This window comes from Ursus arctos, unplaced genomic scaffold, assembly GCF_023065955.2.
Source record: "Ursus arctos isolate Adak ecotype North America unplaced genomic scaffold, UrsArc2.0 scaffold_23, whole genome shotgun sequence".
In the NCBI taxonomy this organism is placed as follows: domain Eukaryota; kingdom Metazoa; phylum Chordata; class Mammalia; order Carnivora; family Ursidae; genus Ursus; species Ursus arctos.
The window spans coordinates 41,659,754-41,722,360 of record NW_026622908.1 but is presented as its reverse complement, the minus strand read 5'-3'; the positions used below and the strand labels follow the sequence as shown (position 1 = coordinate 41,722,360).

The 62,607-nt window shown below is 57.7% G+C and overlaps 3 protein-coding genes across 4 annotated transcripts; 1 reads left to right on the top strand and 2 right to left on the bottom strand.

Moving 5' to 3' along the window:
- Window positions 1–18,624: 18,624 nt before the first annotated feature.
- FRMD8 (FERM domain containing 8) lies at window positions 18,625–46,070 on the bottom strand. 2 transcript variants are annotated; one of them, XM_044378398.3, is made up of 11 exons: window positions 45,642–46,070; window positions 40,437–40,521; window positions 38,814–38,981; window positions 34,832–34,933; window positions 34,403–34,461; window positions 34,125–34,291; window positions 31,931–32,155; window positions 29,704–29,827; window positions 28,640–28,783; window positions 22,855–23,053; window positions 18,625–20,403 (listed from the first exon to the last, which is right to left on the bottom strand). In XM_044378398.3, the coding sequence occupies exons 2-11, from the start codon at window positions 40,519–40,521 to the stop codon at window positions 20,285–20,287; spliced, it is 1,392 nt and encodes a 463-aa protein (XP_044234333.2). In that variant the 5' UTR covers window positions 45,642–46,070; the 3' UTR covers window positions 18,625–20,284. The 2 variants fall into 2 exon arrangements, with proteins under 2 accessions (XP_044234333.2, XP_026339021.2); XM_026483236.4 differs by lacking the exon at window positions 45,642–46,070 and adding an exon at window positions 40,831–40,986.
- Window positions 45,682–52,208, top strand: SLC25A45 (solute carrier family 25 member 45). The gene is made up of 7 exons (XM_026483238.4): window positions 45,682–45,804; window positions 46,232–46,293; window positions 47,296–47,339; window positions 47,555–47,626; window positions 47,909–48,094; window positions 50,192–50,450; window positions 50,596–52,208. Exons 2-7 carry the CDS (start codon window positions 46,257–46,259, stop codon window positions 50,862–50,864), a joined length of 867 nt encoding a protein of 288 aa, XP_026339023.1. The 5' UTR covers window positions 45,682–45,804; window positions 46,232–46,256; the 3' UTR covers window positions 50,865–52,208.
- Window positions 52,209–59,443: 7,235 nt separating this feature from the next.
- TIGD3 (tigger transposable element derived 3) lies at window positions 59,444–62,230 on the bottom strand. The gene is made up of 2 exons (XM_026482862.4): window positions 62,151–62,230; window positions 59,444–61,224 (listed from the first exon to the last, which is right to left on the bottom strand). Exon 2 carries the CDS (start codon window positions 61,206–61,208, stop codon window positions 59,787–59,789), a length of 1,422 nt encoding a protein of 473 aa, XP_026338647.1. The 5' UTR covers window positions 61,209–61,224; window positions 62,151–62,230; the 3' UTR covers window positions 59,444–59,786.
- Between the last annotated feature and the right edge of the window lie 377 nt (window positions 62,231–62,607).

Sequence of the window (62,607 nt, the reverse complement as noted above, 5' to 3'; positions counted from 1 at the left end):
GTGTGAGCTCCAGGGAAGGTCACACAGCTTTACTTCCGAAGAGAAAAAGCCAACTAGAAAACAATTTACATCACCTAATGAGGTCGTTTAAATCGGTAGAGCCATACAATGGATTACACCATCACGAAAGGTACTTCGAGCGACAGGAAAGATGGTCAGTATATATTAAGTGAAAGGAGTTGCAAAACAATTTACAGTATAATCCCATTTTTGTAAAAAAATTTTTTGTAAAAAAAAAAAAAGCCAAAAAAAGAAAAAGCATATCCTATGCATAGGAAGGAAAAAACCCCTAGAAGCAAATATGCCAGTAACAGAAGATTACTGAGGATTTTGGTTTTTTCCAACTTTATTTGTAAACCCCACAATAAACCCTTTTTATACAGGAGGACTCAGTTAAACTGAGTTGAGAGAGGGAAGGAGATACAGACCCGGGGGGCCTGGAGGGCGGAGGCCAGCAGCAGCAGGCAGTGTCCCAACCGGCAGGCCACAAGGTAGTGGAGGGGACGCCCACCAGAGCAAGGTCAAGGCCACACTCCTGGGACGTACACCTTCACATCTTTTCATCTCGGGCTGTTTTGCTACCTGCCTTGTGCCACTTCCAGACCGCAGCAGTGTATTTCTTGTGTCACATATAAACCCTTAAAACACCGAATCCCTAAGCCTGTCTCCCACTTCACTTAATATCAGCACCGCACAAGACCAGAGGTTAACATTTCCTCCAGAGACAGCGACACAGAGAGGCAAGGTTCGGCACAAAAGGTCCCGCAAGTCCCTTAACGTCCATGGTCAATGAGACAAACCCAGGGCAGCTGTCGGGGTGGAACAGGGAGCCACTCTGTCCAATCCCTTTTGTGACACCAGCCACTTCCGCAGTTCTCTGCCCAACCTGGGCCCGCAGAGGAGGCCCACCCATACTTACTCTCAGGCTATTGTCCTTTTTCAGAGGACTTCCAAGCGCGCCTTTTGCTATCTTTATGCCCCACTACTTTTACTTTGCACCAGATTGCCATTTTCTACTTAGCGGATTTCATTGCATCACCCACTGCCTGTGGGAGCTCAGTGAGGGCTGAGTCCTGCAGCAGAACGCAAACTGACGAGCAAAAATCACCAACGCCGTCAGCCACACCAGCAACCCGTCCCCCTTGACCTTGGAGTAGGTGCGAGTAAAGAACAGGTGGAAACCTCTTTCACGGTCCATCTCAGGAGCCCCTGCTTGGGTGGAGGCTACGAGGCAGGGGCTCAGCCTTCAGCGGCCTGCCCTCGGCCAAGGCCAAACATTCACACCCTTATGGAAATTTATCAGCCCAACACCGTTGCTAGGAAACAGTGACACTTAGAAAGGCATTTAGAGCAGTTACCCTCAAGGCTGGAAGCAAGAGTTTCATAATCACCATAGAGAAAAATAAGGAGAAACCAATTTGGAGCAAAGGGCAGGGCGGATGGGGGGAGGGCTGGGGTGAAAAGCAGACAGAAGGGGTACTAGAAAAGGAGGCCTAGGTTGTTCTAGGGGTTCAAGAGCCAGAGTGGCAAGCAGGGAACGGATCCCGAAACCTGCGCGCAGGTGCGGCGGCCCCTCTCATAGCGGAGCCATGACCTCCCCCCAACAGGCCACTTCCCCCCCCCCAGCACGGAACCCCAGCTTCTCAGAAGCAGGCCCATCAGGGCGCTTGAGGACCCACAAGCAGGCCACCTGGACGCAAGGACCGAAGACGACAGCCAGTCGCACAGCTGCACTCCTTTAGGCCACTCTCTCCACCCCCTTGTTTAGGTCACAGCACTCAGCTGTCCCCAGTTCAGGTCTTACCTCCCCTCCGAAGGCAAGCTTCCCTTGCAGAGGGCGGAGCCAGTTCCTATCCTGAGCCCAGACTTGGGTCTCCTGTGAGGGAAGACCTTACGGCCCAACGGTAAAGGTGCCACGCAGCAGGACTTTGCTCCCCGGATGGAGCTGCTGCCACCTCCCCACCCAGGAAAGTCAATTCCGAGTCACGGGGCAAACTCGGATTCCAGGCGCTTCTACTCATGCCCTCTGCGTAACCTTGGCCTGCTTCATACAGCAGGTACACACTTGAGCCCGAGCTCTTGAATCACCCAGTAAAGCCAGCTCTTTAGTACTAGAGATGAGAATGATGTGCTCAGACCCACCCCAGATGCATTCCAGCCTCCCCCAAACCACAGACATGGAAAACACGTATGGCACGTTTTGTGCTCTTTAGCTGGTCTCCCCTAGGCAGAGGGAACGACAGGTCCCCTTTCTGACAACACCATATGGACTCCAACCATTTTTAGTTCCCGGATATTGCTAAGTGTGCCCCAGCACCTTGACGCTGACCTTCACTGGCTGCAAGTTTCAGTGTCACATTTTGCACAACCATTAGACGCTCCCCACAGTGCGCGGAGCCCCCACTGGCGCCCACCAGGCTGCAGACCATTCGGGACGTGCCAGTTGTGAGGTTACCACGCTCCACTCAACCACCTCCGCACTTTCAGCTCCTGAAGAGCACATTGCAGCCGAAGTCCACAGTATGGAAACACATCCGACTTCATTTAAGAGAACTTGGTTTACAGAAAAGGTGGTAAAGGTCAAAGAACGTAACATAGCAATACAACAATTACGAGTTTGGAACTCCAACCTTTATTTGTGCTGTAAAGAGGGAAGAAAATGATTAGTCATCACGTACATGATGCAACAGGACTAGTTCTGAGCAACACAAAGTACTTGACCGCAGGTGCAATTTCACAACCATACACCCGAACAAATTTTCCCAGACAGACATGACGAATACTCTTTAACCAGGACAGCAATTTCATCGTACCCAAGTCACCGACTAAAACCGGACTATACCAACGAATTTTTAAACATTCCAAAAAGAGCCCAGAAGACAGAAATCCCAGAGGCAGTTTAAATATCGGGGAGTTTAAATTTTAAGTAAAATTTAAAGGGAAGAGGCACAGGACTAAACGCCACTGGTATTACTACTTGACCATGTCATAGATGCATCTCAGAAATAATCATCATAAACGGTCTCTCAGATCTTTCTCTGAATTTTTAAAAACAGACCACATCTAGTACAGGCTTCCTAGCCCCTTCCCATTTTGCTTATTCCCCAAACTGATTTTGACTGATAGTTGCCCCGCCAAGTACCGGATCAATTTGAACAGCACAAACACTCAAATTAAAGATACAATCGATTAACTCTAACCTTTGCAGGAAGTACATGGACTTTGCTACGTATATTACAGTTACAGGGACCACAAAAGGTTACTTTGTTACAAGAACTAAGGTAACGGCAACAATTTTTACTGCTGGTAATACAGACCACAAAGAGGAGAGATCTGTTTATAAAACAAAGTTCCTTTTAAAAGTCACTGCGTTTTCACTTTGCTCAGAATTTTCCATCACGAAATCTCAGTAAACAGAAACGTTACAAACCCGCGAGATCTTGTACATCTGAATCTCAAGGGCACACCCGAATTGTAAATTTACTAAAATTTAAGTACTTTAAAAACTCACAACTGGGGCGTTTAAAGCCTAAGACCTCAGCTCCCCAACACTGACTGCACACCTCACTAAAGCCACCGCAGCAGCGAGGGAAGCAGGGAAGGCTGTTACTCAGCAGATCTGCACTTCCGAACCCCTCCCCCTCCTAGTTCCTGCTTCTCCATCTTCCCCACCTTGTCGCAAAGCAAAACAATTTTGCCTCTTTCCCGGCATTCAGCAGATTTCTAAAGGATTTTTTAGTTTCAAAGCCATTTTTGTGCTTCCAAGTCAATTTAACTAGCATCAACTAGTATTTTCTTTGCCCTGTTGTCTATCACGTTCCCCAGAGCTCTACTTGACCTTTTTGCCGGTGAATTCCTTTCCACCCCACATTCCCTGCCACCCCCACCCTTGGCAGCATATACCCACCCAACCCTCTCCCTTTCTTCACCCCCACCCCTCCCAATAACCAGTGTCAAGGTGTGCCCCACCTCCACCCCTCACAGTCCTCCCATTGAAAGATTACTTTGAAAATAAATCAAAATTCACATTAAAAAGATACACAGAAGAATCGAAGATCACTAGTAGTACCCCAACTATCCCCTTCGCTTAGTGATCTGCAATGCAACCGGAATGCCCAAACCAGACCTGCCACTTCTAACAGCCACAACCGACTTGTACCCCCAAGACTGTAGCGTAACAAAATGACCCCACCCCCCAATTTGCCAGTATGCTTCATTTAAGCATTGCCTAAGGCATTTCAAATGTGAACACTTTCCCAAAATACAGGTTAAGACAATCACACTAATAACTCCGACCAATGCACAGGGAGGCAGGCAGGCAGCGGGCAGGCGGGTGGGAGGGTCCCTGGGCTCCATCTGCAAGATTCATCTACAAGGCATCCCTCTGCGTAGTGGCATGTTAGAATGTCCTACAGCTTCAAGAATCTTCTCGAAGCAACGTTCGTAGCCCAGAACCAGTTATGACGGGAGGCTCAATTTAGAAGATGCAGCATCTGAAAACCTCCACCCCAGAAAAGGAGGGGTGCCTGCTGGCATTCACGTGCCTGGAGGTCGGTGCTCCTGGATCGAACAATCGAAGCACACATCTGCGGATGGCCCGATGCACCTGCTTTGGACTTAATGACTGCCCCCACATAAGCTCATCTGAAAACCTTAAAAGGCCTCCTGAATACAGGACTTCCTGAGCAAGGCCTGGAAACCGGACACTGGAGAACTTCCACCTCCTAAGCCTCTGGAAATTCCATCTGCAGACAGCAATTTAGGCGGGCTCTCTCCTTCAGGGTCTCCCCTCCTGCACTGCTACGACTCACACTGGCCGGGGGCTCCGTTTCTCCCGGGTGCCATCTGATCACCACGATGAACACTCTAGTAACAAACCAGGGTCCATGAGGCATTTTGTAGCTTTGAGCTGGAGCCGTTGTGGCAGGCCCACCCGAGGAACACGTTCGATCCCCACCCTCTCCGCAGGCAAGCAACACCACCCCACCCCACCCGAGTCTCAGCAGGGAAGGCCTGTCCTCCTTCGCGGATTACCAACAGAACCGAACTTCTCAGGGCCTTCGGCAGCTTTCCCAGGCTTACCGGGTTACCAGAGGCAATGTTTTAAGCGAATGGATAACCTCGAGAAAGTTAAGAGGAGGAGGGGCAGAGTGGGATCACAGAAGTTAGCACGGAACCTAGAGGAAAAGTCCAAAGGGGAGCACTGCCACCTGGAAAACAAAGTGGGGGTCAATTTTGTCCACAGACGCACGAACACCCTGCCTCAGCACCCCAGCCTGTGAGCCATCAGGCGCCACGCCACTAACCACTTAGATAGCACCTTTCCTCCTCAATCACTCCGGAGACCACCCTCACCTCCAACAAGGGCTCTGGCCTCACACCCAGGCCCGGGTTCCACCAGGCTGGGCATGGCCTGGACCCTGTCCCAGGCCGAACCAAAATTACATACCACCCTGGACCAGAGCTGTCAGCCCCGCGAAGCTAAGTTCAGTTTCCACAAGACCAGGCCTCATCCCCACGCGGGGTCGCAACCCTCTGAAAAAAAAGGGGGCTGCTAGCATTGACAAGTTCAAGGTCTGTCCTCCTGGCCCACTTGCGGCCCCACACCCCACTGCTTTCCTTCCTGATCATTTTCTTAGCATCGACTGCCCAGTTCCGCTTCCTCTCCAGCCAGGGTGCCGAGATCCCATCTCCTCTCGCTTTTATCTGCCTTCCTCCCCCCACACAAACCAGGGCACTGAGGCTCGCTGGGGCCACACAAAGGCAGCGCCCTCCTAAAGGTCAAGTTCCCCTTCTCCAGAAGGCAGCCAAGGCCTGGCCTGAACGGCTGTCCTCCACTGGGTCCCTGCGGGAACTGTCAACGAAACTCTCCCCACCACAGTTCCCCCAATATCTAGCTTCCTCTTTAACCTTCCTTGTCCTTGTACCCCAGCCCCCTCGAGTCTCTAACTCTGTCATCTCCTCCATCTGTCCCCTGAGGCCCTAAACTGGCCACTTCCTCCCCACCACTAAACCCAAGCCAGCAGCCCTCCCTGTCGCTAACTCCTGATGGACAGGCCACAACTTTTGCTTTTATAGCCCTGTGCCGCGTCACTTGGGGCATTGCCCAACGGGACGATTCCTCCACCGCCACGGGGGAAAAAAAGTCCCTCCCCCGCCCTGCCCAAGGAGATGACTCGGCAGGGTCTCCGTCTCCCCCCTCGGCCTCCCCCGCGTCCACCACCTAGATTCCCCGGTTATCCGCGCTTCCCCTTTAACAGTGCTTCGTGACACAGGGAAAAGGTTTCAAAGTCATATTTGGGATGCGATCTCCGTGGGGTAGAAGCCCCCTTTTCCTTCTTGGGGGCTGAGGGGACGGGGAGGAGTGTGCGGGAGGCGGGCTAGGGCCGCACTCCAGAGGGGGCCGACGGAAACGCCGGGGTCGCCTCAGGTCACCCCGCCCCGCACAAGTCCGAAAAAAGGGCCGGCAGAGCGGCTGGAAAATTCCAGGCGGCGGCGGCGGAGGGATCTCTGCGGCGGGCGCATCACTCCCGGCGGCGGCGGGGGGGGCGGGGCGCCTCCGCGTGACTCCGCGGGCGGTGGCGCGGCCTCGTGAGCGCCGGTGACGTCAGCGCCGCGGCGCGCGGGTGGGGGCGGGGCGGTCCGGCGCGGCCGGGTTCTGGACCCTCATCAGGGCAGCGGGGACGGGCCGCGGGGTGTCCGCTGTGAGACGCCCTCAGATGCCCCTGGAGCTTCTCTGCCTGAGACATTGCTGTGATTTGTGTGGGATTAGAAATGGTTGGGGGCGAACTGATGAAAACGTTAAGCCCCGTGATGCTGCTGCGTTGTGGCTTGTGGGGAACGTGTTATGGTTTCGTTAGTCTCTGTTACCAGGGGCCTGAAGGTTTGCAGTAGTTCCTGAGAAAACAACGTCCTGGGATAGGCTACTTAATGGTTTTTCCTGGTGTATTACATGGAAATGAGTAGTTGCAAAATAATGAGATTAAAATCTTGTTTATGCGGAAAACAATACATACTTGCGTGGCTACAAGACCAAAGGAGTGTAGATACCCAACCTGTTTTACATTGGGAGGTGGGGGAAAAGGGAGACGTTAAAAAAAAAAAACAAAAGTCACCCCCCCCCCCACATTTGTCCAGGGCATTTACAGCCCGTGATGGGCCTCAGGGAGCCGGTTCCATGACGTGAGGGCACTGCCTGCTGGCTGCTTACATAGAGAAGGTCTCCAACCTGGGTCTTTTTTTCTTTTTCTTTTTTTAAAGATTTTTATTTGAGAGAGCACACGTGAGCGGGGAGAGGGAGAGAGAATCCCAAGCTGGCTCTACGCTGAGCATGGACCCTGACATGGGTCTCAATCCCATGACCTTGAGATCAGGACCCTGAGATCACCACCCAAGCAGAAACCAAGAGTCAGATGCTTAATGGACTGAGCCACCCAGGCACCCCCAACCTGGGTCTTCTAAAGCAGAGGCAAAAGCAAACCTCTCAGACTCTAAGCCCCTCCACCAAGGCCAGGCCAAGCCAGGCCTGAGCCTTTGGTGAGGCTTTTGCAAAGGGCAGTTGGCATCCCCTCGCCAGAGTGAGGGGGAACCACAGCTTGAGACCACCATGTGGCCTCTGTTCAGCCCCGGCCCCCAGATGCATAGGGCAGAAGGACTGTGGCCAGAATAACCAGAAGTGCGAAGGTCTTCTTAGACCAACTCCCTGCCAGAAAGTCTCCTTCCCAAAGTAACCACCCACACCCCAAACAAAAACTTCCCTGACAGTAGGCTCCCTTGGCAACTGGGAGGAAACTGGGAAAGAATTCTCCCCCAGGCTCAGCGAGGTGGGGCTGGGCCCCTCCCTGTAGTTCTTGCAAAACCGGTGAGTCTCCTGTGACCCTCCGCACTGAAGACTGAGTTTGTGGCAAGCCCAGGCATGTTCACCAGCGGCTGCTTAGCTGAGCTCTTCTGCTAGGGAAGGATTCTGGCAGCTCCCCCTTCATCAAGATCTGCCCCCTCAGTCTTGTCCTGGCAATGTTTCCAGGGGTCGATTGAAGAGACTTGGCCTGAAAGAACAGTGTGGGAAGAGGGAATTACCTACCGGAATGTTCTAGAAAGCTGTGAGGTGTGTATGTATAATACTAAGCAAATTCTTTTCCTGCTGCGTCACAGTACCAGGCTGTGGGGTCAGCCCTTTATTTATCTACAAGGCGCCTGAGAGGTGGTAGTCACTGCTGTGCAGCTGCTTCCTGGGCCCAGCTTGAAGTCTTAGCTTGCTTTTCCCTACCTCTAGTCTAAAAATCGCCCTCATTCATATCATTCCCAAGTCCCAGAAACAAACTAACTTAGATTTCATTTTTCAAAAAAGTTAGGAGTAGGTGGAATTAGCAACAAAAAAACATTAGGATTTTACAAAGCTTAGGATTTCCTTCACAAAAGGAACTAAGGCCCTTTTTTGTGCCCTTGTGTCTGGAACTGCTCTGGCCACCCACTCCATTTTCAAGGACAAAATGGCCGTTTCAGAGGGTCCTTGTTTAGAAGCTCTCCTGGCCTCCAGTTCCACACAGCTTGTTTTCTTTGGGAAAGGAATGTACTTGAGGAGAGGTGAGAGGAGGATAGTGTTAAAAAGAAACAGCATATCTGGGGCGCCTGGGTGGCACAGCGGTTAAGCGTCTGCCTTCGGCTCAGGGCGTGATCCCGGCGTGATGGGATCGAGCCCCGCATCAGGCTCCTCTGCTGTGAGCCTGCTTCTTCCTCTCCCACTCCCCCTGCTTGTGTTCCCTCTCTTGCTGGCTGTCTCTATCTCTGTCAAATAAATAAATAAAAAAATATTAAAAAAAAAAAAAAAAGAAACAGCATATCTAAAATGGAGTCACTTGTGCTAAGACCCACCAAGATTTAATACCTAACTTAATTGCAGTTTCCGACCAATCAGTCTAGAATTTACTGATCAGCTCCAGTGAGGTAGGTTGCATTATAAGGCCCCTTGCTCGTCCCCCTAAAGGAAGGTGATCTTGCTTGAAACAATGTCTCTTTTGCTAATATCCTCCCTGTCATACCCTATTTCTGTCTATGAAACCCTTCTATTTTATACAGCTCCATGGAGCTTCTTTCTGTTTATCAGATGGAAAATTGCCCAATTCATGAATCATTGAATATGGCCAGTTGGGTCATTAACTTTGCTCAGTTGAATTTTTTTTTTTAAGATTATTTATTTATTTGACAGAGATAGACAGCCAGAGAGAGAGGGAACACAAGCAGGGAGAGTGGGAGAGGAAGAAGCAGGCTCCCAGCGGAGGAGCCCGATGTGGGACTCGATCCCGGAACATCGGGATCACGCCCTGAGCCGAAGGCAGATGGCTAACGACTGTGCTACCCAGGCGCCCCTGAATTTTTTTTTTTTTTAAGATTTTATTTATTTATTTGACAGAGAGAGACAGCCAGCGAGAGAGGGAACACAAGCAGGGGGAGTGGGAGAGGAAGAAGCAGGCTCATAGTGGAGGAGCCTGATGTGGGGCTCGATCCCGGAACACCGGGATCACGCCCTGAGCTGAAGGCAGACGCTTAACCGCTGTGCCACCCAGGCGCCCCTGAATTTTGTTTTTTAACAGTAGAAAACCACACAGGGACATCCCTGTCCTTCCTTGGGTAGGGGGGGAGGGGTAAGATAGTCTCACAATAAGGTGGACCAATGTGGCGCCTGGGTTCTGCCTCTCTTCTGCAAATAAGGCTAAAAATACCTCCACCCTGAGGGAGGAGAGCAGGCAGTGCGTCAGCACATTTCTTTAGATCAAAACAAGCTGTTCCAGGAAACACCCGTAAACAGGGACTTGGCTCTCTGGGCGGGGCCGGCGATGGGTCCACCCCGCCCGAGTGGGTGGCTGAAGCCTTCTCCTTCCAGGGCAGCGCACTTAGGAGCTCAGGGTTGGAGGAGAAAGGACAGGAAAGGGCCTGTTGGGCAGCATCTGGGTTTTTCAGGGTCAGGGCCTGGGTTCCAAGGGCTTTCTAACGGCCTTGGGCGCCTCCCCATCTTGTTGTGAAACCAGCTCAGCCCTGTTTCCAAACACACACCAGCCTAGGAAAGCACCCAGATCTCCTGCTGGAGCCCCTGGAAAAGGGAAAGAAGGGCGAGAAACGGGTGGTACTTCAGGTTCACGCCAAGGGCAGGGCAACTAGAGAACGTGCCAGAACCCTGCTCCCATTCCCCATAGGTCTAGTTCCAGAGCTGCGGCTGCCCAGGTCACCTTGGCTGTCCACGCACAGGAGCCCCTCGGCTGGGGCCTTTTCCCTCTGAGCCACGAGGCCCCTGGGAGCCTGGGAGAGGAAGCTGCGCAGTCACCGTGTGCTGGCTGGGAGCCCATCCTGGCCCGCCTGACCTTGCCTCCCAGCAGCCCATGCGGGATCCGCAGCCTGCCCCTGCCCAGCCCCCACCAGCCTCTGCTGGCCCGGCAGGAAGCTCAGCCTCAGCCTGGGCTCAGCAGGCAGACCCCCGTCCCACAGTGTGGCCCCGGGGCCAATCTTAACCTCTCCCAGACATTCTTTTCTCGTTTCCACTTCATAATTCTGACCAATATTGCTCTGGCTGGAAGGCTCTTCGCCCGGTGGCCATCTGGCCCGACTGTCCCTCAGCTGCTTCAGGCCTGTGCCCAGAAGTCACCTTCGCAGTGGGTCCCGTGCCCCACTGGGACTTGAGCTTCTTGAGGGGGGCTGGTTTCTGTTTGTTCTGCCTCCACCGGATCCCCGACCCTGCAGTCCCTGGCACGCAGTGAACCTTAGTAAATGTGTGGACAAAAGCAGTCTGTGTTTTGTAAAGGTCACTCCGTCCACAGTGAGGCTCTCAACAAATATTTGTGATATTGGCAGACCAAAGGAAGAAAATGGGTACCCAGGTCAGCAGCAGCCCCACAAACTCAATGATAGGCCCCGATTTGGGGGCCTGTCCAGCCCGGACGCCCAGGTCAGGAGACAAGGAGAAAGGGCCCCGGGGCTGCTCCCTGTGGGCTGGGGCCCAGCAGCTCACCCTGAGTGCCTGGGCCTGCTGAGGGAACTCGGGAAGCTGTCTCTGCTGGAGCCGGCAGAAGGCGTTTGAGGGAGAGGCTGTCGGGGTACACACCCCCTAGACCCTGCTTTCTAAGGCAGAGGGGGAGATGGACCTTTCTACCTACATTCCCTGCTCAAATGTTCTTAGCCCACGTGGTCCAAAAAGCAGGCGGCCAGAGGGAGGAGGAGCAGGGAGGGGACCCTTAGGTGGGAAAGAGGTCCCCGGGGCGCCTGGGTGGCTCCATTGTTAACCGTCTGCCTTCGGCTCGGGGCGTGATCCCAGAGTCCTGGGGTCGAGCCCCGCATTGGGCTCCTCCGCTGGGAGCCTGCTTCTTCCTCTCCTGCTGCCCCTGCTTGTGTTCCCTCTCTCGCTGGCTGTCTCTCTCTGTCAAGTAAATAAAATCTTTAAAAAAAAAAAAAGAAAAAAAGGAGAGCGGTCCTTACATATATGACCTTTGTCTCCTGTCAGGGCATGGGGCTTGTGAGCTCTCAGTCCCTGAGGCCCTTTCCGGAGGCCTCCCGGCTCGTAGAGCCAGACTTTGTGCCTTGGCCACGCCTCCAGGACACCACCTGGACGATGTCAGTCCCCTGCATCTGGAGCTCCTGGACTCGCTGTCACGTACACACGATACTCCTGGCCATCAGGCCCTCGGTGCCCCGCCCGACTGCTTTCTCTGAGTCTTGCCCAAGCTGACCTTCTGCCTAGAGCTCGCCCGGCCCTTCTGCCAACTCTAGACCCACCTTCGGCCCCCAACCGCGCTGAGTGCCTGTGTCATCACTCCCCAGCCCCCAGCAGAGGGAAGTCCTGTGGAACTAGCGACCTGGTCCCACAAGCCTTGTCTCCTTCAGCCCTTGCTGTGTCCTACCAGTGGCCCCCAGACTTCCTCAGCCTCCCTGTTGCTGACTGAGCAAGTCCCACTTTCTGAGACCTGTACTCACCTTGCCAGCCTCTCCCCAAGCCCCATCCACCAGGAATCCTGGCGACAGTTCGTCTGGGCAGGGACTTGGGGGACGCTGACATCCTACTACATTTGCACAGCCCCCAAGAAACCTTCCTCCTTCTCCAGGCTGCTTGCAGTCCCCACGGCCAAGCCTCCCCCTTGCACTGGGGTCCTGCTGCTAGAGCCCCGTCCTCAGGCCTGAGTCTTGTCTAGTCCCGACCGTGACTCCACGAGAGCACTGGTCATTTAAACTGTCCTTGAACCTCTGAAGGAGCCTTTTCTGCTCTGACCCCCGCCACCCCCCCCACCTCCGAGTGGCATCTGGGAGCAAGGCGTCGTGGCACTGGGGCGTCAGCAGGTACAGCAGAAACCCTCTGAGGGGTGCCGCTGGCCATTGGAGGCTGCTGACCTTGACACTGTGAAGGAGGCCTGTGCTCTCGCTGGCCTGGAGTATCCGATTACCACCACCCCCTCCACGAAATGCCAAGGTCAGATAGGCAGGGGACACAGAAGTCCAGAGGAAGAGCTGGGACTATTATTAACCTCCCTCTTGCAAATTGTATTTATGACAAGTAGTTTAAAATAGCTGGCCTGCTCAGTCTGGGTGGGGGAGACAGCTGGGAAGGGGGGCTGGCGGGCGGGGCCGGGGACAGTCAGCTCCTGCGGGCACAGGGTGGAGCAGGGGGGAGATGACTAACCCAGGGTGTGCCCACCCCACCCCCTAGATTTCCCCACAGAGCCCTAGCTTTAAATATTTTGACTCGAGATTATCATTTTGCAGAAAAACAAACAAAAAATTCCAAAGCAGAGTCTGTTTGCAGGACATAGATCCTGTTCTTTGGAAAAAGTGGGTCCCCTCACCAACTGGTGCCCTTGGAGGTCCAGGACCCCCCACCATGGGCTGTAGGAAGGTGGTGGCGGTCGGGAGCCAGGGCCCTTGCCCTGAAAGGAGGGACATATGCAGCGCCAGACCTAAGGCCCCGCAGATTCGGCCCCAGGTTCCAGATTACGGAGGTCTGGGCGGGGAAACGCGGGCTCCCTGCCTCTGCGGTGGCGCTGGAGGAGGAAAGGGCGGGCTCAGCTGCCCCCTTCTGGCCATCGCTGGACCTGCAAGCAGTGACGTTGGCAGACTCTCCCCAATTCCGCCTTCTTTTTTTTTTTTTTTTAAAGATTTTATTTATTTCTGTGGCAGAGAGACAGCCAGCGAGAGAGGGAACACAAGCAGGGGGAATGGGAGAGGAAGAAGCAGGCTCCCAGCGGAGGAGCCTGATGTGGGGCTCGATCCCACAACGCCGGGATCACGCCCTGAGCCGAAGGCAGACGCCTAACGACTGCGCCCCCCAGGCGCCCCCCCCAATTCCGCCTTCTACTCCCCCTGCCAAATTGTCAACCTGGTGGGGGCAAAAAAAAAAAAAAAAAAAAGGCAGCCAACCCTGGGGCACCCGACTTGCTGCTGAAAACTGAAATCCTGGGGCGCCTGGGTGGCTCTGTCGTTAAGTGTCTGCGTTTGGCTCAGGTCGTCATCCCAGGGTCCTGGGATCAGAGTCTGTCACTCTGCTAGGCAGGGAGCCTGCTTCTCCCTCTCCCACTCCCCCTGCTTGTATTCCCTCTCTCGCTGTCTCTCTCTCTCTGTCAAATAAATAAATAAATAATCTTAAAAAAAAAATCTCTTTCTAAAAATAAAGAAAAGAAAACTGAAGTCCTGGGGCACCTGGGTGGCTCAGATTGGTTAAGCCTCTGCCTTCGGCTCAGGTCATGATCCCGGGGTCTTGGGATCGAGTCCCGCATCAGGCTCCCTGCTCAGGAAGTCTGCTTCTCTCTCTGCCTTTCCCCTGGCTTGTGCTCTCTTCCTCACTCTCTCTCTCCCTCAAATAAATAAGATCTTAAAAAAAAATCTTTAAAAAATAAAAAATAAAATAAATAAAGTGAAGTCCTGACCCGGTCCTAACCCTGCCACCCTGTGCTGGGTGACATCGGGGTAATCCGCCTGCCTTCTCGAATTTGGACACGGAGAAAGTGTCCAGCGGCTCTAAAATGTCCTCCCTGCCTGGGAGAAGGAGGAGCAGTGAGAATCTGCCCTGAAGTCCCCCACTTCCCTTGGCTCAGGGCTGTCAGCGTCTGTCAGGCTCGAGGTCACAGCCAGGCTTGGCGTGACTCCCCTGCTCTGCCCCCCACCCCCACCCTCATACCCTCTCACTGTGCTCCTTTCGTCTCTATTACACAGAACCTGTCAGGCTCTCTCCTCTGGGAAGCCTTCCTTGATCATTGACTCTCCTCCCCGTCTGTTGTGGGTTCCCTTTGTCTCCTGGAGTTTGGGTGTGGCCGGCCTATCCGTCTGGGACACTGTGTGTGTCCAAAGTGGCTTGTGTCCCTGGTCATTTCCTAACCCTGGTGCCCCCTGCAAAGCCGGTTGGACTTCGAGCTGATACCCTTTGGACAGCTCAGTCACTGATTCTCTCAGCTGCTGGTGCGGGGGCATCTGGAACTGCTTGCTGCCACGGTCCCTCCAGGCCTCTCCTTTCCAGCTTCACCTGTGTGCCCTGAGCCGTTGGCTTCTTGGACTGAGCACGGAAGCTGCCCTGGCCGCCCTGCTGTATTCTGAACCCCATGGGGCTTCTGGCTCCCTGTGGGTGTCCTGCCTCCTGTGGCTGCATCTGCGCGGCCGCCTGGCTGCGGTTGTGGCAGGAGCCACCTGTGCCCGACTGGCCGAGAAGCTGGGACTGGGGAGGTCTGCTGAAAGGTCCCCGAAACTGTAAGTGGTGGAGGATGTCCCCAGAAATGCCCCAGCCTCGGAAAGGACTGCCTGTGTTGATGGTTCCCGCGACCTCTGCTGTTCGAGTTCTGAAGCGTGAGGGGGTCAGGGAGCCCCGAAGACCCCAGACCACTGCACCGACCCCCCCCCCCCCGGATCTGTTCTGGTTTGGGGGCTACTGGAGCCAGGTGCTGGCCGAGCCAGGCTGTGGGAGCCAGACTGGTGGAGGTAAGCCACTTGCCAGCAAGGGCAGCTGGGGTTCTAGAATAGCGACCTTTGGTGCACTAAAAAGCCCAAAGAAGACCAAGACGGTACACCATTAGGGTGGAATTAGGGGTTGAATGGTGTCCCCTGCAATAAGAGATGTTCAAGTCCCAACTCTTGGGACCTCAGCATGTGACCTTAGTTGGAAATAGGGTCGCTGCAGATGTCATTAGTGGAGACGAAGTGACATAGGGCGGGCCCCTCATCCCCAGTGACTGGTGTCCTTAGACCAGACAGGACAGACACACACACAGGGAGAAGCCAGGTGATGACAAAGGCAGAGACTGGATGTATGCAGCTGCGAGCCAAGGAACGCGAGCGATTGCAAAAAGGCACCAGAAGCCACGCGGGGCAAGGAGGGATTGCTCTGCAGCTTTCAGAGGGAACGTGGCGGGAGCGTGGCCGGCCCGCACCTTCTCCAGGACTGTGAGACGATACCTTCCCATCGTTTAAGCCCCCCGCCCCGGTACTTGGTGATGACAGCCCCAGGGACCTCATGCAGGTGGAACGGCAATGCACGAAAATACCTTCTGGAACGTGGTCTTCAGGGACGAGTGAATGAGCGACACCGCCACACGAAGATGCAGCCACACGGGTGGCCGGTGGCTCCACAGCTGTTCCCCAGCGTCACCCACAACCTCCTAGAGCAGGGCTGATCAGCCTTGGCTCACACACGAAGAAACTGGGGCTCGCGGAGGTGACTTCGGCCTCACAACGGTGGGGGATCCTGACCGTGCTGACCTCTCCTGCCTCTGCGAGCAGGGGCGCGCTGCTCCTTTGCGGACGTGAGCAGAACACTCCGCTCCGCCCTTGGGCGCGGGAAGAAATCACACAGGCCGCCTGGCTCCGCCAGGGACCGGGGCAGCAGGTGTTGCTACCAGCCCCATTTCAGAGGTGACGCGACGGAGGCCCAGAAAGGTGGTAAAATGGGCCTAAGGCTGCACCGCAGGGAGCAGGAGTCAGACAACGAATGGGGTCTTGGCCTTCTCTGATCCCTTCCAGGACAAGGATAGCTGTCCAGTGTGAGGACCCAGGGTGACCGGAATGTGGGCTGGGGGTGTGCTGGGAAGCCAAGGTGGGGAGGAGGGTAAGGAGTGCTGAGCAAAGGCCCCCAGGAAGGGAGACTGCAGGGTATGCTCTACAAGCAAGGGGAGCCAGTATGTCTGGTGGCCAGAGACCAAGCTAGGAACTGTGTGGACTGACGCTGAAATAGTTCTGGGGGCCTCTCTTTCAGAAAAAGAGTCTAAATCCTTTTGCGTATTATACAAAACCACCCAACACACTGATAGGCTCTCCCGGAGCCCGGGGAGGGGCTCTTGCGATGGGGAGGGCCCTGAAGCCTGACCCCCATGCAGTCGGGGTGACGGCCTGGGGTGACAGCCTCTGGGCAGGCCGCAGCTGGTGGGGGAGGGGCTGGGGGGGAGGGGCAGAGGGCCTGGAGTGTAGTTGCTGTCCTCACCACCCACTCGGAGCAGGGATCTGGACTGGTGCCACCTCAGGGCCTGACCCCAGAGTGGGTGCTCATGGGGTAGGCAGTGGAACCCCCCTCAGTGTGGCCAGCACCCCTGCATGGAGAAGAGGGGGCAGAGGGCCTCACAGACCAGGAAGCCAACTCCCAGGGGAACTTCCGGCGGCCATCTTGCCATGTAAAGGCACGCTCCCCGAGGGGATCTGGGTCTCAGTTGGGTTCCTTCCCCTGACCCCTCTTTGGTCATCTCAAGGGTGCCTGGGGTTGGGATCACAGAGACCTCCCCCAGCCCCCAGGTCTACCCCTCCATCTGCCGGGTCCCTGTGCAGATCACAAGGGGTGGTTTGTCAGGGTCAGCCCATGTGGGGGGTGGAGGAGGACACCCAGTGAAGGGTGGGGGCAGTGACCTCGCCGTCTGCCATGCTGGGTGGCCACGAAGAGCACACAAAGGCCCTTCTGTGAGGGACAGCCCGTTGATGACCAAAACGCTGTTTATGTGTGGCTGGGGGGACACATTCTGCACTTAGGCCCACGAACCACCCAGAGAACTAGCGGTACAGACTGGGTAGGGGTCCTGGGAGGGGGTCCCCGTCAGCTGGAGCCTGCCCACAGACAGGCAGCGGCGCCTGCTCCCGGGCCTCCAGGGCAGGGAGTGGGACGAGGCCCGGTCAGAGCGACAGAGGAGGCAAAGGGGCCGACCTGGAACACAAAGCAGAGCAGGGCTGTGGCGGGAGGGGCAGCGTGGCAGACAGAAGGACGTCCCTCCGAGACGACTGCGTCCTGATCCCCAGCGCCTGTGAATGTTAGGTTATGTGGCAAAGAGGAATGGAAGGTGCCAGTCAGCCGGCTTTAACAGGGAGATGGTCCCCGATTATCCACACTGGCTCAAGGTAACCACAAGGGCCTCTAACCTGGAAGAGGAGAGCAGAAAAGAGAGAGATGTGAGGACATCACTCGCCTTCACTGGTTGAAGAAGATGGAGGAATGGCCACCAGCCAGGCAGTGCGGGGGCTTCTAGAAGCTGCAGAGGGAAAGGAAATGGACTCTCCCCTGGAGCCTCCAGAAGGAATGAGGCCCTGCCAACACCTTGACCTTCGCGCAGTGAGATGGACTCGTTTCCGACTTCTGAGCTACAGAACGGTGAGGCAACGAAGGTGTGTGGCTTGAAGCCATTCAGGCTGTGCCCATCTTTTAGGATAGCCACAGGCGGCGAGGGCTGACGGGGCCTGGGTAAGAGGAAGGGGCTCCAGGTCGGCCAGGCTCCGGGCTGTTGCTACTCCCTCACCCACTGGAGTGGGAATGTCCGTGCCATCGGAAGGCCCTGGCCTCTCACGGGGTCCTGTCATCCCTGCCAGCTTCCAGACACAGGACTTTTAGGTGAAGTGCCTCGTCAGAGCCTCAAGCACCCCAACAACCCTCTGAGACGGGTACTATTACCAGTCCCCTCTTAAAGGTCCGGAAGTGGAGACTCACATAAGTGCCCACAGTCGTGGCGTCATGCTGTCCTTGCCAGACGGAGGACCCCACAGCAGGCACGAGGGGAGAGGCCCTAGTCCCAGGACCTCACTGCCACACAGACCCGTGGCTTGCTCCTTCTAGCTCCCAAATCCTTCAGTGTGAACTCCAAACCCCAAATGGTGTGCTTACCCTACAGGGCCAAAGGCCGCAGCTACGCACAACAGGATCTGTGGCAAACTGCCTCCTGGCCAGGCCTGGGGCAGGAGGAGCCCTCAGCGTGGGCAAGAGGCTTCTCTGGCCTCTCGGCTGAGGTGCTGCGGTCCGGACTGTGCCCGGGGCCCACACCCCTAGGGGTGAGGAGAAGCGGGGAAGCAGGGGGTCTAAGAGGCCATGGTGGCATGGCTTAGGCTCATGGGACAGGGACAAAGGCTCCCGTCTGCCCACTGTCGGCTTCTTGTTCCCCTGCCTCCCTGCAGACCTCCCCACCTTGGTTCCCACCATGAACCCCCAAACCCCTCCTGGACCTTCTTACCCTGGGAGTCTCTGACCAGCCACTGAGGTTGGAAAACGTCACTCTGGGCTCTCCATCAAATTCAGCTCGGCAGCCCAGAGAGCCGCAGACCTTGATGAGTATTTAATACAAAGCCAACAAGCAGCCTGTAATCGACTCCCGGGGTGTAATTAACACACTCTTGCTATTTCATCACGTAAACCACCCAAAGTTTGCTGGAAATTTATTTTATTATTAAGAAGTCATGTGATACAAAAGAATGAGAATATTCAAAGGGCACTTGGTAGAATACTGCTTTGTCCCAAAGGGCAGGCAGAAAAGGTCAAGGCACACAAGGGAAGCTCAGAGAACAGCAGAGAGACTGAAGAGTAAAAACAAGTAACGTGCGACCACGCCCGCTCCCCCAGCCCTTCAGCCCAGCAGATAAACATTCACCTGGGTCAAAACAGCGAGTGGGAGGAGAGAACCCGGGGGCTGGGTGCCAGGCGGGCTGGGTGGCCGGTCCAGTCCAGTGACTCCAGGAGGGGAGACAAGATGGCCTGGGGGGGGCATTCCAAAAGGCTGGGGACACTATTTATGATAACAAACAACAGAGTCCCTACTGCCGGAGGCAAGCCCACCTCAGAACATCGGGAGGGCTCAAAAGTCACCAAAAGGAAGGGGAGGGAGCAGGCTCTGACCCTGGGGGCCAGTCTGCACTTCCTCTGCCAAGGCTCTCCAGGGGAAGGGGCACAAGGCAGCGCCCGGTGCCCTGCGCAAGGTCTCCGGAAGCGAGTGAGGGCCACGGACCCACCTTGGAGGAAGCGGGGCTGGGAAGGCCCTCCTGCAGGCTGGCTCCTCGGGGAGAAGCCAGGAGGGTGAAGCAGGGGAAAAACCACGGCCAGCACCAGGTCCGGCCTCCCTACAATGTCCCTGGAAGGAGAGACCAGCTCGCAGGGAACACGCCGGGGTCGGGTGGACGGACACCACAGTGCCATCTTGAGGGAGAGCCGGCAGCCCTGAGGCGGGTGGGGGCATCGTCCTCAAGTTACCCCAGAGTTCCCAGGCTTCGTGGAACCGAAGCAGATGAAAAAAGAGCAAAACGAAAACCTGAAGCCCAGGCTGGTTTGGGAGCCTCTCCGAGTGTGGAGTGTGGGTCTGGTAGGTGTGTTGGTCCACAGGACAGGACAGCCACCTCCCGGCACAGTGTTGTCCCCAAAGGCTGGCAAAAAGGCACTTTCCTTCCAGTCAGAATGTGTCCTGCCCACAAGGCCGGAGGGAGGGGAGCAGAGTGCTCCCCGAGCCAGGCCCTGCCTGGCTCCCCCAGTTCCAGCCAGCCAGAGAGGGGATGAGCGAGGGGCTTCACCCTCTCTGTGCCTGCAGTGGGTCAATCCAGGGAGGCCTCCTTCCCGCCCCACAGGGCCATTGCCCAGACTGGCAGCGTGCGTGAAATGCGGCAGAAGGAACGCGGGGATGTGGTCACCAAAGTCCGGGGAAAAGACCAAAGACACACACTGGACCTACAGGTCCCAAACCCTATTCATCGGCCCCCTGCCGTCAGTGCTGCCACCGAGGACGTCAGAGCAGGGGACGCTGTCCATCTTGAGAGGGGCACAAGGGCAAGTCCCTGGCTGGGAGGAGGTGGCCAGAGCCTCCTCAGATGGTCCTGAGACAGCCGTGGGGCTGAGTCCAGGGGAAGGGCAGGCAGGCTGCAAGAAGGACCCTGCCAGCCCTGCGCGGCCCGTGTGCCATCACAGGCCCAGAAGCCACTTCTAGCCTCTCGAGGCAGCCCTCCTGCCCAACACCAGGGCCGCAGCCTGGTCCTGCCCTTCGGGGAGAAGAATGCGGGGCCAGGTCCAGGGGGAGCCTCCCCCTGCCCGGCACCGCTGCCCTCAGCCCTGCTCCAGGCCGTCGGTGGGCTGCACCACGGTGTAGCTCCCCTGGCCTGTGGAGAGCTGCCGGCTGAAGAAGGACGTGGTGCGTTTCGGCTTCACCCGCTTGATCTGCTGACCTAGCGAGGGAGAAGAGGGACTCGCTGAGGGAGGGCTTCCGGAGGTGAGATGGTCCAGGCCCCCGGGGGCACCAGGGGCTGGCTCCTTCCAGAGCCTGTCGGACAGAGTCCCCACTCGTCGCAGCCAGGAACTGTCTGAGCCTCAGCTCCGCACGGAAGCTCTCCCACCAGCGGTGGCAAGGGCGGGCCACGTGGCCAGCCTCCTGAACCAGGCAAATCCGCGTTTGCATGTGATGCCGGGCCAGCTCTGCTGTCCCTGGGGCTTCTGCTCAAACCAGTTCAAGAACAGACCACAGAAATACAACACCTGCAACACGGACGGCTTGCTGAAGGTAAGCCTCGGTAAGACAAAAAGAATCTTACGAGTTAGAATTTCAAGCCAGGTGACAAGGTCAACACCAACTGTCCTAAGTCATGTTGATCACACACCTTTGATATGATGTGATAAAAATGGTACTTTACCTCTGGGACCTTCCTCCCCAGCCCACAACCCCTGCCTGAGCACGAGGGAAGCGTCAGGCAAATCGCAGTGACGCGGCATCCTACAACATCCCCCAGCAGTCCTCCTCCAAACCGTCAAAGTCATCGAAAGCCAGGGAAATCCGAGAAACGTACGCAGCCCAGCGGTGCCTACAGAGAACGGACAACTAAATGTGGTGTGGTGACCTGCATGGAGCCGGCCACTGGGAAGGACATGTGCCCCAAGCGGAGGACTTCAGTTAACAATACTGTACCCATATTTGCTTGTTAATTGTAACAAATATACCAAATATTAATGGAAGATGTTAATTAAAAAAAAATCAAGCAACAAAAGAAAACTTGGCAACGCAAATAAATGAACAATAATCCAGAAAGAAAACGGAAAGGACCAAGCACATAGGATCAGTCCAACCTCACTGATACCTGGACACCGACCCGAACAAGTTCTCGCGGCGTGCTGGAGGGGGTGGAAGGCTGGCGCGCGCACCGTCTGACGCCGCAACCCCATTTCTAGAACTTATCCCGAGGAAGAGGTTCAGATTCCAAGTGAGGACTTAGCTACAGCTATGTTGTCTGCAGTGGCTGACAACCGGAACTGTCATGTCCCAAACAGGGAGCTGGGCGACCATGCCTGCTAGCCACGCCGAGGAAGACCACGATGGTGCAAATGGTTATGTTACAGAAAAACCGTTTTGCTTTGCCCGATTATAAAAATGACCTGCTTGGAGCGCCTGCATCTAGCATCTGACTTCGGCTCAGGTCGTGAACTCAGGGTCCTGGGATCGAGCCCCGCGTCAGGCTTCTGGCTCAGCGGGGGAGTCGGCTTCTCCCTCTGCCCCTCCCCCCACTCATGCTCTGTCTTGTCTCTCTCTCAAATAAATAAAATCTTAAAAAACATGACATGATTGTCATCAAAAATGTAAATACTACAAAGAAACCCAGAGAAAAAGTAGAAGCTACCGCAATCTACCACCACAGCTGGCGCGTCTCCTTCTTCCTACACATGGACGCGGTCTCGCAGGGGCTTGTCCTGATTTTTATTACTTGGCCTTATTTTGTGAACATCTTGCTATTTATGTATTCTTAAAGGTTTTTAAAGATTTTATTTTTATTTATTTCAGAGAGAGAGAGAGAGAGAGAAAGGGAGAGAGCACAAGAAAGGGGAACAGCAGAGAGGGAGAAGCAGACTCCCCACTGAACAGGGAGCCCGATACGGACCTTGATCCCAGGACTCTGGGATCATGACCTGAGCCGAAGGCAGATGCTTCACCAACTGGGTCAGCCAGGCCCCCCTCCATCTTGCTATTTAAATGCAGGTCTTAGTTCTTGCATTTAACAACTTCTTATTTTGGAATAATTCTAGATTTATCGAGAAGTCACAGAGATAATAATACAAAGAATTCCTATATACCCTCGTCCAGCTTCTCTCGATGCTGGCTGGCATCCTCTGTCACCATCGTCTGTTTGCCAAAACTAAAAACTAAGCATTGGTGCCACGTGATTAACTAAAGTACAGACTTCCGGACCTCAGCGGTTCTTTCACAGATGTCTGTCTGCTCCAGGGCCCTATCCCAGACACCACACTGCGCTCAGGGCACTGCCTGTTTACCAGCTGCCCTGATTCCACCGGACGGGGCCCCACTGTTTTGTACCCACACCTGAAACAACAGGCATCGGGAGTTTCTGGTTTGTCCCATCTGGACACGGCCACAGGCAACACATCTGTGGACGACGGCAGTGACAGAAAAGGATCCTTCCCGCCGGGGCCCCAGAGGCCCCCATTCCCAGGCCCAGAGCTCCTAAGACGCGACCCTCACCGGGCTTCGCCCCCTCTCCCCAATTAGGTCCCTGCCAGCTGGACCCTACTTCGCTAGCTCTGGAACTGCTCAGCACCTCCCTGTCCCCGGGGCCCCCTGTAGCGTGCAGACGTGCGTGCGTGCGGAGTACGTGTGCGTGCGCACACTCACTCACCTTCCTCCACGTAGTCGATGGTGGAGAGATGCTGGAGGCGGCTGCACACCACGCTGCCCTGTCTCCGCAGCTGTGGGCGCTGAGCGGGAGGCGGCGGGGAGCCGGCGGCAGGGGCGGGCACATTCTCCTGGGGGGCGGCGGGCTCTGAAGTCTGGTTCAGCTCAATGCAGTACTCAATGAGGCCGCTCATCAGCTCGGCCTGGGGAGGAGAGAGCGGCTGCCGTGAGGCCCAGCCCTTCCATACCCTGGAGGAGACAGACCTGGACCAGATGGACCGGCAGGGCCTTCGGCTGGGGGAGGCAGATGACGAAGCGAGCATCATTTACACAAGAAAGGAAGGAGGGGACCAGGGGAGGCATCCATCTGCGTGACCTCGGAGGTCAGTAGGGGTCCCCGTCTCAGGTCTGGGAGGTGGGGTGCTTCAGAAAGAGTGTTCTAGGCAGAAGGCCCAGGCCCGGAAGGCTGAGTGCCGTGGGCCGCAGCGGTCAGGCCACAGGGGGAAAGGAGCTCAGCTGTTAGGGGAGGATGAGGAAGGGAGGAAGAGGAGCCAGGTGTAGGAACAGGGGAGACCTTCTGCGAGAAGAACCTGCAGGCCTATGAGGAAGGTCCTGCACAGGGTGCGGGTGGGCGGCTCCCTCTGAGCCCATTCTTCAAGAGCGCTACCTTCTCAACAAATTTCACATGTAACCCACGTTGACAGAAAAGGGGAAGTGACTGGGCGTCAGTGAGCATGGTCCCCCATATGATGGGGACACCAGGGGTCAGATGGATCCACAGACAGAAAGCCATCAGCGGGCAGCGACCCTCGGGTACTGAGTGCCTACCCCGTGCCAGGTGCTGCGACAGGGCCGTGGGATACGGCAGCGACCGAGGCAGGTCGACGCCTGCCTGTGCTTCCAAGAAGAGTCCCCACAGGAGGGGCAGGGGCCAGGGGGATGGCCCCACGGTGACACAGAAGTGGCCTGGTACCTGCCCCCACCCAGTGCAGCCCAAGGCCTCCGGGAAGCCACACAACCCATCCTGGGGAGGGGACCCAGGAGCAAAAGCCAGCACCCATTCTCCACACCTGCCTCCTTTTCTCACCGAGAGACTCCACAAGCAGGGCGGGCAGTGGGCTGGAGAACAGGAGGGCAGCCAGTGGGGACAGAGGGCCCGGGGCTGTAAGCACAACAGGGAGCCCTCTAAGTTCCCTGGAACAAAGCCTCAATCACAGCGCAACGCTCCTGAGGTTCAGGGAGCCCGCCATTAAAACTACACTACGCTTGACAAAATTAATATCCATTCAAGATAATGCTTGGCAAATGAGGAATAGAAGGGAACTTCCTCGACCCAATGACAGTGTCTCTGAAGAAGTTGCAGCTAACACCATACTTATTTAGAGCAAGACTGAACCAACCTCCCTCCAAGGTCAGGAGCAAGTTGGGATGTCTGCTCACACCGACTCAACACTGTACCGGGAGTCCGAAAGAGCGCAATCAGGCCAGACAGAGGAACACAGACACGACTATCCTTAATCACAGACAACACGACTGTCTACAGAGAAAACCCTTAAGCATCTGCAGCTAAACTATTAGAACCAGTGAGTGAGTTTAACAAAGTGGCAGGACGTAGGAGTATGGAGATAACAAAATCAGCTGTATTTCTACATATCACAATGAGCAACCGAAAATTGAAATTAAAAGTCATGGTGTTCCTCCCTTTCTCTTCTTCCTGTTGTCTAGCGTGTGGATGTGATGGCTGGAGTTGAAGCAGCTATCCTGGACCATGAGTGAATGTAAGAGGAAGAGAATATGCACGGGGGAGCAACAAGGTTAAAGGACCCTGGGTTCACCGTAACAGGTCTTGACTGGACTGCCTACCTGTGATGTTATGTGAGAGAGAAATACACTTTTGTGTCACTAAAACACAAATAAAAATAAATAAATTAAAAAGTACCATCTACGGTAGCACCAGGGGGAGAAAGAAAGCAAAGCAAAGCAAAGAAATACTTAGGGATAAATATGATAGAAGATGTACATATCTGTCTGCTGACAACTATAAAATATTAGTGAAAAAAATAAAAAACAAATAAATGGCCTAGAAGACTTAGGATGTCAGTTCTCTCCAAATTAACCTACAGATTCGATGCAATCTTAGTCTAAATCCCAGAAGGCTTTTTTGGGGGAAGGAAGGATAGAAATCAACAAGCTTATCCTAAAATTAACACGGAAACGCAAAGGAACCGGAATAGTCAAAAACAATTTTGAAAAAGAACAAAGTTCTGGAAATCATACTACCCGAATTCAAGACTTACTATAAAGTTTCAGTAGTCAATATACTAGTACTAGTGAAAAACAAACACACAGACCAGGGGCACAGAACAGATAATCCAGAAATAGACCCACACACACTTGGCCAATTGAATTGCAACAGAGACACAAGGGCAATTCAATGAAGAAAGGGCAGTCTTTTCAATAAATAACACTGGAAAAAGGAAAAAAGAGAAGAGAAAGAATCTTGATCTATATATCACACTTCACGTAGGAAAGCAACTTGAAGTGGATCATAGACTTAAAATTATAAAACGTCTAGTTTCTAGAATTTTAGTAAGAATTATAGGGGTGCCTGGGTGGCTCAGTCAGTGAAGCGTCTGCCTTCAGCTCAAAGTCATGATCTCCAGCTCCTGGGATCCAGCCCCACGTCCACCTTCCTGCTCAGCAGGGAGTTTGCTTTTCTCTCTCTTTCTCCCTCCTTCTGCCCCTCCCCACCACTTACGCTCTCCCTCCCTCTTTCAAATTAAATAACTAAAATATTTTTATTTTATTTTTTAAAGATTATTTATTTATTTGAGACAGCGAGAGCTAGTGCACAAGAGAGCACCAGCAGGGGGAAGGGGAGAGGGGGAAGCAGATTCCCTGTTGAGCAGGAAGCCTGACATGGGGCTCAATCCCAGGACCCCAGGATCATGACCTGAGCGGAAGGCAGACAACCAACTGAGCCACCCAGGCGCCCCAAATCTTTTTTTTTTTAAGACTTTATTTATTTATTTGACAGAGAGAGAGAAAGAGAGAGAGAGAGAGCATAAGCAGGGGGGAGGGGCAGGGGCAGAGGGAGAGTCAGACTCCCCGCTAAGCAAGGAGCCCGATGCAGGACTGGACCCCAGGACCCTGGGATCATGACCCGAGCCGAAGGCAGATGCTCAACCATCGGAGCCACCCAGGCGCCCCAGTTTGGTGGTTTCTAACAGAGGCGATGTGAGGTTTATCACAGAACCCGGCAATCCCACCCCTAGCTACTCAGACAAGAGAAATGAAGCCATCTGCCCACACAAATGTTTAGAGCATCTTTACTCACAAAAGCCCCAAACTGGAAACAGCCCCAACATCTTTCTTCAGTGGGTGAAGAGCTGACCTGAGGTTCATGCACGCTGTGGAATACGATGCGATGACGTAAAGGGACCAACTGACATGCCCTGCGATAATGGATGGATCTCGAAACACGAAGGTCAGGGAGAGAAGCCAGTGTCAAAGGCGGCCCATGTTATGGACACCGTGTGTACCACCAGTGGTGTTCCTAGGCACCTGTTGATGGACGTTTGTGCTGTTTCTGACGCTTCGGTTATTATACACGGAGCTGCCCTAACACCTGAGCACAAGTCTTCGTGTAGACGTGCTCTTCATTTTGCTTGTGTAAGTACGTGGGAGTCCTGTGCGTGTACGTATGTAGCTGAGTGTATTTATAGAAGGCTCTGGAAAAAGCGAAACACTAGGGAGAGCGAAGGGAGGCACCAAGTAGCAGGTGGGGCATGACTCCGAAAGCAGACAAGAAATGTACAAAACGATGAATAAAAAAAAAAAAAAAAAAAGACAACCCCAAAGAAAAGCTGGCAAAGACTTCAGCAGGCAGGACATCCAGATGGCAAGTAAATACAGAAAAGCTGCTCAACCTCGTCAGGTGGCGGCGGGGGGGATGCCAACAAAAGCCATGCGGAGATGTGGGGGGCGGTGCAAGTAACTCCAATAAAAAATGGATGAAAGGTGTGAACAGACACGTCTGTGAGTATAAGAGCTGCTCCACTGCCTGACTGCTGTGGTTACACAGGCACGTGAATGCATCAGGACTTACTCTTAAAACGGAGGCTGGGGGCGCCTGGGTGGCACAGCGGTTAAGCGTCTGCCTTCGGCTCAGGGCGTGATCCCGGCGTGATGGGATCGAGCCCCACATCAGGCTCCTCCGCTAGGAGCCTGCTTCTTCCTCTCCCACTCCCCCTGCTTGTGTTCCCTCTCTCGCTGGCTGTCTCTATGTCGAATAAATAAATAAATAAAAAATCTTAAAAAAAAAAAAAAGATTTAAAACGGAGGCTGGCTGTAAATTATACCTTAACACAATGGACTGAAAAACAAAGGAAAATAACCGTAAGGAGATGGCACAACTCTCCCTCCAGAGCGGCTAGAACGGGCCAGGCTGGGGAGCGGATGTGGAGCAGGAAGCACTGGCATGACTGCTGGGGACAGCTGTTGGGGATGGCACGTGCCGACCTGCTGGCCCGGCCGTTCCGCTCCCGGGTGTCCACCCACGCATGCACACAAAGGACACGCGTGACCGTGATCGTGGCAGCGTTGCTGGCAACAGTCCCAAACCGGAAACCCAAGTGTCCCTCAGTGATGGCATGCGAAAGTCAACACTGGTGAATTTGGATGCTGGAACACCAGAGCGCGTCTCGAAAGATCGAGCCACTACTACCCGCAGCGAGGATGGAGCGGAACACACCAGACAGAAGAGAATACACTGGTGCTAGAAGGTTCAAGACCAGGCTGAACGACTCAAAGGTGAAACAAGCCAGGAAGGGGGTCCCCAGGTGGGGGGGGAAACGCCTGGGAGGGGGCTTGAGGGATCTCCTGGGGTCCTGGTTCTATTTCGCAACCTGAAAGCTGACATGGGTTTATTTTGGGAACATCTGTTGAGCTATATGCTTAGCATTTGGGCGCTTGTCTCTATGTGTAATTCACTACAGCATTTACTTTAAAAAGGGGTCTAGCTTAGTGATGTGACAATTACGGAGTCATCAGCAGAAAGGTGGGGCCGGCCGAGCATCCAAGCTGTGAGAGGGAAGAGCTCTTGGACGCTACGGCAGGGGGTCAGAGGAGCTACGGCAGGGGACGGGAGTGTCCGGGAGCTCACGGTCAGGCTGAGCAGGGACGGAGGACAGACGTCTGCGCTCGGTGGCAAAGCAGGGGCCTCTGGGCGTATGGCAGGGAGGTGCAGGGGTGGAGGCGCCGAGGGGGAGGGGAGGCCAGAGTGAGAAGAGCGTCTATGGAGGGTCCAGAGACCCCAGATGGCGGCCGGGGTGGAGATGTACTTTCAGGGACAGGAGTCCCGACCAGTGTCTGTGCTGAGTGAGAGGGAAGGCCGAGGTGTGGAGGGAGGCCTGTGCCGTGACCAGGCCAGGAGCAGGGGGGCAGGGGTGGGGGCTGGGAGAACAGAGTGAAACAAAGGCACTGTGGGGACCTTCGCCCTGCCATGCCTGCTCCCCCTCCGAGAGCACCCAACTCCCAGGAGGCCTGGAGGACGGGGAGCCGTGCGGGCTGGTCACACAGCACAGGGAAGCCCGGGGTGGCATCCCCCCAGGCCTCTGACTCACAAGCGTGGCTCCAGGTCAGCTGATGGCAGCTCCCCGGGTCCCCAGGCCCTCAGCAGCCCTCTCACCTCCTTGTCAGCCAGTCTGGAGCCTCCAAATAGTCTGGGGCGCCCTGAGCCCGGGCTACCCCACCGCACCCCCAGCCCCGCCACAGGCGACGCCCACTACCTGCTTGGAATAGATCTTGAGGAGCTTGTTGACCGGTGTGCCCTCGTTGTCCCCATCGAACTCCAGCCACAGGACAGACTCCTCCTCCTCGGGGGAGGTGTGGTCCCACGACAGCTCCTGGAAGCGCAGGCCCAGCAGGACGTGCTGGCCAGAGGGAGACACGGAGCTTGGATTGGGCGGAGCAGAGTCCACTCCTCTCCCCAGCCTGCTCAGGTGCCACCAGGAGGGGACACCTGGCCAGGCTATTTACCTCCAAGGCGGAGTCTAAATTCCCGTATGAGTTTCTCTGAGGCGTCCCTGATTTCATCAGACCCTCACAGGGGCTGTGCTCTGGGGAGGCGGACAACTCCTACCCCACGGCACTTCCCACCGGCGGGCCAAGCCCGACAGCTGGGGCGGTCACGCGGGGGAAGAGCGGGTGGGAGGGGAGATCAGCTGGGTAGCATCTCAGTAGGAGGCCGAGCTGGGCTCTGGGCCCAGCATGTTTGAGCACGGGTACCCAGGCGGTGCCGGGGACCCACTCTGGGGACAAGCAGCAGTCACCCAACACTTTCCTGCTGGCTTAGGAGAGACGCCCGCCAAATGCAGAGAAATCGCCCCACAGGGCGCGATGCTGACATGACCTTCTACATAAGGAACCAAGAGACGGCCTGCGCCAAACACGGGGGGAGGACTCAGGCAACCAAGGAGGGCTTCTAGTCGTGAGGCTCTTCTGGAAAACCAACAGCTAGTCTCCAGCCATGGGTCCAACAGAGAGGCCGGGCTGTGCCAGATTCCCTCCACTCAGAGGATTCATCCCAGCTGCAGCCTCCCCCTGCCCCAGGCACCCTCTAGCCTAGCCCGCAGACAGACAGCGGATCTAGAGCAGACCACAAGGAAGCTTCTGGAATGACACTGGAAGCCCCAGGGACATCGAGGGAGGGAGGCCAGACAAGCCATCCAGTCTGCTTCCAGGCCAACCACTGGCCCAGGAGAACCAGGAAGGCCTGGATAAGGGCCCTACACCCTCTCCAGTGAGGCCCCCTGCCCCCAACCCAGTCCCACCCTGGAGGAGCCGTAGGTACCTTCTCCCTGCTGTCAATGACGTGCACGCCCTCCAGACTGATGGCCACAGCCACTGGCTTCCGCCCACCCCGGTGCAAAAAGCCCTGGGCCGGCTTGTCAACCTCACCGTGGAAGAAGGCACACCTGGGGAGGAGAACTGCCGTTAGCCTGTCACCTCGGGCACCAAGAACAGATGGTGCAGGGTCTGGGCTCTGCCACCACAAGACTCTGGCCAGGCCCTGTCCCGGGCACATGAGAAGTTTAGGCTGTTTTGGTGACTGAAGTTTCAATGAAAACAGAGGGGAGTGGGGGGAAGGCTTCCTGGAGGTGGAGGCATCTGCGCTGGTCACGCGGGACAGGAAGGTCTGAACAGGCAGGGGGAGGAACTGAGGGGCTAGAGAAGGGTGGGCACCGCAGATGGAGGGAAGAGCATGAACCTGGGTGTGGGACAGCAAGTTATGCTCAAGGAGCCGCCGGGAGCCCAAGGACTCGGGCTGTAGGGGCTGCAGCTGAGGCTGCTGGAGGCAGCCAGGCCATGTCAGGGTGGGGACAGCACCACAGCCCACGGTCTGTCAGCAGCGGTGGGGTCCAGCTGCACCTGTGGGGGGGCCCATGAGAGGGCAGGGGCCACCTCGGGAGGCTTCAGGGTACAACACCAGGAAGGGGACAGGGTGTAGTGGCCCTGACACGCCATCTCACTGAGCTGCCACCCTCTCCCCCACCCCGTCATGTCCGTCCCCCTCCTATGGCTCCTGGCCTGGTGCCCTTGCGCCAGGCTCAGCCAGAGCCCTTGCCGAATCCTGCCCTGTCACCGCCTGTACCGGGACGGGCCTGGAGAGGAGGAAGAGCTCCCTCCCATTCCCACAATCTGCCTCACTCCTGTCCCTGCTCCTGCAAGACCTCTACGGGGTCAGCGAAGGGCTGGGACTCCTACTTCACGGAGTCCCTGAAGCGCCCGGAGCACCACTTGCCTGCCCTCGTCTACCCTACTGGCTCTCCGACCGTCCCGTCTGTACACACGCATCTCGGCCATCGTAAGAACTAAAGACCTTCTGCCCCCACCCCAGCCACAAATGCTCCATCTCTTGACTCCATTTCACGGCACTGACCCCGGAAGGAGCTGGTCACACGCGCTGTCTCTGGTCTTTTCTCACTCTCCTCCACCCACTGCCACCCCCTGATGCTGGAGCCAAGGTCAACTATCGGCCGCAGAGGAGATGTTGAACTTGACCTGGAAGCAGCAGCATGGGATGTTTGGTCACTCGCTCCTTCCCTTTGCCTGCCCGCCTCGCTGGCCCGGGTCCTCCTCATGCCTGGTCCACACTCACCTCCTTGGCCACGTCTTGGGGCTCCAGGTTTCAAACCACCCAAATGCGGATGCCCACCAATTATGACCTGACTCTAGACTCAGATATCTCAATGTCCACTCGGAATCGCCGCCTGGGTATCTAGCGAGCATCTCAAGATCAACACATCCGAAAACCAAACGCCCACCGTCTCCACCGTCCCTACCGCGCTCCGTGGCCCGGGCCCGTCTCAGCTGATGACAACGCCACCCTCCAGTTGCTTGGACCAGACCCCGGAGTCCCGTCTCCTCTCCTTCATCCGTTCCACTGCACATGGGTCTAGCAAATTCTGTGGACTCCACCCTCAACATCTCCAGCACCTGACCGCATCTCATCTCCGGCGTTCTCACCGCCTGGCCTGAGCCATATCTCCCCTTCGGAGTAGTGTCACGCTGTCCTCGCTGGTCGCCCGGCTGCCGCCCCTGCCTGCAGTCTGTCCCCTACCTCTGCTGCTGCTCCCTTCCCAGCAGAACGTCAGCCTCACCAGGCATGGGCCGGGTCTCTCTGCTACCGGGGTACCGGCAGCGCCCAGAGTGCTGGCGTGTGCTAGAAATACAAGAGCCACTGGGCCGATGTGGACAGTGTGAGAGAACCAGCTCCACGGGAGGTCAGCAGGTCCACCGACCCAGTGACCGGCAGGTAGAAGCAGAGGACCCGTCTGGTGGCCCGGCCTGTGACGGGAGTGAGAGAAGGACAGGCGTCCTGCTCGGTACCCGTGGGCCCGAGGTGCTGGCAGGAAGACACACCTCACGTGAGGACAGAGCTTGGCTGGCAGAGACGGGCATCCGGCAGGCTGTGCCGGCAAAGGCCAAGACAGACTGCTGGGCTGTCTGGGGACGGGGACAGTGGAGCCCCCAGGGCTGTGGCTGCCTGTGATGACGACAGCCAGGGAGTCGCTCACCCGTAAAAGGGCAATTCGTGGCTCTTGAGGAGGTAGGCGCGGTAGTGGGGGCTCAGGGAGGCCCCGCGCTCGCCGTCGGTGCCGACCGCCTCCTTCACTCGGCAGTAGGCGTTCAGCAGGCCCTGCTCGCCTGTCGCCGCCTTGGACCCCCGGCCCCGGAAGGCAGCAAAGAGCCCGTGGCCCCGCTTGCAGAGGTGGGCGGGGAGGAAGGAGTCCAGCTTCTCCCTGCGGAGGAAGGAAGAAGGGTGCCCGGCATGAGGAGGGGCCGAGGTCCTCAGGGTGTGGCAGGCTCCCGGGCAAGGGCAGGCGAGGCCCCGGACCAGGATGTCCAGAGATCCCAGTGCCGTGGGCCCAGCAGCATGCCTGGTGGGTGAGAGGCCTAAAGGGCAGGATGGGGGAACGACAGGGGAGCTGCAGCCAGGCCCGCCTCCCAGCCGGCCCGTGCTGGAGGGCCGCGGCACAGCGCCTGTGTCAGAGTCAGGAGGGCTTGCATATCTGAGCCAGTGGAACTCTGACAATGACAATGACAAACGGTGCGGCAAGTGACCTATAGCTCTCCACGTATTTTCTGCCAGAAAAGGATATATTTAAAAAAAACCAAAAAACAAAAAAATCCACCAACCTACAATCCATCAGCACAGGTTCGAGAAGGAAAGATTTCCAGTAACATACAAACATAAAGTCGGTAAAGTAAGCTGCTCCTGGCACCAGGCAGCGCTCCGGTGGCGCGGGCTGGGCACTGGCTGCTCGGCCAGCCGCAGCCGGACCTTCTCAGAGGCCCCGGTTCTCCACCAATAAAACAGGGACACAAACCGCTATGTGCTCGGAAGGGCGCCGGCACGGGCCCGGCACCCACTGTCACTGAGGATGCCATTCTCACCTCAGAGGGGAGGCGGCTCTGCTGGGCCTTCTGCAGGACCAAACGCCCCTGGCCACTGGCAAAGGCGGCCCGGCCGGCGGGAGGGCTGAGGCGAGGATGGAACCCGTGCTGGCCCGAGGCCCGACCACGGGGCCGTGTGAGGAGGGGTGTCTAGGGGGCTGCCACCCTTCTCGGGGATGCTGTGGACGCTTTCACTGCTTATGCCCCCACAGCCCTTCTTCCAGGAACAACTGTCGATTGTCATCTGGAAATCCAGTCTTCCCCACTCCCATCCACAGGGTCTGGGCAAGCTCAGGGCCAGCCCCTCAGCACCCTGGCCACAGTGTCCCCTTTGGGTGGACGTGAGGCTCGGCCAGGCGAAGGGGACGTCAGAGTGGGTCTGAGGACTCTGGTGTGGCAGGGGAGAGGCGTCTCCCTGGCAACACACAACTTCTGTGGCTACTTGGCCTGCCTGAGCCCGAGCCGGCCCAGAGGACACGGGGCTGCGCCAGGAGAATGAGGGCAGGCGTCTGGGGATCTGAACGGAACCCCTACACCTCGGCCACCTCTGGACCTGTTACTCGGGCTGACAAAGTCCCTCGAGTATAAACATATGCTGTCAGCTGCGACAGGAGCAGACAGGGCCCAGGGCCGGGGTTCCCATGGCCACCAGCCCCAGCCAGCTCAGCGGGGAGCCCTCAGGCTCAACCGAGTGACCCGGTCCATGCGGGAGCCCGGCTGTTAGTCACCTGTCACCCAGCACGGGGCCCTGTCCCCTGCAGTGCTAGGGCGGGGCGGGGCCTAGGAGCAGGCCGTTCACTGTTCGCTGTCTAGGGACAGGTTCAGCGGTCACAGAGGTCTGAGAACGGCCTGGTCTGCTTCCAGGACAGATTCAATTCACACAGTGACGAGCGCAGCCTCTTGAGAGGGGACGGGAAGTGCAAAGCTAGCGTGCTGGAGTATCTGAGGAATGGGGCCTCGTCCCTGGAGTGTGGGACGGAGCTGGACTGTCACTGGTGATGGAGGTCAGTCCTGGGCTGCAACCCCAGAAGGACAAGCTCAACCCCCTCCTGACCTCAGACGGAGGCTGGGCCCCACCCTCACGCACACCTGGGGCTCCTCTCACGGATGCCACTTCATCCAAATCTCCCACTTCTCAGGCCCCTCAGGCCAGTGCAGATGAGGAAGGGAGGCTCAGAGAGGTGGGGTGACTTGCCCAAGGTCACACAGTGTCAGGACCAGCCCTAGAGCCTAGGTCTCCTGACTCCGGATCGTAGGATTCCAGGGCAACCCTCCCTACCCCATGCCCCTGCCTTGGGGCACACTGGCCCTCACCTCAGGGCGCAGGCAGTGGGCTGGCCTGCCTGGTAGGGCCCGAGCTGCACACGGCACACCAGGGCGCCCAGGGCCTCACAGTCCTCCACGTCGCACGGGTACCGTGCGGCCAGCACGTTGCCTTTGGCCTCCTCATAGAGCAGCCGCAGGACCTCCTCGTCGTGGATCTGTGGGCCGGTAGGGAGGGGCTGCTCAGCTGCTCGGCGCACCAGTGCCCAGGGGTCTAGGGACACAGGGCACTAGGGATGGGTGGTCCCGCCTGGGGCTCACGGCCTCACCTGGAGCTCCCGCCGCTTGGGGAAAAACACGTTCCTTCGGAACTGCAGGGAAGGCTCATCTGAGGAGAGAGGCTGGGGTCACCGCCCGGCCCCCCTGCCCTGCCCGGCCCAGCGCTCTCCCCTGGCAGGTCCAGTGCCGCCCTCACCCACCATGACTGACAGACCCTGAGGGCTGCCCAGAGAGTGGGATGCCCGGCTTATCTCGGCGTGCTTGCTGTCCCCCAGCCCGCCCTCTCCTGGCTTCCCGACAAGGGACCTGTGAGAGCCGGTAACTGAGGCCCAGAGGCCCAAGGGGCTGCCCGCAGCGCAGAGGCCTCCCCTCCGGGCCCCACCGCCAGCACCAAGGAGCCCCCGGGGCCAGGAGCGGCTGATGCTGCCCGGGGAGGCCCAGGCGGGCTGAGACAGGGACGCACGGGCAGCAGCACTAACCCATGGCCACGTCGTCGTCGGAGGCGTCGGAGAAGCGCAGCAGCAGTTCGGGCCACTGGCGGCCGAGCCTGTAGGGCTGGTGCTTGGGCTTCAGCTGCACCTCTGCAGGACGAGAGGGGACACGGCCGCGTCTGTGGCTCTGACCGGTACGACTGCCACCCGCTGACACAGCAACGACGACGGCAGTTGTGCCCGGGGTTTTAAAGATTTATTTATCTACTGTTTGAGAGATGGGGGGGAGGCGGGGGGCAGGGAGGGAGCGCGCGGGTGCGTGCGCAGATGCAGGGGTGGGGGGGAGAGACGGAGAGAATCTCAAGCAGAGTCCCCTGCTGAGTGCGAAGTCCGACGCGAAGCTCGATCTCATGACCCTGAGGTCGCGAGTTGAGCTGAAACCAAGAGTGGGTCGCTCAACCGACTGAGCCACCCAGGAGCCCCAGTCACGGCCAGTATTAACTGAGCAAGTACAAGCTTCCAGAAGCACTTCAAGTGGACTACGGGCATCTGCCCCGTGATAACACTATCCTCATTTCATGCGTAGGGAGAAATGAGGCTCCAAGAGGTTAAGTTCCTTGTCCAAGGTCACCCGAGTGAGAGAGTCAGGCTCCAGGCAGTGCCAGCCTCTGACTGCTCCCTACAGCACCGAGGGTGGGCTGGAGCGGAGAGGCTGTGGCTGATGGAAAGTGCCAGGGATGGTGGTCAGATGAACCCCACAGGGCCATTAGGAAGCAGACCCCAAAACTGGTAACTGAGGCCCGAGGGGTTGCCCTCCCCTGCCCCTGGCAGAGCCTGGGCCTCCCCCTCACTGGGCCCCACCTCCAGCATCTCCCTCAGGAGCTCCGGCTGACCTTCATTCCATGCCATCCAGCTCTCCCACCTCATTTCCTTCCCATTCCCTCTCCCACTCTGTTCCTGCCATGCTGGCCTTCTTCAATCATTTGCACCTTCCCACCTTGTCGGTGCCTCAGGGCCTTTGCACTTGCCGTTCCTCCTGTCTCAGGTACTCTCCCCCCTAGACCCTCACGTGGCCAGCTGGCTTGGGTCTTGGTTCTAGTGTCTCCTTCCCTGGACCCTTCACTGAGGCAGCTCCCCCCCCATCACATGCCACCATGCCAACTGCACCCTCATTTGGTTGTCTTTACAGTATTTACCACTATCTGATGTCACCTCCCCATTGATGCCCCACTAGCCAGTGAGTCCTCAGATCACTCCGGCAAGAGTGGCTCTGTCCCATTCACTGCCGTACCCCCAGCCCACCACAGACCCTCACGGAGGTGGGCAGAATGGCCAAGTGCACCACTCACGCCCAGCCCCTTGACTCTGGGCAGCCAGCTGGCCCTGGGACTCAACACCCTGCACCAGTAATGAGAAAGTGCTTTCACCTTATGTGCCGGTGACCATGGCCTTTGAGAAGTCAGGGACCGTTTCCGAGTGATGAATGGACATGGCTGCCGGGGGTAGAGGAGCAGGGAATGGTAACCATCTATGCCATCAACTGACTTCCCTGCCTTCTGACCTCGCTTTTGACCCCTATCTCCCCCCTTAAGCCCCCACCAGAGGGCCCGGTGCCTTATCCTGCCAGCTTAAAGCCAAAGGTCCTCATCTCTGTTCTTTGCGCTTCCCTCTGGTCCCTGATGTTAACCCAAAACAGTAGCCACAGCCTTCAAACGGGCCTCCCTCCTGCCCACAGCTTCTCCCACCCACCACTGCATTCAGCTTCCTCACACCCCTTTCTCCTCCAACATTTCTCAGATTCAAATTTCCCAGCGGCTCCTCAGCCCTCATTTCCAATCTAGATCCTTGACCACACCCATCCGTTACCACCCCTGCCTCACCACTCCCCAGGAGGGGGACTGGCCATGCGCCCCCAGCGGCAGTGTCCTCTCCTCCAGGAGAGGCTCCCTCTGCGACCCCACCGACCCGGCCACTCAGCGGGGCCTCCGTGTGCTTTCTACCTGGACGCTCCCAGGACGCCAGAGCTGGAGGGCACAGAGACCGTCCACGGAACAGGTGGAAAACTGAAGCCCGAAGAGGGACTGCCTGCCTAAGGCCGCCAAGAGTTAGTGGCTAAACCAGGACCCGAGCTCCTGTACCACACTTTAGACAGAGGTCCCTAAGGGCGGGACACCTTCAGTCCTGCTTCCCAGTGTCCCCAGTGTTTAGATCTCTGGCCAGCACGGGGGTGGTGGAGACAGCACCACACATCCTTGCAAGGTGAACAGGGTACCTGACGGGCTGGGACCCCTGGACACACTGAGGAGGAGAGTGGACCCGGGACAACGGTGCCCTTCCTTCTGCCTATAGCCCAGCCCTGAGCCCGAGTCCCAGAAGCTCAGAGGACTCCCATGATCACAGCAGGACCCTGACCCTGCGGTCCCACACACACTTTCAGACAGGGCATTGTCTGGAGGCTTTCACCCAAATGAGCCTGGTGGACCCCGGAGCCTGTTCCATACAGAGTGACAAGGGCACTGAAGAGGACAAACACTCCCCAAACATCCAGCTTGTGGGCAGCTCCAGCAGACAGCACCCCGTCCCTGCCTTATAGCCCTGCGGCATTTGTCACTGCTTAACCCACTCTGGGTCGGGGGCAGCCAAGGGTTCCGAGGGACACGAGTCAGAGCTGAAATGGCCTCTCAGCCTTCCTGGACCCAGCTTGGGAACTAAGTGGGCGCTGACTTCATGCTGGGGCCTCTAGCCACCCTCGTCCTGGACAGGGCGGTGCCCCAGGGTGACCCTGCCGGCCACACAAGCAGCCCATTCATGTTCTTGCGAGAGGGGAGCAGGAATGTGATGAGGAGGGAGTGGGGGCGGAGGAAGCAGGAGGAGACAAGCGGCCCAGCTGCAGGGACAGGCAGCCTGAGGCAGCACGGGGGCCAGCCACCCCCCGCTTCCCAGATACAAGCCAAGGGGCCCACAGCTTCGGCCAACACCCGGAGAGTGAAAAAGGGGCAGCTGAGCCGGGTGGGGAATGGGTGGAGGAGACGTGTCAGCAGGAAGAGGGTGGGCGAGAGTAGCAGCTGTACAGGAAGCTTCCATGGGGGGGTGGGGAACACGGACAGGACGGAGACACATGGGAGGGGCACTCCCTCTCCCACTAGGCTGGCAGAGATCTCCCTCTAGGGTAGAGGCACAAATCCCACTGGCCTCGAGAAAGAGGTAACTGCTAGGGACCCTGAGGGACCAGTCACCCTCTTCTTGCCCCCGTTCTTCTACAAGAAAGGAGAATATTAAGCTCAGCAGACATGCCTGGCCCTGGCACCTTTTGGGGCCTTCTCTCCTTTGACCCCTTTCCTGTGCGAGCCAACAGGCTAGCGGCCCTATTCGGAAGCCCCAGAACCTCCCCTGCCCCCACTCCCGCTCCATCCCTGCCTTGGGATCTCAGCCTGAAAGGGCAGGACACAGGCGGTCCTGGACCAGAAGCTAAGCAGAGCTGCAGAAAAGTCAGGTTCCCGTCTGTGCTGCCCTCCCACTTTCAGGGGTGGCTGCTTCTCGGGCTAGGCCCCACCTTCCTCCCTGCCCCCAAGGAGCAGGATGCAGTTCCTGCTTCCATTCTGACCCGAGTCCTACTACTCACTGAACCCACCACTCTAAACCTCAACTTCTCACCTGCAACACGGGGCTGGGCCATGAGGGTAAGCAGAAATTCCGCTCAAGAAATGCCAGCTCAGGCTGTGGCACAGACCACGTGCTCAGTGAATGTGGATCCCTTCCCTCCCTGTCCCCCAGTCCTGCTCCGCCTGATGCCCCAGGCTCCAGCACCACTGAGGCTAAGGGGCAGGCTTGACCCTTCCTCTGTCACCAGCAGAGAGAAAGAAGGTGGGGGCAGAAGAGCCAGGTGTCCCCTCGGGGCTCTGGGGCCTAAAAGTGGGGGCTAGCTCCAGGCCGTCCACAAGTCCCACCTTCTCCTGATGGATAGTGGCCAGAGGCCCCCTCCCCTGACCTTCCAACCCTCCAGCCTGGGCTTCTCACTGCCAGGCCTTACCCAGCAGAGGGGACACAAGCCAGAGTGCGAAGGCATCCAGGGCGATGTCTGGGAGCTGCAGGACCTCACGGACAGCCCGGTGCAGCTCATGGGCACTGAGCGATGGCAGGTTCTCCACGGCCAGGGGCAGCACTGTGTCATCCGCCAGGTATACCAGCACATCAGCCGCTGCAACGGAGGCCCGGCAGGGTCAGCTGGGCCCGCTACCTAGGCATAGGAACCCTCTACCCCCGACTGGGGCTGGAGCCCCCACACTACACCCCTTAGGGTGACCAAGGCTACACTCCAGAGACGGTGGCCCAGAAGCCCCAAAGGACCCTATGAAGAGTGCGATTGAGATTTACTTGAGACCCTCAAACCACCCAAAACCCAGCAACTCTGGCCCAGGGACCAGCCTGGCCCCACTCTAACTCCCAAAGGTTCAAATTACTGCACCCCCGCACACTTTCCTGGCAACCCCAAGGACTCTGCTGGGCTTCCTCCTTGACAGAGAACATTCCATAGGTGGGGACTGAGTTAGAGATAGGCCGAACCCATCCTGAGATTATACGTGTTAGTTTATCAGGCTGGGAGGCAGGAGAGCTGCGAACCCACTATTATCCTTAGGCGAGCAGTTGTCTCTCTCTGGCTCAGGCTAAGACAGGATAGAGGATTCCTAAGGTTGCCCCAAGGTAAGGCAATTTCCAGGGCTCAGCTTCCATAGGATTCTTCACGCCTCAGGACTCAATACCATGGCCTTTCAGGACTATCTAAACAGGCGAGGAGAAATACAACCTAAAAAGTTGAGTGTTTACTTGTGACAGCCCATAGTATTCTTATTGGGAGCCTGGTGCCGAAGGGAGACCCTTGGAAGAGCAGCCAGATTCAAATCCCCGTCCCTGGAGCTACAGGTACCATGGAGGAGACTGAGTTTGGAGGCCGATATAACTGGGGTCCCGACCTAGCCTGGGCCCGGGCGAGCAGGCTGACTTCAGCAAGTCCGTCAGTGCCTCATCTGTAAGGCAGGGCGAACACCCCTCTCTCAAAGCATGGCTGTGGATCAAATGGGGGTGAAGCCTATAAAGGCAAAGGTGGTTTATCATTAACATAAGTGAAAGCGCATTTTGGATTTCCAGTCTGTTCTGCTGTTACCGCTACTTTCTTGACAGACCATAAAATCATCTCCAGGAGGCTGTAATTCTGACTCACTTTTCAGGTAGGGACAACTGAGGCAGTGCAGGCTCTGGTACCCAGTGACTTAACCTCTCTAGGGCCCAATTTCCTTCCTTATAAAATGAAGATAATGATCCCTGCTTTCAAACTACTGTTTGTGAGAAAGAAATCAAAGAACGTGAGCGTGTCACTTTTCATTCATGAGATTTCATTTGAATTTCACAGCTCTGCAAGATGTGCTCCTTTTACAAATGAGAAACGGGAATTTCAAGAACAGTACCCACCTTGGCCAACAGCCTAGTGACACAGCCCAGCTGCTCTTCTACCACTTCTCCACACCTCCACAGACCTTATTTGTTAATGAATATATAAAATTCTCTCTAATGAAAGAGATGACAAGCCAGGGCCACTACCCCAGGGGCTGGGTCCCCAGCTAGGTATGGAGGGTAGGTGATGGGGACAGGGACCTACCTCGAGCTCCCACGGAGGACACGCTGCTTCGATGGGAACGCTCAGCGGGGCCCGGCTGCTCAGCATTGCCTTCTGTCCCATTCATCTGCAGAGAGAAAGAGAAAGAACGGTTACTGGTGGGGGTCCAGGGATGTGAGGGTTGGGGAGCCCCTCAAGCTCCCACTGAAGAAGGGCGGAGTTCCGGCTGATCTGCGAAGGTGAACAGCGACAGCTGGAGGCACCAGTGTGCAGACTAGCGGGTCTTCGGCCAACTGGAGGTCGAGGCTGGTGGGAGGGGTCAGGGCGCCGATGGTCTGGAGCGGGGTCGAAGCTCGGCTGGCCGGGATGCCCGGGCAGGGCACGGCGCCCTCCCAGCCGGGGCGGGGACTCGCGCAGGGCGTCGCCGCGCTCTCACCTCGCAGGGAGTCAGTGCCCGCCGCTTCAGCCCAGGCTCCCGGTCTGACCCCGACCCCCAGCTCTGGCTCCCGCCCCGAAGAGGGACAGTTCCGGCACCGCTCTCGCTCCTGCTCCCGGGGCTGCGACGCGGAAGCTGGGGCGGAGGAAGCGCGACTCGCACGGCTCCGCCTCCCAATCCACAGGAGCCAATGGGAGCCCGGGGTTGCGGCGCACGCGCTCTGCCCGGCGCCCGCGCGCCCACTCCTCCCACAGGCGGGCGCAAGCCTGGGGCTCCCGGCTGGGTGGACTCAAGGCTTAGCTCACGCTGGTGGCCGCCAGGTGGCCTCCCAGCCTCCCATGGGCCTGCTCACTGGCCTGTTAACAAGGTGTAGCGAAGGTTCAAGGAGATCGGGAATGGTGGCCGAGCTCGGCACTCACTCACTCGCGTGTGGATTGGGGCAGGTCCCCTCCCTTGCAGAAGGGAGATGCTACCCGGGACGTGTCAGGGATCCACACCGTTCTGGGTTCTGGGTAAAGGTGACTCAGGGAGCAGGCTGCACTCTAGCGCCCCTGGGCCATGAGGGGTGATGGACTCTTCCGCCGTGGTCAGAAGGCTGGGTCCCTGGCCAGACTCAGCCTGGACAAGACCCTTCTCCTGCCGGCCCCAGTTTCCTATCTATAAAATGTAGAGATTGAACTCCATGACCTCCAGCGACTCTCAAATTATATGCTAGAAACCCAGGCCAGGCACACTTGATTTTCCAAAGAGCAGTCACATGGGCCCTCTCTATCTTAGACACATAGTCTGGAGACCTTGAGCCATTCCCAGGTTGGAAAGAGACGTTGGGGCTGTGAAAAGAGACAGGTGTGAAATCACCTATCCCAGGGTCACGTCACCAACATGTCCAGGCAACACCAGTGTGTGTACACCTGAGGTGTAGATCTCAGGGAGAAAAACAGGTCCGTGGGGCACCTTCCTGAGCCAGAAGAACCAGAAGTTTTTCTAGCCACAGCAATGGGCTGGGTGACCAGGGATGGGGGTGGGGGGCAAGAGGAGGAGTGGGCTCACCCTGCCCTCATTCTCCAGCATTGGAAGGCAGCCCCGCTCTAACTCAGTTCAAGTTTCCTCAGTATAGACAGCTCTTGACCTGCCTCCAGGATCGATGCTACCGCATACTTGAGCCCATTACACAGTCTTCCTTGCGTGAACTAAGGACTCAAGGAAGCTCAGACGTGAGCTGGAGAGAGGAGTGTGCAATGACAAACATCCCGTCCGGGGGCTCCTGGTGGCTCAGCCGGTTAAGCGTTGGCCTTTGGTTTAGGTCATTCATAATCCTGGAGTGTTGGGATTGAGCCCCACATCAGGTTCCCTGCTCAGAAGGGGGGGGGGGGAGTCAGCTTCACCCTTTCCCTCTGCAGCTCCCCCCGCTTATGTGCGTTCTTTCTCTTTCAAAACAAACAAACAAACAAACAAACAAGCATCTCCTTCCAGGTTCTAATCTCTGAGACCTCAGACCAGAACACAACGGCTTGGTGGCCTCCCTTAACCAGCTGGATCAAAGTGGGAACACAGTTCAGTGTGGTTGAGTGCTTACTGGGTGCGGGGTCAGGGCTAGGGCAGTGGATGGAGACCCAGGTGAGACACTGCCCTGCCCTCAGGAAGCTAAGTTATGGTTTATTAGGGAGTGGAGGTAGAGGGGGAACAAGGAAGCCCAGGAGAAATGCATGTTTATTTTATTTTTTGAAGTAATTTCTTTTAAAGATTTTATTTATTTGAGAGACAGCATAAGGGGGAGGAGCAAAGGGGGAGGGAGAGAGAGAATCTCAAGCAGGCTTCATGCTGCGGGGCTCGATCCCAGGACCCTGAGATCATGACCTGAGCCAAAAGCAAGAGTCAGTTGCTTAACCGACTGCACCACCCAGGTGCCCTGAGAAATGCATGTTTAAAACTATATAAGATAACAGAGTTGCCTTTGGAGCTATGGAAAACCACAGCAGGAGGAGAAGCGTCCTCAATTCCTGAGCCCTGCAGCATGCCAGGCCCTTCCCTGTGTCTCTTCAGGTCATCCTCGGGGCCCCTGTGGGTAGAACGAAGAGTAACAGTGGCTGCCGTTTGTGGTGTCTGTACAATGTGCCAGGCTCTTTTCTAAGTGTTTTAATTCTTATACCACACCAGGAGGTGCGTAGTAGAGAAAACAGGATTGGCAAGGTCAAACAACAAAGCTGACGTCTGGCAGTGCGCACAGTGGTGGTAAGGAGCCTGGAACCCAGGTCCAGTGAAGGTGGGGGCACCGGAATGAAGGTGGGGGGCACCGGAAGAGATTCCTGAAGACGCTCCCAGTAGCGGGAAATGTGGGCGCATGGTGAAGACCCCAAGGAAGCCCTGGGCAGTCAGAGCCCAGTAGGTGAGGCTGGGAAGATGGGGTGGCACTGGGGGGGTTTGTGTGTGGTGGGTTTGGCGGGCGGTGAGGAGGTTTTGGAGATTGCGAGCTAGAGGGGGACGAGGTCAGAGCTCTGCCCTGCCAGGTGGAAGACTGGCCTAGTGGGACTTGCAGGAGAAGAGCCCAGCCAGGGCTGGGGCTGCCCTTTGGCAAGGCTCCAGGGAGGGGTCGTGGGTCTGCCTTGAACGGGCGTGGTGGGGTGGGACGAGAGAAGAGAGTGGGGCCCATTCTGATGTGAGGGCGACAGCTGTTGGGCCTTTAGAGCCAAGAGGCTCAGCGATCAGCTGGGCTGGTTTCCCGCTTTTGTAAGCAGGAAAGGACCTCAAGGGTCACAGAAGGGATCCCCCACCATTCCTTGGGAGAGAGTGAGCAGCAGAATGAGGACTGCAGCGCAGCCCTCGGCAAGAAGCCAGTGCTCAGGAAAGTCGCTGGGGCAGCCCAAGGAGCCCCGGGCGTCTCTGGGAGGAGGAGGAGGTCAGAGATGAGCCCTGCTTCCTAAAACCCGTCTCCCCGTGAGGAAGGAGCGGCGAGTGGGTTCTACTTCAGCCACAGTGGGGAAGTGGAAGTGTGAGTGGGATTGGTCCTTGGGGATCTGACGGGGAACGAAGAATTGCAGCAAGATCAGGAGGAGCTGGTAGGGGTATTGCTGGGACCTCACATTCTTTGGGGCGCTTTGGCGAAGGGGAGAGAGAAGTGGAGGCCCAGGGCTGGCTGCAGGGCTGCCCACTCACGCAGCTCCCTCACTTGTCCACTCATTCATTCTTGCAATGAATGTGTATTTAGTGCCTAGTCTCTGCTACGTGCTGTGCTGAGCCCTCGGGATAACACCAGGGAACGAACAGCCAGAGATCCCAGCGCAGACAGACAAGTTAAATACTGGTGCATCAGAAGGTCACGAGTGCCATGGAAGAAAGAAGAGGAGAAGGCAGGGAAGGAGCACCAGGAATGCTGGGCAGGTGATAAGCTTGAGTCCAGGCTGGGCCAGGGCAACAGGGAGAGGGAACAGCCAGTGCCCCGTTTGAAGAAGAAAAGGCGCTGCACCTTGAGGGCTCCTAGAGCCTAGGAAGGACTTCAGTTTTCACTCTGAGCAGGATGGGACCCTTGCAGGGTGTGGGGCAGAGCACGGACATGGTCTGACTTGAATTTCAACTGCATCACTTTGGCTACTAGGCGGAGAACAGACTGGAAGGGGGCAGGGGCGGAGGCAGGGAGGCCAGGCAGGAACCCAGGTGGAAGCCATGGTGGCTTTGGGCCAGGGCGATAGCCGTGGAGGAGGCGAGGAGGGGTGGGATTTGGAAGCTGCTTTGAAGGCAATGCTAACACCATTTCCGGGACGGTGGTGAGGTGTGAGACAGAGGGAGGGGGCAAGGGGGCTCCAAAGGTTGGCACCCACATTTGGAGCCTTCACACATTTCTAGGAACAGTGGCACTTGCGTCCTGGATCCCTGTGCCCTGGAAAGAGGACCCTGCCCTGGTCCCACTTCTTAGCATACCTAAGAATAGAATCTGACAGAATATCTTGTTGCCGTCGATGCAAACAGGTTACATCAGCACCCCGTACACTCTGTTAATGTCGGACACTCATCATCTGCAGCAACCTCAGCACTTGGCCGGCCTGTGTCCCCAGGTCCGCCCTGATGTCCCCCCCCCACCCCCTGCCATGCATCCCAGTCCATCCGCATCCTGCCTCCAAGTCCGGGGGACTGCCCCTGGGGTCCCACGCCCCCCTGCCTAGGAATCACTGAAGAGTAATGGAGATGTGACCCCAAACGTGAACACCACCCCCAGAAACCCCCTTGGATGACCTCCAGAGCCCCCCGAAGGACATGGGAGAAAAGAACCTTGGGAGCACGTGCCTTGCCACAGATCGGCGGACTGGCACTGAGACAGGAACCCCAGTCTGGACAGCACCAAAGCCCCTGCTGGCTCTACTGCTGTCCTTTGCCCCCCCTCAGGCAGAGAGAGAGGACTAGAGCAGGAAAAGTAAAAGGACCAGGCGGGCATGAGAAACACGAGGCATGAGCCATCATCTGATTTGTAAAAAGATGCAACGAAGTTTTAAAAGATGGAAAATATCACTTTCAAAAACAACAGCGAAGAGTGAGGGTGCATAACCGGACTCAGCTCGTAAGGAGCCCACGGGCAAGTGGAATCACGATTCACGCTCTAACACGCTCCAAGGATTGGCCGCAGAGAAGGTCGGCGGAAGGAAGCAGAGGGGGATGCAGGTCCCTGCCTTGTCAGTTTGGGCTGTTGCCCAAAGAGACATGGGCATTTGTAACCCCAGAGCTGAGACACCTGCCACCCTTGATACATGCAACGCCCCAGCTTGTCCCCTGGGAGGGAGGCCTGGACAAGACAAGGCCAAGCGAGGGAGGCTGTGACTCACGCCAGGGAGGTGGGGGAGCCGCACATCACCCTGGGAGAAGGCAGGGCTTCAGGCCGGGAAGTCACTTCTCTCGGGGTTGTTCCCACCCTGTAGGCTCTGGGGTTCCCCAGGGCCGCCGGGACCGCACTGGTGGCCATGCTCTGTCTCTGCGGGCCTGTCCCGGGTGGGCGGCAGCCTGGTGGGCGGCGATGTGGGGACGGAGGGGGTTTGGGCTAGCCAGGGCGGCCGGCAGGGCCTTGCCCTTGACTGGCTCGGTAAAACCTTGCGGGCTGAGGCCGCCCTGGAGGAGGGGCCTGGCTGAGGCCCCGCCTGGTCCCGCGCAAGGCTGCAAGGCCACCGTTGGCCAGCAGGGGGCGGGCCACCTGGGCCATCGTCCCTGCCGGGAGATTTCACACTGGGCGCACACTTGCTCCACGGTCAGGGCCACCCGAGGTGGCTCTCTCCCCTCTCCTGGTGCCACGGTCTGGGCACTAGGCCACTGCTCACCCTCCAGGCCAAGTTAAACATTAGTGGGAAGTTATCGGGCGGGCGAGGGAGAGGGAGATCGGGGTGGGGACGACAGACGCTCACCAGCGTCTCCTCTGTTGCAGCCACCAGTTCCGCCCCTGCCAGACAATGCCCGTGGAGGAGTTTGTGGCCGGCTGGATCTCTGGTGAGACGGTTTTCTTCCTCCTGTCACATCCCCCCTAGCGGTCGGTCACTGCCTGGGGACATAGCAGGAGCTGAGACCAAAGTCCTGGTGCCTCTGGGGGACCCAGAGCTAGCTATCCCAGAGCCTCCTGGCAGTGGCCTTAGGGGCACGGGGAGGAAGGTGCAGGTCCTGAAGCCAACGGGAGCCCTCTCCCAGACACCCCTGCAGACCTTCACTGCGAACCCCATCTCCAGGCCCACCCTGTGGGGCTCAGAAGGGAATTTCACCTTTGACCCCAGCAGCTGTCCTGCACTCCCCTCTGGGTCTCTGCCCTACCTGGCAATGGGCTGCATGCCCTGGCGCTGAAGGACTGTGTTGTGGACCCAGCCCAGCTTCTGGGTGACAGCTCCCTCAGAAGAAAGAGAGGGACCTTCTGAACCTGCCTCCTGAGGCTGTGACCTCGCCAAGGCTCCAGAGCCAGCATCTGCTCTAGAGGGCAAGATCGGGGCGTGGGGAGGTGGCCTGGGGGCTGGGCTGCCTTCCCCCGGGTGCAGGCAGGACTCCCCGTAGGGCCCCCAGCTCTGTACTGCTGGCTGAGGGGCTAGAGCACGGGGAGGGCAGGCCTGGTCTGGATCAAGGCCCCGTACTCAACAGCAGTCGTGAGTGGAAGGGAGGAAGGAGTCAGGCCGGCGGGGAGGCAGGAGCCCTGGAGAATCTCCCACGGCCCCACAGTCAGATAAGCAAGCGGGACAGTCAGTGTGGGACACTGTGAGAACGCCGCGTCTGCGGCTGGCTTCTCCCTTCTGCCTGGGAGTCCTCCTGCAGGCCAAGGCTATCTCTCATTGTCCCCTCGTCCCCACACCTTCCCAGCCCAGCGCTTGGTGTGGGGGAGGATGCAAAGGGGCCAGCTGGAGGAATTTCTTTGGAGTCTGGCAGGAAGGCGGGGCCCCATTTTCTTCTGCCCAGTTCTCCTCTCCTCAGCCAGGCGCAAGGGGCCTCACTCAGCATCTTCTTACCACACAGGAGCTCTGGGCTTGGTCCTGGGACACCCTTTTGACACTGTAAAGGTGAGTCGAGGGGAGGCACCCAAGGAATGAAGGATGTCACCTGGACCGGGTGTCAGGATGCCTATGACAGGATGCCTTGAGAGCAGGGCCTGGCTGATGGGGATCTTTCCTATCCATCCTGTCCTGCTGTCATCCTGCTGGGCAGAGGCAGGAACGGGGCTGGAGCCATCCCTGCCCATCCCTCCTGGGCTGCCTGCTCTGTCCTCCTCATCCAGGTGCGGCTACAGACCCAGACCACGTACCGGGGCATCATCGATTGTATGGTTAAGACTTACCGCCATGAGTCGGTGGGTGTCTTGCTTCTTTGGGGCTTTGGCATGGGAGGCATCTGGGTGGTCAGTGGCAGCTTTCTTCTCCCTTGGAAGGGCTCTGGCCCTGGAAAATGACCAAAGTCAGGGGCTCCTGGGGGCTGGGTGGTAGCTCAGTGCCCCGAGGATGGAGCTCAGGCTGTCCTCAGCCTCCCGTCGGCAGGGCTCAGGAGTGGTTTCCGGCCAGAGGAGACCCTGCCGGAGCTGGGAAGGGCAAAGAGGAGGCCCCCTTTGCCCTAGGGTCACCATGTCTTTCTACAGCTTCTGGGCTTTTTCAAGGGAATGAGCTTCCCCATTGCGAGCATAGCTGTGGTCAACTCCGTCCTGTTTGGGGTCTACAGCAACACGCTGCTGGCACTCACAGCGACCTCCCACCAGGAGCGGTGGGCCCAGCCGCCCAGCTACACGCAAGTCTTCATAGCTGGCTGCACTGGAGGGTTCGTGCAGGTGAGGGCGAGGTGCGGGCCCATGTACACACAGGTGCTGTCAAGCACGCACACGCAGGTGCAAGCACGCCCACTCATACCTCCGGAGGGGGGTGCCAGCCTCAGTGCTGAGGGAAGACCTCTCTCCCAGGGGACCTTTTGCCCTGGAGAACTGATAGCCCTCCCAGAGCCCGGAGCCCAGCCCCTCCAGCCCTGCTGTGGTCCTGGCACCTCTCCAGGCCACGCCCTGCTCAGCCCCTCTGCGTGCAGCCTCACCAGGCCCCAGTCCATAGATCTCGCTGGGAGAGGCCAGGGTATTAATCATTAAATAGCTCCCATCATTTAGTTTTGGTCTTTGTTCTCAGCACTTAAGTATCCGGCTTTTGATTGGTGGGCTGGAGAAAAGAGGGGCCTCCAGGCACCAGGGGGAACCCCAGCTGATTGGGGGGCATGAGCATAGAGGCAGAGGGACCCTTGCTGGCTCCACCCCACACCCCAGCCAGGCGCCTAAGGTCACCCTCTATTTGGCACCTGCCCTGATGCCCCTAACACATTTTCTGGGGCAGAGAGCAAGGACAAATGTCAGAGTCAGGTGGCTCACTCCAGTGAATTAATGATTCATGAGACCCCAAAAGGTCCTGGCTTTTCTTCTGCCCCTTCTTGTGCAGAGCACACATGTTCACATTTTTCAAGTCCTGAGACCTGCACCCCACCAAAATAAGGAAGAGAAGTGAGACTCCATGCTAGTGGCTGACGCAGCCAGGCCCAGCTCCTGTCACCCTCCCCTCCAGCTCGCAGAACAGATAGCAGAATTGGGGACTGTAGGGTCACGGATGGGGACCGGGTTCAAGGACCAACAGGAACCCAGTTTGCCATCAAGCCCACAGATTCGGCTTAACAGGTCTCAGACCAGAAACTGGGTTTTAGTGTGGAGATGGGGAGGAAGAGGCAGGATGTGACTCTGGCTAGCCCAGGGCACGGGTGACAGACAACCTGTGACGTGCACACAAGTTGCTTTTGGTTCAGCAAAGGCTGACCCCTTCAAACACTGTGGCAGCGTGTGCCGTCCCCACTGCGCCCGCGGGCACGGGATGGGGAGCAGAGGGGCCCTGACCTGCCGCCGCCATCTACCCTACCTTTGGCTCAGCCATTTCCTCACCGTCGGGAGCCCCGGGCTCAGGGGCACGTCCCCTGGAGAAGCCCGGAGCTTGACACTGCCCGCAGGCTCTGAGGGATGACATCAGGAGCCCGGCACTGTCCTTCCTGCAGGGGAGGAAGCCGGCAAAGTCGGTCCATCACCCTGGGAACATCACTGCCAGAGCCAGCTTCCATGGCTGAGGAACTAAGCTCGTGTACTTCCCACGAAAGAAACAAAACCCACAGAAACCCCTCATGACACGCTAACCTCAGCCTGAACTCAATTCTCAGCTGAACTTGAACAGCTGACCCTCACATTAGCCCCTGGCCCCAGCTTCCCTCCGCACCCACCCAGAACCACCCTCAGTCCCAGTGCTGCCCCAAACGTTTGTCCCTTCTGCCCCTGCCAGGTGACAAGAGTCCTGGGACCCACAGATCCCACCATCACCCACCTTCTGTTGGGACCCTAGTGGTTGGGGATTTGCGGGAGGCAGGAAAGGCTGGCCCAGCGCTTGACTCCCTCAGGGGTCCTCTGAGAGGCATCCCGCAGGGAGTGGGGGGAGCGAGACTGTACGAAGTTGAGTCCCCAACAGGACGGAGGTGGCCTCCTTCACTCTGGGGAGGGGTCAGACCTGTCTCACCAGTGCAGACTGAATCCTTTCCTCAGACCCCCCCCACTGCAGGTGCGCGCTCACCCCTGGCTTTTGGGAGGCTAGAAACCTACCCCACCCTTGGAGAAACAGTCCAGGATTGTTTCTGAGCACGGCCAGGCCAGTGGCCCCAAGGAGACGGGCCGTGCCGCGGGCTGTCAGGCTGGCACTGAGGGCGGCCGTCTGGCCTGTGCCCAGCCCTGCGGGCAGCGGGAGCAGCAAGGCCCCGCGGGAAGAGGGGGCCCTCTCTGCCCACCACCTTCCTCTAGTTAGGATGGGCCACCGCTCTCACCCGGAGCCCAGCCCGGCTCTCCGTGCTTCCTTCCCTACAGGTCTACTGCTTGGCCCCTTTTGACCTCATCAAAGTCCGGCTACAGAACCAGACAGAGCCGAGGGCGCGGCCGGGCAGCCCCCCGCCCCGGTACCGCGGGCCTGTGCACTGTGCAGCGTCCATCTGCCAGGAGGAGGGGCCCCGGGGGCTCTTCCGGGGAGCCTGGGCCCTGACGCTGAGGGACACCCCCACGCTGGGCATCTATTTTGTCACCTATGAGTGGCTCTGCCGCCAGTCCACGCCCGACGGCCAGAACCCCAGTAAGTGGAGTGGCGTGAGCAGGTGGGGGACAGAAACGTGGGGGAGGGGAGCTGGCCCTTGCCGCGGAGGATGGTGAGGGACCCTAGGAATGGGGGGGCGCTTTGCTCCTCGGTCTGACACCCGCCTGGGCTTCCTGTGCCCCAGGCTCAGCCACAGTGCTGGTGGCCGGGGGCTTCGCAGGCATCACCTCCTGGGCCGTGGCCACCCCCTTGGACGTGATCAAGTCCCGGATGCAGATGGCGGGGCCGAAGCACAGGGTGTACCGGGGGGTCCTGGACTGCATGGCCCGCAGCGCCCAGCAGGAGGGACTGGGGGTCTTCTTCCGGGGGCTTACGATCAACAGCGCCCGCGCCTTTCCCGTCAATGCTGTCACCTTCCTGAGCTACGAGTACCTGCTGCGCTGGTGGGGGTGAGCGTGGCCGGGGGGCGCCCACAGCTCCCCTGCCGACCCCCGCCCGACTGCCCAGAAGCAGGCCAAGGCGAAAGCACCAGCCTGCCCTTCCGAGTCGAGAGGCTGGGCCCTTCCTTATGGGCAGGCAGCCATGGGGAGCAGGACGCCCGGGGTCCTGGACTCGGGAACACAGGGCTGGCTTCAACCTCCCAGCAGCACGTGCCGTGGCTCCCGTGCTCCCTGAGTCTGTGAAGCACACGCAGTGGCCCCTGGTGCTGCTGACCTCTCTGAGGGGTGAGCTCGCAGGGCTGCTCTCCTGGGCGCTAACCACCCCCTGGATTCCAGCAACGCGACCTCACCTGCCCCCCACGTCCCCTCCTGTCACACTGCGCCCCCGCACACCCCCACTGGAGAGCAGCCTTCTATCTCCTGCTGGTCCAGAAGCCTTCAGTGGCTCCCTTGGCCTGTGGGAAGAAGCCCCGCCGCCCCCACCGCCTGGGCGCTCTCCTCCCTGGGGGCTTGGGCAGCCCAGCCCTGCACGCGGGGGGCGGCGAGGGGCCTAGGCTGTCCTTGATTCCCTGCTGGCCAGCCTCGGGCAGCGGCCCCAGGGTGACTCCATCACTCCTTGGCTAAGCCGGCTCCTGGGCCCAGGCTGAGCACTGTCTCCTGGAGTCCTTCCTGGCAGACAAGGGAGCCCCCTTGGTCCCCCCACTGGCTGTGGGGTTTTCATACCACCCAACCCCCCCTTACTCCCCCACCCACCCCGCCCCCTGATCCCCCCCACACCCCGCACTTGCCTTGATCACAGCCCCCCCTGAGTTTTGCCTCAGTTGTTGATTCGCTTCTTGACCTAACCCGGTGACACAGGGAGCTCCTTGAGGTCAGGGGTCAGACTTCTGATGGGTTACCCACTCCAGCCACCATGACTGCTTCCTTGGTCCTGTCCCCCCCATCTTTCCACGGAAAGGTTTTTGCCTGCCAGGCCCCTCTCGGAGTGGTGCCAGAAGTCGGGGGGCCACTGCCCCCGGGGGTGTCTCGCGGCCCGCCCTCACTGATGCCGCTTGTTTTCTTTACCCATCTCATTGCTGAGTGCCAATTACAAGCTGGCTACGGTTTACTTAATCGGCGATAAAGCGGAGCAGAGTTTGTACCCACTAATGTCCCGATCTGCTCTGAGATGACCCTGGGCCCACTCATGGTGACCCGAACGCCTGGAATTCTTGCCATTTACTGGGGGCTCCCTCTAAAAACCATCACAATAGGGGTGCCTGGCCGGCTCTGACTCGTGATCTCGAGGTTGTAAGTTCGAGCCCCATGTTGGGGGCAGAGATTACTTAAAAAAATAAAATCTTAAAAAAAAAAAAAACCACCCATCGCCGTAGTATTACAGTTTACAACGTTATAGCTATTATCGCAGTCTCGGCTCAGAGACAGTGTGTTACTTGTCCGAGGTCACACAGCCAGTATGCCACATGGCTCACCTGGACACATCTGAGCCCTGTCACTCTGCTGCTCTGCCCTCCCTGGGGTCTGAGACCGTCTTCCACCAAAGTTCAAACTTACCCAGGCTAGGCCTGCCGGCATCAGCCCCCGTGTACCGGCCGGAGCTCTTCTTCACTGGATCGTGGGCTGCCGATGGCGGTTGGCCCCCCGAATGGTACCCCCCTTCTTCCAGTGTCACAGTGTGGCCGCAGGGCCCGTGGCCTGGGACCCAGGCTCTGCTTCCTAACCTCCCTGAGAGCTCAGCGCGCCCCCGTGCTCGGACTTTGGCCCGCCCACTCTTGGCCAGAAGTGTCGACCCCTGAAGGCCCTGCCGGGGAAGCAGGAGGCACCCCGTGGGCCAGGAGCCTGCGTGCGGGGAGCACAGCCCATCTGACCCCCCAGGCCGCTCTGGCACGATGTTGCTGCGATAGATTGGCTCGCGCTTACTGACGCAACAGGCAGGGGCCTGCGGGTTTCCAGGTCAGGGCTGATTCCTCCGTGGTCCGTGGAGCGGGGGTGTCTGGTCAGAAATGCAGAACCCTGGGCCCCACCGGGGACGGACCCAATGAGAAGCTCTGAGACTGGGGCCTAGGAAGCCGTGCAAAGCTCTCGGGTACCTTTTACACACGTTCAAGTTTAAGAAATGGTGTTCAGGTGCTCCTCCCGGCCGAAATGCGTTGCCCTTTCGAGCTGAGGGGGTCGTGAATCCAGGAGAGGTGACTGGAACTCCCAGCTCCGGTGGCCTCCCCTCCTGTCCAGACTCAGGAAGCCCGTGTTCCTGGGATGGAAAAACAGGGTCTGTGTCAGCCAGTCACTGCCCTTTCTGTGCCTCAGTTTCCTCTGATGTCTGGTCAGTTTGTGAGCCCCAGTGGCTGTCCAGCCCCCTGCGGTGCCAGGCATTTGAGGTGGGTAGGCAGTGATGGTCTGATAGTTGTTGGGGGCACGGGGGGCGGGGGGCAGTGGGTGCCTGTGGAAGAGGAGGTGGTGTTTATAAATGGGCGAGAAGGGAGCAGGGGGTCAGGGTGGTCCTCTGTAGTTCGCCATGAGTCACATTACCAGTCAGCAAGAGAATACAATTTAAAAATCCTTTTTTGATTTGGTTTTAGTTAAATCCTCTTTTGGGGTAGTAATTACACCCATAAGCCTGCCTCAGTACTGTCCGTTTTCCCCATCTGGTTCTTTCCAGAAGTGTCTCTGGGGGCTGGAACTCCTCTCCTCTAGTTCCTCACTTAGAGCCAGAGAGAAGGCAGGCCTCCCATGGGGCTGCTCAGTTCCGGGCCGGCTCCTTCCGCTGCCGTGACAGGGCTGCTGGCTGGGCTGCCCGAACACAGTTGGAGTGAGGTTAGGGTTAAGTGTGACAGGGTTAGTGAGGCAACAGCTCACTCCTCTTTCAGAGCCCAGGGAAGGGATGCAACGGGAGGAAAGGAGGTTGGAAAGACAAATATCAGGCAGGAAGTGGCCAAGGATTTTTTTCTTTTTCTTTTTTTTAACTAGGCTCCACACCCAGCATGGAGCCCAACACGGGGCGTGAACTCACCACTCTAAGATCAAGACCTGAGTTGAGGGGCACCTGGGGGGCTCAGTCGGTTAAGCGTCTGCCTTTGGCTCAAGTCATGATCCCAGGGTCCTGGGATGGAGCCCCTCATCGAGCTCCCTGCTCAGCGGGAAGCCTGCTTCTCCCTCTGCCATTCCCACTGCTTGTGCTCTCTCGTTGCTCTCTCTCTTTCTCAAAGAAAAAAACCAAAACCAAAAACCAAAAACCTCAGCTGAGATGCTGAGATCAAGTCAGACACTTAACGGACTGAGCCCCCCAGGCAACCTGTGGCCAAGGATATTTTTAAAAGCCACGTGTTTTTACATCAGCAGGGTCTCGTAGTACTCATGTTAAATTCCTCAAGGAACTAACACGTTGTTAGAGGCCATGGTTCTTTCTGAGAGCTCACTGAGATCGAAGGAGTCCCTAAGAACCGAATAGCAAATGCAGCTGCTTTGAGGTCGGCAGTGGGGCCGGTGTCTGAGCCTTGCACGTAAGGAGCCTGTGACCTGGGCAAACGTACAGAGCATCTCGCCGGTGTTCGTGCTGTCAAACGTGACACTTATTTTTATAGCAGTGATCACAGTAGGAGAAATTACAGGAGGCTAACTGATGAGGACTCCCTGCACGCAGGGACAGGGAGGTATGACACGCCAGGGGACGATTCTGGCTTAAATACTTCTTCCAGACTCACTAAGAGCTGAGCCACGGGGAGGCACTTTGCAAATGTGACTTCGTTGGTGTTTCTAGCCTCACTGACCACTGTCCTGAGCCCCAGGCCCACACTGCTGGCTGTCTCTGGTCACGGATCCTCGAGCGTCCCAAAGTGCCTCACGTTCCCCCTCAGCCTTCTCCTGCTACAGTGCTCTGTGGCCCAGGAATGTCCTCAGGCCTAAAGTCTCAGAGAAGCTCCCCTCCCACATCAAAGGAGTCCCCAGGTCCTGCTAGCCCTGCTTCTAAGGTGTTCTAGGACTCACTCCCTCTTTCTCAGTCATGAAACCACAGCCCTGATCCTGTCCTGAATCTGGACAAATAACTCAACTTTTTCCCACTCTCCTTGTCCCCCTCGATGGCTTTCCATTACTCTGAGGAATCAAGGCAAGCTCTTCCTACAATCTTCAAGGCCCTCAGACATTCACCTTCTTTTGGTTCTTTAAACAACCACATGCCCTCTCACCACAGGACATTTGCATCTACAGTTCTCACGGCCTGTGCACCTCCCACTCATCCTTCTGCTGTCATCACCACTTCCTTAGGGAAACTCTCCTCAGCCTCTCTGTCTAGGTCAAGTTCCTTTGGCTTATGCCAGTGGTTTGGAATCACCTGGGGGGCTTGTTCAAATGCAGATTCCTGGGTCCCATGCTGGGGCAACTGAATCAGTAGGTTTGAGGAGACTCCAAGAAGCTGTGCTTTCCGAGGTTCCTCCTGATGCTGCCGGTCTGGGCCACCGTTTGAGAAGCACTAGCTTGTGCTCTCACGTAATCCCCACTTCATCTGGAATCACTCGCTTTGTGTGTGTGATTCCTTTCTGATAATTGTCTTTCCTCCAAGCTATGAGCTCCGTGAAGCAGAGACCTTGTCTGTTTTTGTCCATCATCAAAATCCTAGCGGGCTCACAGAGCTGCTCAGTAAAGAGCTTTGAACAAATAAATGAATGAGTAAATGAAAGAAAGAGTCCCCTCTGGCAGGCTGGCGCTCTAGACTTTACCTAGAGTCCTCCTACTACAAGGGAGCTAGATTCCAGATCCGTTATTACAAACGCGATCTTAAAGCCATTGCTAACTTTTCAAGAAGTAAGGGAACTTCCCAGGCGCCCCTTCAAAACAAGGAAGTAAGTGTAAATCGGGGGGTTGGAACTGGAGCTGCCCGTGGGGCTCACACTAAAGCTGAGACCTCGGAGGTTAAAGAACCTCTCGGAGCTGAAGACTAGGCTTTGAGTCCACGACACTCACAGGGGAGCCAACCCCAAGATTCATAAATTAAACCAAGATTCTGGAAAGGGATACACCTTTAGTGAAACAGTAAACCAGAAAACCTCCACCTACCAAAAAGGGAATTTACAAAGAAACCTACCTCTCCCTTGTGGCGGACAGAAATTAAGAATAAGAGTCTCCTCTGTGAACCAGGAACCACTTGCCTACCCACGGTACTTCAGGTCTGGAACATCTTTCCGGGAGAAATTAATTTATCATGATAGTTGCGCCCTCTCGTGCCTAGTAGGGGTAATTACACATTTTTTTCAGAAGGAGATATCCCTAAATCGGATCTTCGGGTTTTCCAGAGATGAAAAATAAAAAATAAACTAATAAAATATTTTTAAAAATTATTCCCACAACCAGAAACTAAGAGACACACAAAGAAAAAGCCACCATGAGTTAAAGCATCAGTAGAAACAGAAAGCAACAGATTTAGCCCCCCTCCCCAAAGGGTCTATATAGGTCACTTCCTATTTCTCCTGCTGGCTCAAGCCCCTTAGGAACAGGGACTGTGTCTCATTCATCTCTGCTGCCCTGGAGCTCTGAATGCCCCCTGAACAGAGAGGGTGTTCATCACAGGCTTGTAGATGAACGGAAACAACGTCCGTGCTCTTCCTGCCCTCACCGCGCACGTGGTGATGCCCGCACGGCGGGAAGGGACGCCCGGCCTCGGTGAGAGCTCCAAAGCTCCGCTCTGCTGGGCACCGCAGGCGTCCTCTTCCTTCCTCTCCTTCCTCTCCTTCCTCGGTGCCTCGCGCCCCGTCCATCAGGTCGCACCGAATGCGACAGCTTCCTCACTTACTCGGTTTTCCTGTTTCCACTTGTGCTCCCCGCTTCCCCATATGATCGTCACACAGTGATTAGAATTCGATTTTTCTAAAATATAACACATACTGTGTTCCTCCGTTGTCCAAATCAGGCGCCCACCAAAACCCCCTCCGAACTGCCTGTCTCACTTGACATGATAGTGAACGCTGTGGCCCAGAGGCCTCTTGCCTTCCTCTCCACCCTCCTCCTCTGCTTGTTCCCCCCGCCCCCGCCCCTGCCCCTCACTCTCCGCCACAGGACAGGTGCTCCCGGCCTGAGATGTTTGTACCTGCTGTTCCCTGGGCAGACAGCGCTTCCTTGGGAGCCGTAGGTGCCTCCTTACCATGCGCGACTCAGCCCGAAGGCCTTCTCCCTAACTCCCCTCTCCCAGCCCCTCTTGGCGACATCATTACGTTATTCTCGTCATGGCACGGATTGCCATCTAAAACGACCCGTGTTCGTTGGTTTACTGGTCTCTTCTTTCTCTCCCTCTACCAGAAAGTAAGGGCTTGGAGCGGAGGGACCATCTCTGTCTTGTTCTGGATCGGCCGCAGGGTCCTGGGACAGGGCCCGACCCGCAGGCGAAAAGGTCAGTAACTACTGCTTGAATGAGCCAACAAAGTCGCCTGCAAACAGGCCAAGCACGATTCAGGACAGCAGCGCACGGAAGGAAGGGGCTCCTTGTGGCTGTAGAAGCAAAGCTCCGGGAGGAAGCCGGTGCTGTGGCCGGCGCTGCTCTCAGGGGAACGCAACACCCAGAACAGAGGGCTGATGGGGCCCCTCCTTGTTGCCTTGTTCAGGTCTTTAGAGACCGTACAATTTTGGTTTTAACGTGTTTTTTTTTTTTTTAAGATTTATTTTTATTTTTATTTATTCAACAGAGATAGAGACAGCCAGCGAGAGAGGGAACACAGCAGGGGGAGTGGGAGAGGAAGAAGCAGGCTCATAGCGGAGGAGCCTGATGTGGGGCTCGATCCCATAACGCCGGGATCACGCCCTGAGCCGAAGGCAGACGCTTAACCGCTGTGCCACCCAGGCGCCCCTGGTTTTAACGTTTAACAAGATAGGTCAGAACTGGGATGATTTCAGAAAAGGGGAGATTTAAGACAGAAAACTAGAATCTGTGAGGAAAGCCTACAGGATTTGGGACTTGGAAGACCAGCAGGCAGCCTCGGCACTGTTGAAAAGTGACTTGTCGGGGGCGCCTGGGGGCTCAGGCGGTGAAGCCTCCAACTCTTGATTTGGGCTCAGGTCATGATCTCAGGGTCGTGGGATCGAGCAGCAGGGAGTCTGCTTAAGACTCTTTCTCCCTCAGCCCCTCTCCCCGCTTGCGCGCTCCCTGGCTCTCTCTCTCTCTCTAAAATAAATAAATAAACCTTTCTTTAAAAAAAAAAAAAAGTGAATTGTCAGTCGTTGAGCTGCCAGGTGTCCAGGAGGTCAGTTAGGACAATGAGACAAACTGAAGGTAATGTTTGAACAGCATCAGAGGCAAAAGAACAAAAGGGGCACCATTCCCCAGTGTTCCGATTTCCCCAACGAGACAGCGCTGGGTAAGATTCAGATGACACGCAGTGCAGATGAGGGACCTGTCAGGAACCCCGAATAACAGGCTCCCGTCTCTTTGTGGACCACAGAAGGCAGAGAGAGAGAAGGGCTAGGGGTGAAAGGTACTTCTCAAAGTGGAGAAAGGGCCGCAGCCAGTGCCCCCGGTGAGGAGACGCCTGGGCCAGGCGTGCAGGTGCGCCTGAGCGGGCCTGCCCTGGGCGCTGAGTCCTGGACCGCAGTGGCCCCCAGAAAGCTGCACTTCACTGGCTTGTGTTAGGCCACAGGAGGATTTTGGCCTGAGCTGGGCTCCTCACCAGCCCGGGTCTGTGTGTGCCCATGGCCCATGGCCTTTCCAGGTAAATCCATCCTCTTCAAGTCCTACTCCCCGATGTGGCTCAGGCTGCCCATCTCTCACCTGGACCACTCGGACTCTCTCTGCTGGTAGCTCTCACATCTTTGACCCACCCGCCACGTCTCAGTTATTCTAGAACCCTCACGAATGGCCTGTCGTCCTCATCCTGACCGAGACCCTTTGGGGTGCCCCACCACCACGTTTGCTGAGCTAAACAGCCCTCTCGCTCCCCAGGCCTCCCCATGTGCTCTGGAGGGACCGCCTGCCTCCCCCCACCACACTGGGCTCCTTCCCTCCCAGTCGGCCTCCGCGCCTGCCACCCCTTGGCCTGGACTGTCCTTCCTGCTCTTCTACCTGTCCTTCAGGATGCAGCTCAAAGCGCACCCCCTCCAGGAGTCTCCCCAGGCTCTGCGGGGCCACAGCACTTTGCACGCGCCTGGGTGACAGCCTTTAATCACGCTGCGCTGTCACTGTCTGCAAGGTCCTGCCGGTGGGAACGCCATTTTTGCAACCTCACCACGCAGGAGGCTTGCTGAAGAGATGCTGTGAAATGATCAGATGAACAAATGACTATTCCAAGTTCTGGCTCCTTTCGGTTTCCCTAAACTGTCCCTAAACTGTCCCCTCCTTCCTAACACCACTGCCCAGCTGCGATCTGAGAGCGGAGGCCTAGAGCCGCAGAATGTCCCAGGGGATCTGACTGTCAGCAGGTAAGGAGTCCCCATTCCCTGGGAGCCCTTCCTGCTGGGATTCTGGAAGAGGGGGGTTCCTGCTGGTCATCTGCCTGCACAGCAGACAGCCCGGACAGCTGCGCTGCAGCAAGCCCCGGCCGCCAATGTAAAAACTGTGAGTTGAAAGTTCTCGCCCTCCTCCCAGGAAATTAACACCCTGACCTCTTTCCTGATTAAAAACTTTATTTCCAGAAGCAGAACTGTTTCAAACACAGAGTTCAAGGGATCGGCCTGTCTGTAAAGCCCCAATTCCACCTTCCCAAGTCCCAGCCTCCCTAAGAGGTTCAGAAACTACGTGCTAGCTTCACCCCCTTGCGCCCCACCTTTGGACCCCTCTTCCCCAGGCTTGGACGACTTTCTCTCAGAGCTTCGACTGGGTCTCCCAGCTTGTCTCCCTTCGCCACCTTTCACGAGAGCTCCATTTCCACGGGAAAGAGACCAGCCTCCAGTCTGCCTTCCTAGAGAGGGCGTTTCCATGGGAAACAGGAGGAGCGGCTCCGGGAGCAGCGAGGGCCCGTCACAGGCAGCAGAGCCGCTCCACTTCCTCCTCACAGGCGTAGAATTTTTCAAAGAGCTCAGGGGAGGTGCTGTTGCACTCAAGCCACCTCCTCAGCGTGCCCAGAGCCCGGAGGGCGTCGGCTTTGGTGGGCAGGGGCTGGAAGCCCTCCTCTCCGCCCCCCTCCTCGTCCTCGGCGCCTGTCTCTTCTTTGCACGCGCCAGACGTGGGCTCCTCACCCTCCAGGTCCACGAAGCGGGCAAACTCCTGGAGGCTCAGCCCGCTGGGGACTGGAGGCATCTCGGAGGCTTCATCCGGGGACAGGGGCAGCTTGCAGGGAGCCAGCCCTTCCCGAATGAAGCTGCTGACAATGAGCTGGGGGGTCACCTTGGCCCAGGCGGCCGCCGCCAGGTGCAGGGCATCCAGCACCGTGATGCCGGCCCCCGCCTCCGCCAGCGAGGCGCCCGCCCTCCTGCTCTGGACGGCAGCCAGCTTGCCCAGCAGCCGGTGCCGGTAATGGGTCTTAAAGGCCCGGACCACGGAGCTGGGCAGGCCCGGTGTGCTGCCAGCGGCAGCGGTGGCCAGAGGCAGGAGCCTCACGTGGCAGAGTCCGGGCAGGCTCGCCAGCGCCTCCAGCACCCGGGCAGCCAGGAGCAGGGTGACCTGTCGGCCCTGCTGGCCCATGTCCCTGTCAAACTGGGCCAGCCACTCGGACCAGGGGATGCCCAGGTCCGGGTGGTAGGAGGCAGGCAGAGCCTCACTGCTGACTCCAAAGAAGCACCTCGGCGCGGTCCGGGGCCCACTGACCAACACCCGTCGCTTCTCCGTGCCTCTGCTGTTGGCGCACAGCAGCACCCGCACCCGACCGCAGGCGCCCGCTCCGCCGGGCACCGCCCGGTACAGCAGAGGCACTTCGGCACAGCCGAAAACGTCCTCTGGGGAGAAGTCTTTAAGAGAAAGAGGAGGCTGGGCCCGGGACATGGGGCCTGGGGGCGGTGGCTCAGGGGGAAAGGGGGGCGCAAGAACGTGGCGGGCCCCGAAGCCTACATTGTTACGGCGTTTCCAGCGGACCAGCCAGCCAATGCTGGGTACAAACTCCTGGCCCATGATGTCGGCCAGTTCCTTGGCTTTGTGGAGCAGCATGGGCCCCGTGACATCCCAGGCCTTGGCCCGGGCGATGTGGTACCAGCAGAGCAGAGCCTCGTCAATCCCGCTGTACTTGGACTCCCGCTTGCGCTTGCGCTCCCGGTTGGCTGTGCCACTGCACCAGTCCGCCAGCAGCTTCTCCTTATTCTTGCAGATGCGGGAGATCTGGGGCTGGGACACCTGGAAGCGCCGGGCCACCTCCGACTGGGACATCTTGGACTCATCCAGGAGTTCCAGCACCTGGATCTTCTCTGCCAGGGACAGGGCGTGAAGCTTCTTCTTGCTGCTCAGCTCCATGGCTTCTCTACGGCACCTGTGGGGGTAGGAAACAGTGAACGGGGTCCAGATGGCCGAGGCCAGGAGGCCGGGAAAGGAGCACAGGCAGGAAAAGAGGATATATGAGGACAGGGAAAGAGGCTGGTGTATGGGAAAGACCAGGGGAGACTGGGCCAGCTGGGATGGAGTGAGACGGTGCACTGGGTAGGTGTTCAGAGGGCTGGGCTGGAAGGAATGGAATGGCTAGGCTGAGGGAGCAGTGGGCTGGGCACGCACCAGGAGGAATGCCAGAGCAGAGCTGGGGAGGGGGTGGCTCACTGGTCAGAGGGAGAAGGAGTCTGGCCTGGGGTTGGGGGGAGAAGGATGAATAAAGCCAAGGGGACAGCTGCAGAGACAACAAAGGAGTATGGATGGGGGAGGACGGGGGACGGGCTGAGTGGGGCAGGTGTAGGGGATAATGGGGGGGGTAGTCTCTGGGAGGGGGAGGGGGATGATGGCTTGAGCTGGATTTAAATAAAGATACTGGGGGCAGGGTGGTGAGTGGATGAGCAGAGTTGAGGTGACAAGTGTGCAGACGACAAAGAGGGACAGATGGGGGCAGAAGGAGCGAGGCAAATTTGGTGCTGAGTCCTGAGGAGGTAAGACTGGGCGGGGGTCCGGCCTGGAGAGGGAGAGGGAGCGGGAGCTCGGGGCCGAGATGGCAGGTGCACAGGGGACAAACAGCAAGAGGGGTGAGGAGGTCGCGGGCAGCAAGAGGGACAGGGTGTCCCCAGAGGGAAGGGAGGTGGCCTGGGAGGGGTACTAGAGCTCGGGCACGAGCGCCTGGGACCGAGGCAGGCCGAGAGCCGGGCTCCACAACCTGGCCGGCCTCTCTCCATCTCGACGCGGGGTCTGTCGGCGGGGCGTACCCAGGCGCCCGCCCGCCCGGCCTCCCCGCCTCCCGGCATCCCGCTCCGCACCCACCTCAGGCACTCGTCCCGCGGCTCCCGCCCCTGCCCCGGCTCGGCTCGGAGCCCCCGTCCGGGCGGCGACGGGAGAGCAGGGGAGGGACGGGCGCCAGGACCCGGAGGGCGGAGTGGGCCGAGGGGCTGCGCGGGTGGCGGGCGGCGGGCGGCGGGCGCGCGCACAGCAGGGCCCCGTGCGCGCCGCCCGCGCCGGGCTCTCTCCCGGCTGGGAAGACCGCTGTGCGGCCGCTCGGCTCCCATCCGCCGCAGCCCCGCCCAGGCCCCATCAGATTGGCCCTCAATGACGTCCCGTCCCGCCCCCAGCTAGGTCTCATTGGACGTCGTGGAAGTGGCGGGGCCCTCCTGGGGGCGGGGCTCCCAGCGCGAGGGGCGGCGAGGCGGAGCCAAGACCCCGCGGGAGTCCCCGCGGCGCAGCCGCCAGCAGCTGGGGCCTGAGGAGCCCCCGGGCAGCGCGG

Coding starts and splice junctions, on each gene's coding strand:
- FRMD8 (XM_044378398.3), bottom strand. CDS start 40,521: ATGAATGGGACAGAAGGCAATGCTGAGCAGCCGGGCCCCGCTGAGCGT. Junction 34,934..38,813: donor GCTTGTGTCCCCTCTGCTGG/GTAAGGCCTGGC, acceptor CTCGTCCTGCAG/AGGTGCAGCTGAAGCCCAAG. Junction 34,462..34,831: donor CGACGACGACGTGGCCATGG/GTTAGTGCTGCT, acceptor CTCTCTCCTCAG/ATGAGCCTTCCCTGCAGTTC.
- SLC25A45 (XM_026483238.4), top strand. CDS start 46,257: ATGCCCGTGGAGGAGTTTGTGGCCGGCTGGATCTCTG. Junction 47,627..47,908: donor AGACTTACCGCCATGAGTCG/GTGGGTGTCTTG, acceptor GTCTTTCTACAG/CTTCTGGGCTTTTTCAAGGG. Junction 48,095..50,191: donor GCACTGGAGGGTTCGTGCAG/GTGAGGGCGAGG, acceptor CCTTCCCTACAG/GTCTACTGCTTGGCCCCTTT.
- TIGD3 (XM_026482862.4), bottom strand. CDS start 61,208: ATGGAGCTGAGCAGCAAGAAGAAGCTTCACGCCCTGTCCCTGGCAGAG.